Raw genomic sequence first — 72,089 nt, forward strand, 5'->3', positions numbered from 1 at the left:
TTTCAATGTAATGTTCCAGTTATTTGTAAAACTAAGGAATGTGGTTCCCTGAATATTTTTGTCAGATGGCGATGTTGTAAGCGCACTTAAATTAAAATAAAGCATGCAAGACCACTTGTTTGTTAACTGGTGGTGAGTAGGGGAAAGCGGGGCACAGTGAATCAGTAGCTATAGCTGCAAAACTACATATATATATTTGCAGCAGTTGTGCCATATTTTCTATGCATAAAGACATCCCTTATAAATTAATGTTTTGTTTTTGGATACTTTAAGGGTAAAACTAAGTGGCAAGTGAAGTCAGTTTTTTCCTATCAGAAGTAAATTTTATTGATGTCAGTGTCTTTGTATTTATTTAGGAAAGGTGGCCCCAAAAAATTATTAGTTAGAAGACTGCCCCATGCAACTGATGAGTATGTGTTATGTCTTCTCCAGACTATCAACTATTTGATAACATGACTCGTGTGTCACATGCACCCGGGGCACAGTGGATCAGTCCAGAAACTGATTTACTAAGCCCCAGTATCATGTGGATGGCAGATAATACTTGTTGAAGCTTATACATTTATTTTTCCATGAATTATTTCTATAATTTGTGTATAAAAGCAACTGTTTCCACGTTTGAACAGAAATGATGACAGTTACATTTATAATAGTTTCTAAAGGACTTATATCACTTTATAAGACACTCACACATTACATAGCTGGTTTGCTGGATTATAGTTTTGTATATGTATCAGCATATATTCAATAATTTTGAAGAAATCTTTATAATGTGTTTTTTCATTATATTCTAAGTTGATTCACTGTGCCCCGTGAATTAGTGTCCGGGGCACAGTGAATCAAAAATTTTTAAATTGATTTTAAACACCTGTAAAATACACTTGGGGAGACATAAATAACACAGCCTTATAAACAATAACTTGCTGTGTTAAATCCACAATAGAATGACCTAAACCTATGCATAATGTGTTTAAGCTGCCACAAAACATTTCTGATCTACTGTGCCATGGCTTCCCCTACCCCAAAGCAGAGGTGGGATGATGTGACTGACAAATCATTCTCAAGTCATCAATCTGCAAGTCTCAAGTCAGCTTGTAAACAATTGGTGGTCATTATGACTTTGGACTTCCTGATTCATGACTTGATGGTGATTTCATCCCACCTCTTCCCCAAAGTGCCATATGGAGATTTATGAAGTTTTTGTAATGCAGGATAGTACCAGATATATTATTTAATTAATGTATTTAAAAAATATTATTATTTATTTAACTGGGGACGTTGACTATCTAAACTTATTTACACTGCTTGAAGAAGGATTTCACCATGAAAAAGTTCCTCGCAGAAACAATGCAAAGGCAGAGTTTTCAGAGAAGTAGCTGCAGGGTATATTTATTGTGCATGTGGGAGAATGTGCCAAAATATGTAAAACTCTTCAAGCTCTGTGCAACACATCCCCATACATCTGAGAGGATTTGTTACTTAACATCTCTCTCAGCAGCTTGTTGCATAAGTTGTAAATGATCAAGGTCAAGGTCAAGGTCAGGTTTATTTATAAAGCACATTTAGTGCTGTACAATAAAAGGAATAAAAGGAATAAAAGGAATTAAAATTATATCAAGTTAAATACAAGAACAAAATAAAATCAACAAAACAGTAAAAAAAAAAAAAAAAAAAAAAAAATGATGATCCTCAGGAATGTGGGTAGTCAAGGTTCACTTCAAATGTCTAAGATGGTTACAGACTTTGCAACACAGACTTTGCAGGAAATCACAGGGCCACGAGGGAGACAAAGCGAGAAACGGGAATACATGTCATAAAAGTTATGTAGTTAATATATCAATTGTAAAGAATAAATGAAAATATATGCTATTTTACTCATAATTAGCTTTGCATGCTAACAATGCTAAAAGTTACCAAACTGAATAAAAGGTTTGGTGTTCATAATTTTCAAAAAGTAACAAATGTTTAGAAGTATGTACACCATGCAGGTTTAAATGAACTACACTCAACAAAAATATAAACACAACACTTTTGGTTTTGCTCCCATTTTGTATGAGATGAACTCAAAGATCTAAAACTTTTTCCACATACACATTATCACCATTTCCCTCAAATATTGTTCACAAACCAGTCTAAATCTGTGATAGTGAGCACTTCTCCTTTGCTGAGATAATCCATCCCACCTCACAGTGTGCCATATCAAGATGCTGATTAGACACCATGATTAGGCACAGGTGTGCCTTAGACTGCCCCACAATAAAAGGCCACTCTGAAAGGTGCAGTTGTTGTTTTATTGGGGGGGATCCAGTCCAGTATCTGGTGTGACCACCATTTGTCTCATGCAGTGCAACACATCTCCTTCACATAGAGTTGATCAGGTGTGTCAGTTGTGGCCTGTGGAATGTTGGTCCACTCCTCTTCAATGGCTGTGCCGAAGTTGCTGATATTGGCAGGAACTGGTACAACGCTGTCTTATACGCCGGTCCCGAGCATCCCAAACATGCTCAATGGGTGACATGTCCCGTGAGTATGCCGGCCATGCAAGAACTGGGGACATTTTCAGCTTCCAAGAATTGTGTACAGATCCTTGCAACATGGGGCCGTGCATTATCCTGCTGCAACATGAGGTGATGTTCTTGGATGTATGGCACAACAATGGGCCTCAGGATCTCGTCACTGTATCTCTGTGCATTCAAAATGCCATCAATAAAATGCACCTGTGTTCTTCGTCCATACAGACGCCTGCCCATACCATAACCCCACCGCCACCACGGGCCACTCGATCCACAACATTGACATCAGAAAACCGCTCACCCACACAACGCCACACACGCTGTCTGCCATCTGCCCTGGACAGTGTGAACCGGGATTCATCCGTGAAGAGAACACCTCTCCAACGTGCCAACGCCAGCGAATGTGAGCATTTGCCCACTCAAGTCGGTTACGACGACGAAACTGGAGTCATGTCGAGACCCGATGAGGACAACGAGCATGCAGATGAGCTTCCCTGAGACGGTTTCTGACAGTTTGTGCAGAAATTCTTTGGTTATGCAAACCGATTGTTTCAGCAGCTGTCCGAGTGGCTGGTCTCAGACGATCTTGGAGGTGAACATGCTGGATGTGGAGGTCCTGGGCTGGTGTGGTTACACGTGGTCTGCGGTTGTGAGGCTGGTTGGATGTACTGCCAAATTCTCTGAAACGCCTTTGGAGACGACTTATGGTAGAGAAATGAACATTCAATACACGAGCAACAGCTCTGGTTGACATTCCTACTGTCAGCATGCCAACTGCACACTCCCTCAAATTTTGTGACATCTGTGGCATTGTGCTGTGTGATAAAACTGCACCTTTCAGAGTGGCCTTTTATTGTGGACAGTCTAAGGCACACCTGTGCACTAATCATGGTGTCTAATCAGCATCTTGATATGGCACACCTGTGAGGTGGGATGGATTATCTCAACAAAGGAGAAGTGCTCACTATCACAGATTTAGACTGGTTTGTGAACAATATTTGAGGGAAATGGTGATATTGTGTATGTGGAAAAAGTTTTAGATCTTTGAGTTCATCTCATACAAAATGGGAGCAAAACCAAAAGTGTTGCGTTTATATTTTTGTTGAGTGTAGATACTGTATTGAATGAATTAAGTTGAATAGAGTGTATACTTGTGCCATAATGTGTTTTAAGGGTTTTATCATGATGTCAAATGAATGAAAATGTGTATGACTATGCTTTGATAGGTGTTCAACTGATTTATGATGGTTTTGAAATGATACAATATTATACGGTTTGATTAATGATTGAAATATGTGCTTATGATGAATTGTATTGAACATGTTGAACTGCTGACAGATTTGTTGACTCTCAAATCAGTAAAGTGTTTTGGTTTAAGGTTTTCATAAATAACATATGCTTAAGTAGGGTGTAACATGTTGGTTTAAAACATGTCAGGCATTGATCATTTTAATAAAGTCATGACTAATGCCTGACATGATGTTTCATGATATGTTCAAAGGTCATGAGGTCAAGATGTGTACTGCAAATAATATTGTTGTTGCCTCTGTTTATAATCAAATGGTTTGTACATTTATGTTTGAACTATGCTGATCAATAATGAACAGTTGAATGACTGTATTGTTCAAAATTAATTGCTGCTTCTGCATTCTGTAAAATGTGAGTGATTTCATACTTTGACTGTGAAAGAACTTTGTTTCCACAGGAGAGAATAATGACTGGATTATGTGTTATCGGGGAGGCAACCTTGAAAGTGTCTGTAGAGACATTAACGTCACTAAAACTGAACACATGGACCTGTTCTCATACGGAACTGAAAACAAGAAAACAGTGATTCTTTAATTAATTAGTTACACTTTGCCGTAAAGGCAGAAACTGGGGGTGTATGTACTGGTAATCTCTGCACCCAGGGCACTTATCAAATCAGTTCCCATCACAACACTGGACATTAAGGATTAACAACGTCTGCTTTTCTCCATGGACTTACATGTTTTGTGCTGAGACTGAGGACGTGAGGGACTGGGCGCCCCGCCAGGACAGATTTCTGAACTGCAAGCATAAAAAACTCTGTTTTTGAAAGAAGTGTGTTCTTTTTGCTGCACATGCTGTGGGTATCGGTTTTTGTGGCATTAAAGATGTTTATGCATTCTGAACCCATTTTTGCGCAAAGATGAATGATTTTTGAAGACTGATCTGCTCTGCTGTTTTAATAAACCTGGTAGGATTAACTTGAATTTAAATTATTGTTGTTCTGTGTTTTCTTGCACTGCCCACAGACTCACGAGGGGACACCTGAGATTTTCTATGTTTTGAGTAAAGGTTATTTTTGCAGGAAGGTGTTTTTCCCCAACAAAATTGGCGCCCAACGTGGGGCACGAACCCACGACCCTGAGATTAAGAGTCTCATGGAAACCATTCGGAAGATTCAAACGGCTTTCGATGGCTTTTCAGTCGAGTGAGTATCCGAGAAATTGTGTAACAGCTGGGTATGCCACAACATGTCCTGTGAGACTTCCAACACGGAGGTGTTTTTTGTTGTGCGCCATGAGCGGCTCCGTCCCGCCGCGTGAATTCCTCCGCACGTCTTTCATTACAAAATAAGTGGAATGTGCCACAAAAGTGCTGATGTCCACATTTTCTGCGATTTCTCTGGTAGTCACACGACGTCCTGGATCAATACAGCCTTCACTTTGAAAATGATCTGGTCGTTTCAGCCTGTGGATGGCCGCTCGGAGCGCGGCGCGCCCTCCACCGCTGTGGGCCGTCTTTAATCCGGTTGTGGTTGTAATCCTCCTTAATCTGTGTGACACCGATAGAATCTTCACCGAAAGCCATCTGAATTTTCCGAATGGTTTCCACCTGGCTGTCTCACACAGTTTCTGAAAAAATTTTCATGGAGCAAAGCGGCAGTCGCTCAGCCATTTCCCTGACAATGAAAATCCGACAAGGGGGCTGGACCAGTGCTCACTCAAAGCCTGCCCACAGGCGAATGACGCAACCGACAGGTGTGAAAAAAGTCACACATGTGCACGAAGGTTCAAGCTTGGCTGATGCAAGTACACATGATTCAAATCCATATAGTTTTTGAAAAAAATAAAAAGGTCGGAAACTTTTCTAACAGACCTCGTATGAAACCTAATGACATAATGCAATCATCAGATGTTGCTCAGTTATGGACAGGTACGGGAGAGCACATTATTACCCATATTGACACGGAAATCCTCTTGCTGCACCTTTTATTCACGCTCTGAAGGTACGGGAAAATATGCTGTATCTTTAAGTAGCGGACTACGGCTGCAGCTCCCCGGCTGGAGGGAGAGAGAGAGTGGGAGAAGTGCAGCGCGACGTCGGCAGAAGGCAGGCTAACTAGCTGTGAGCTAAGCTAAGAAGCAACTTAAAGTGGCAAACTCAGAGCGAAAACAGTTTTCAACGGGCCAGAATAAAGGGAGTTTACAAAACAAATGTATTAACTACTAATAAGGTCCATTTCTGCGTATTTGAGCTCCAACTTGGCTGTTTCCAGTAGGTTTCGCCCAGGCACTCTCTGTGCATACACTTCTATGCTTCTAGTGTTACGCTTGTATAGTTGCACATGATTTTTCTCCTGATACGCCCCAATCGCAGCTTCCAATTTACTTAATGTGCCAAACTTCGCCTTCACTTGTAAACAAGGCGGTAACATGACTGCGCAAACGCAAATATTCCCTTAGCCTTTCGCGGAAGTGGTATTGATACGGTACTGTATCTATAATTACCGTTCCTATTGGGCCTGTACCGTCCCTATAGACACTCCGCAAAATTAAAAGTAATGCAGGGGGTTAGGGTTAGGGTTAGTAATAGTAAGAAAAAAAAATCCTGTCATGAAAGTTTGACTCATTCGTGAGGGGAGCATGAAAAAACTTGTGAGACTGGGATGGATTGGATTGTGTCTAACTGTAATTAGGAAGGGTTAAATGCAGAGGAAAAAATTTGTTGTATGTATACATGGAAGTAGAGAAATGGAATGCCAACTCAAGATTTCGTTCCACTGAGTTCTGTTTGTGAGCTTTCGACCCCGAAATTTCAGCCACTCGGCCGAGAAAGTTGAGGTAAATCACTTCCGGTCGTCTGCCAGCAGTAACATTAGATGTGCTTTTCAAGCACAGTTTCTGCTTGTTTTCTGCCGTGGCTTCAGCAAGTTTGATTTTTAAATCGTATTCAGGACAAAACATGATAATATTATTGATAAGAGCATACAGACTGTCACCAACTGTGGCGGAAAATCCTGGTCAATAATCATTAATTATTCATAAAACGTGTATAAAAATACAATAAAAGCACACACCATTCATTTAAAAAAGCATCAAAGTAAAATTCAAATATAACCATATAAAACTCATAAATAGCACAGTAAAAGTCATCAAACACCATAATAAAATCGTCAATCAATAAAAATCTAACACCATAAAATAATCATAGTATTCCTTTGAAGTAAAGGCTGTTCCACAAAGTTACCACTAAATATAAATATTTCTTGAGTCGTATCTGCATGTTTGCACCTCAAAAATGTGAGAGTGACCTCTCAAACATATATTATATATATATTTGGGGGGATTTTAGTCAGTCCAACAGCAACATGCAGAGATTTGTGCGATATCAAAAGGTTGCTGGCCTCACTGCAGCAATTTCTATTTTTTCCCCAGGATTTCAAAGAAATATTGGCTGGCATCAATCTTGGAGATCCTGATATTGTTCCAGAAGAACCATGTTCTTTTGCTGAACAACAAAAGTCATTGTGAAGAGCAGTTCACAATTTATTTTCAGTCATAAATTATTTTGATATCATTGAGGTATTACACAGTCAACACGATGAAATATGCATCATTTATTTCAGTCCACACAAATCAAAGAAAATATGAGAGGCATCATGAAGGAACTGACACCTGCTTTCAGTTTCTATCAAGCTGCCAAAACTGTGGAAAAATCACCAGCAAGCCCAGCGGGTTTGTATGATATTACACGATTTAAATTGACATGAAAGTTTTTGAGTTTCAGAACTGTGCATCATCTTGCATCATGAAGACGTCCAGGATGTTTGGGATCAACCGCGAGGCCTCACAGGCAGCGTTCTACCAGACGGCCACTGACAGGAAGACACAGGTGACAGGAGACCACCAGCTGACTCTTGCATGTTGAGTCGAGCAGTTCTCAGTCTGTCGATGTGGCCAGCCTTGTTACCTCAGATAAAAAAGTATTTAGAGTGAAACAAAAATCATCAGTATTTACAGAATTGATTGAATATGTAAAGATTGCAAAGACATTCTAATCTCATCAATTAATGTAAGTAGCAATAAGTGTGTAGTTTATATATGTGTGTGTGTGTGTGTGTGTGTGTGTGTGTGTGTGTGTGTGTGTGTGTGTGTGTGTGTGTGTGTGTGTGTGTGTGTGTGTGTGTGTGTTTATATACTCAACAAAAATATAAACGCAACACTTTTGGTTTTGCTCCCATTTGTATGAGATGAACTCAAAGATCTAAAACTTTTTCCACATACACAATATCACCATTTCCCTCAAATATTGTTCACAAACCAGTCTAAATGTTGTGTGGGCCGCTGAAGAGAAGGTACTGCTGGCCCACCACCACCAGAGGGCGCCGCCGCCCCACAGGAGCAACCTCGGTAACAGCTGTCACCCATCACCTGAGACAGCTGACAGCAATTATCACTGGGGTATATCAGCAGGACGGCATCTCCACCTCATCGCCGAGATATCGTTCTACCTGGAAGGTAATAATCTCAGCTGACTGCTTGACAGTAACCTTTGTGATTTTTGTGAGTGATTGCAGACTTTTTTCTCCAACGAGAGGTGGAGGTAGCTTCCCTGCCGTACAGGTTGCTGGGTGCAAACGCGCCCACGTTAATTGTGTTCTTGTTCCTCGCCAGCAGTACCAGGTCCGACACGCGGAGGCAGTGGCCACCTGGGAGTTCGGAACTTGGCGGCTCCAGTATTCCCGGGGTCCTGTGGCGGAGGAAACCGTGTGGTTCCGGTTCTACTTTGGAGAGGCGTCTCCTATCTTCGAGCCTGCCCACACGACACCTTTGTGAATTGACCTTTGTCCATTGTTGTAATTTGTTGTGTTTGTTGTGCACGTTCGCAACAGTAAAGTGTTGTTATTTGACCTATTCCATTGTCCGTTCATTTGCGCCCCCTGTTGTGGGTCCGTGTTCCTACACTTTCCCAACAGGATATCTCGGCCATCGTCATGGATCCCGAGGGGCGTCAACCGGCTGTTGAACGGCCAATGGAAGAACAAGGCGCACAGGCGTCCGCAGGAGGGGTAATCGGTGAGTTGCAGCGGATCCTCACCGCTTTCACGACTCGGTTAGACTTGATGGCTGAGCAGAACGCCCTCCTGAACCGCAGGGTGGAGGCTCTCGCCGCGCAGGTGGAAGCGCGCCCTCCGGGCGCCGCTGCGGCTCTCCCTCCCGTAGACCCTGTGCGTGACAGCGACGTTCCACTGGTTGTCCAACGACCCCCCCCACCATCCCCTGAAGCATACATAAGCCCCCCAGAGCCGTACGGAGGCTGTGTGGACACGTGCGCGGATTTCCTTATGCAGTGTTCGCTCGTCTTCGCACAGCGTCCCGTCATGTACGCGACCGACGCTAGCAAAGTAGCTTATGTGATAAATCTGCTTCGTGGTGAGGCACGCGCTTGGGCTACAGCGCTCTGGAAGCAAAGTTCACGGCTCCTTCTGACATATGATGGGTTTGTGAGGGAGCTCAGAACAGTGTTCGATCACCCTAATAGAGGAGAGACCGCTTCAGCCATGCTGCTGTCAATGAGACAGGGGTGCCGGAGCGCAGCTGCCTATGCAGTCGACTTCCGCATCGCGGCTGCGAGGTCCGGCTGGAATAGCACTGCCCTCCGCGCCGCCTTCGTAAACGGACTGTCATTGGTCCTCAAGGAGCACCTGGTGGCTAAGGACGAACCGTGGGATTTGGATGGGCTTATCGATCTTGTCATACAATTAGACAATCGGTTAAATGAGCGCCGTCGGGAACGAGACGAAGGGCGTGGCCAGGCACGCGTCGTCCCTCTCCCTTCCGGTTCCGACCGCGTTCCGCCCTCCCCACGATCCACGGCCCCTGCGCTCCGTGCGATCACAGCTCCCCCTGCTGACGAAGCTATGGACACGAGTAGGGCAACATTTAGGGCACCGGTCACACAAAGGAGGCTGGCCCGCGGAGCGTGTTTTGTTTGTGGCTCGATTGAGCATCAGGTACGAGACTGCCCCGAACGGTTAAACACCAACGCCCGCCCCTAGACACTGGGCTGGGGGGGGCCGAGACGTTCACGTGGGACACACCCACATCGCCACACGACTCCCAGTTACAATCCTTTATGAGGATTTAACCCTGAAGGCCCCAGCACTGGTGGACACGAGCTCAGAAGGGAATTTGCTTGATAGCAAATGGGCCAGGGAGATAGGGTTCCCTCTGGTGGCGCTTACCTCGCCTGTGCAGGTACGGGCACTAGATGGCTCCCTACTCCCTCCAATCACCCACAAGACACCACCAGTAACTCTGGTGGTGTCGGGGAATCACCGGGAGGAGATCGAGTTTTTTGTAACTCCGGCCACCTCCCGTGTGATTTTAGGTTTTCCCTGGATGTTGAAGCACAATCCCCGGATCGATTGGCCGTCCGGGGTAGTGGTCCAGTGGAGCGAGACCTGCCATCGGGTATGTTTAGGTTCCTCGGTTCCTCCCGGTTCCCAGGCCAGGGAGGAGGTCAGAGCCCCGCCCAATCTAGGGACGGTGCCGGTGCAGTACCATGACCTTGCGGAGGTGTTCAGCAAGGATCTGGCACTCACCCTTCCCCCGCACCGCCCGTATGATTGTGCCATTGATTTGGTTCCAGGCGTTGAGTTCCCGTCCAGCAGGCTGTACAACCTCTCACGACCTGAACGCGAATCAATGGAGACCTACATCCGGGACTCTTTGGCTGCCGGGTTGATCCGGAATTCCACCTCCCCGATGGGTGCGGGTTTCTTTTTTGTGGGGAAAAAGGATGGCGGATTACGTCCATGCATTGATTACAGGGGGCTGAACGAAATCACGGTTCGTAACCGATACCCCTTACCCTTGTTGGATTCGGTGTTCACGCCCCTGCATGGAGCCAAGATATTCACCAAGCTTGATCTTAGGAATGCATATCACCTGGTTCGGATCCGGAAGGGAGACGAGTGGAAGACGGCATTTAACACCCCGTTAGGTCATTTTGAGTACCTGGTCATGCCGTTCGGTCTTACAAATGCTCCCGCGACGTTCCAAGCATTGGTTAATGATGTCTTGCGGGACTTCCTGCACCGATTCGTCTTCGTATATTTAGACGACATACTCATCTTTTCTCCGGATCCTGAGACCCATGTCCGACATGTACGTCAGGTCCTGCAGCGGTTATTGGAGAACCGGCTGTTTGTTAAGGGCGAGAAGTGTGAGTTTCACCGCACTTCTTTGTCCTTCCTGGGGTTCATCATCTCCCCCAACTCCGTCGCTCCTGATCCGGCCAAGGTTGCAGCGGTGAGAGACTGGCCCCAACCCACAAGCCGTAGGAAGCTGCAACAGTTCCTCGGCTTTGCGAATTTCTACAGGAGGTTCATTAAGGGCTACAGCCAGGTTGCTAGCCCCCTGACAGCCCTGACCTCACCAAAAGTCCCCTTCACCTGGTCGGATCGTTGCGATGCCGCGTTCAAGGAGTTGAAACGGCGCTTCTCGTCTGCACCCGTTCTGGTGCAGCCCGATCCTAGTCGCCAGTTAGTGGTTGAAGTGGATGCCTCGGACTCAGGGATAGGAGCTGTGCTGTCCCAGAGTGGGAAGACCGATAAGGTCCTTCATCCGTGTGCCTATTTTTCCCGCAGGTTGACCCCGGCTGAACGGAACTATGACGTCGGCAACCGAGAACTCCTTGCGGTGAAAGAGGCTCTTGAAGAGTGGAGACACCTGTTGGAGGGAACGTCCGTGCCATTCACGGTTTTCACTGACCACCGGAACCTGGAATATATCAGGACCGCCAAGCGGCTGAATCCCAGGCAAGCCCGCTGGTCACTGTTCTTCGGCCATTTTGACTTCCGCATCACCTACCGGCCCGGGACCAAGAACCAGAAGTCGGATGCCTTGTCCCGGGTACACGAAGACGAGGTCAAAGCGGAGTTGTCGGATCCACCGGAACCCATCATCCCGGAGTCCACTATCGTGGCCACCCTCACCTGGGACGTAGAGAGAACCGTCCGGGAGGCCCTGGCACGAAGCCCGGACCCCGGGACTGGACCAAAGAACAGACTTTACGTCCCACCAGAGGCAAGGGCTGCAGTCCTGGACTTCTGTCACGGCTCTAAGCTCTCCTGTCACCCAGGGGTGCGAAGAACCGTGGCAGTTGTCCGGCAGCGCTTCTGGTGGGCGTCCCTGGAGGCCGACGTCCGGGACTATATCCAGGCCTGTACCACCTGTGCCAGGGGCAAGGCCGACCATCGCAAGGCTCCAGGACTGCTACAGCCGCTGCCCATGCCTCATCGCCCCTGGTCCCACATCGGCCTGGATTTTGTCACGGGCCTCCCGCCGTCCCAGGGAAACACCGTGATCCTCACGATAGTGGACCGATTCTCCAAGGCGGCCCACTTCGTGGCCCTCCCGAAGCTCCCTACGGCCCAGGAGACGGCGGACCTCCTGGTCCACCACGTTGTCCGCCTGCATGGGATACCATCAGACATCGTCTCCGATCGCGGTCCCCAGTTCTCCTCGCATGTCTGGAGGAGCTTTTGCCGGGAACTGGGGGCCACGGTCAGTCTCTCGTCCGGGTATCACCCCCAGACCAACGGCAGCAGAGCGGGCCAATCAAGAAAATGGAGCAAACACTGCGTTGTGTGACAGCCGCGCACCCGGCTGCCTGGAGTACTCATCTGGCCTGGATCGAGTACGCCCACAACAGTCAAGTGTCATCAGCCACCGGCCTCTCCCCCTTTGAGGTGTGTTTGGGGTATCAGCCCCCGTTGTTTCCCGGGGTTGAGGGGGAGGTCGGTTGTGCCCTCGGTCCAGGCCCACCTGCGGAAGTGCCGTCGGTGTGGCGCGCCGCCCGTTCTGCTTTGTTGAAGGCCCGGATGAGGGCGAAGACCCATGCAGACCGGCGGCGGACCCCGGCCCCTACGTATCGCCCCGGGCAGGAAGTGTGGTTGTCCACAAAGGACATCCCCTACAAGTGGCCTCCCCTAAACTACAGACAGGTACATAGGACCGTTTAAAATCCTTAAGGTCATCAATCCCGCCACAGTGAGGCTTCAGCTTCCAGCCTCACTGCGGATCCATCCTGTGTTTCATGTGTCGAAGCTCAAGCCCCATCACACCTCGCCCCTCTGTACACCCGGTCCGGCACCACCTCCTGCCCGGTCATCGATGGCGAGCCGGCTTGGACAGTGCGCCGGTTGTTGGACGGTCCGTCGGATGGGCCGGGGCTTTCAATATCTGGTGGACTGGGAGGGGTATGGTCCCGAAGAACGCTCCTGGGTGAAGAAGAGCTTCATCCTGGACCCGGCCCTCCTGGCCGACTTCTACCGTCGCCACCCGGACAAGCCCGGTCGGGCGCCAGGAGGCGCCCGTTGAGGGGGGGTCCTGTTGTGTGGGCCGCTGAAGAGGAGGTACTGCTGGCCCACCACCACCAGAGGTGCGCCTCCGCCCCACAGGAGCAGCCTCGGTTAACAGCTGTCACCCCTCACCTGAGACAGCTGACGGCAATTATCACTGGGGTATATCAGCAGGACGGCATCTCCACCTCATCGCCGAGATACGTTCTACCTGGAAGGTAATAATCTCAGCTGACTGCTTGACAGTAACCTTTGTGATTTTTGTGAGTGATTGCAGACTTTTTTCTCCAACGAGAGGTGGAGATAGCTTCCCTGCCGTACAGGTTGCTGGGTGCAAACGCGCCCACGTTAATTGTGTTCTTGTTCCTCGCCAGCAGTACCAGGTCCGACACGCGGAGGCAGTGGCCACCTGGGAGTTCGGAACTTGGCGGCTACCAGTAATTCCCGGGTCCTGTGGCGGAGGAACCGTGTGGGTTCCGGTTCTACTTTGGAGAGGCGTCTCCTATCTTCGAGCCTGCCAACACAACACCTTTGTGAATTGACCTTTGTCCATTGTTGTAATTTGTTGTGTTTGTTGTGCACGTTCGCAACAGTAAAGTGTTGTTATTTGACCTATTCCATTGTCCGTTCATTTGCGCCCCCTGTTGTGGGTCCGTGTTCCTACACTTTCCCAACACTAAATCTGTGATAGTGAGCACTTCTCCTTTGCTGAGATAATCCATCCCACCTCACAGGTGTGCCATATCAAGATGCTGATTAGACACCATGATGAGTGCACAGGTGTGCCTTAGACTGTCCACAATAAAAGGCCACTCTGAAAAGGTGCAGTTTGTTTTATTGGGGGATACCAGTCAGTATCTGGTGTGACCACCATTTGCCTCATGCAGTGCATCACATCTCCTTCACATCATCCTTGAGAGAACACCTCTCCAACGTGCCAAACACCAGCAAATGTGAGCATTGCCCACTCAAGTCGGTTACGACGACGAACTGGAGTCAGGTCGAGACCATGATGAGGACGACGAGCATGCAGATGAGCTTCCCTGAGCGGTTCCTGACAGTTTGTGTAGAAATTCTTTGGTTATGCAAACCGATTGTTCAGCAGCGTCCGAGTGGCTGGTCTCAGACGATCTTGGAGGTGAACATGCTGGATGTGGAGGTCCTGGGCTGGTGTGGTTACACGTGGTCTGCGGTTGTGAGGCTGGTTGGATGTACTGCCAAATTCTCTGAAACGCCTTTGGAGACGGCTTATGGGTAGAGAAATGAACATTCAATACACGAGCAACAGCTCTGGTTGACATTCCTGCTGTCAGCATGCCAATTGCACGCTCCCTCAAATCTTGCGACATCTGTGCATTGTGCTGTGTGATAAAACTGCACCTTTCAGAGTGGCCTTTTATTGTGGACAGTCTAAGGCACACCTGTGCACTAATCATGGGGTCTAATCAGCATCTTGATATGGCACACCTGTGAGGTGGGATGGATTATCTCAGCAAAGGAGAAGTGCTCACTATCACAGATTTTGACTGGTTTGTGAACAATATTTGAGGGAAATGGTGATATTGTGTATGTGGAAAAAGTTTTAGATCTTTGAGTTCATCTCATACAAAATGGGAGCAAAACCAAAAGTGTTGCGTTTAGATTTTTGTTGAGTGTATATATATATATATATATATATATATATATATATATATATATATATATATATATACATAAATTGAACAGAGAACAAGAAGATCTCAATAATTAAAATAGCAACTGTATCCCCGTAGAAGTGTAAACAAAAAACAAATTAGCACCACGTTTTGGACAAGAAAATAATGGAGCTAGGAGATAAGCTTGTCTTTTGGACCAGAAATCACATTAAAAAATAAAAATAAATAAAATGGTGGCATTCATCTTCCCTTAGCTGACTGAATAAACTTAACTTTGTCTTTTAAAAGTTGCCTTGTTGCTAATCGACTGCAAGATCTATATTTATATAAGATATATTTGATCTGAATAGTTCCCGATGTGTGGGATACATGGGTTATATCTTGATCTTTCAAGCTAACCGGTTCTTGCAAACCTTCGCAGCAATAACAGCGCAGCACTGACGAAGCATTTTTATTTTAAGAGCAGTGTGACTTTGTGAGTGATAATCGGGGCAGCTACAAAATGTAAGGCTGGGTAAAATATTCAGAATAATTGATCAAATCCTTTAACCTTAGTTTGCGATGTTTGATATCGTTGATTCCCAGCAGAATATTGGAATTTATAATTCCTGTGAATGAAGCGCGGGCTGCACAGCAAAACACCGGAAATGAAAAACCCAAACTCCTCTCGCGCATGCGTGGCACAACCTCAGCCCTGAGATCAGGAGTTGGCATTCTATCTCTCTACTTCTATGATGTATATTAGGGATAGACCGATAATCGGCTTGGCTGATTATTGGCTAACAGTGGTGGGCACAATTCCACTAACCGCTAATTAGCGAAGCTAATGTTTTCATTATCGGATTAGCTTTTCAGATAACTTTGAAAACCGTCACTGGACCAATTATCTTACGATAAGTTTTGGTTTGATAATTTTTAGACCGCTAACATATTTTTGCAGACATCGTGAACAAAGGTTAACAACTACAAACATTTATTAAGTCTAGAATTAGTTGAGTACCTACCTGTTAAATGTTTTGTAGTAGATGTGCAGTTCTGGCCTCTGCAAACAGAGGAGAGTTGTTTCTAAAAGAAACCACTCAAATCCTCAGCAGGCAAAGAACTGGTCACAGAAAAGAATAAAAGCTCATTTCTTTTGATCCCATACTGTTACGCTGGCAATATCACCCAAGTCATCCAGAGGCATATAGTTTTAACTTATGGTTAAAATTTTAACCGAACTAATTTCGGACAAGTTATTTAAATTAACGTCACGTCTGAAGTTTTATAAAATGAAATATCAGATATATGTTTTAGTTTTAAAGTAATGCACTAATTTTGAAGGTTTCAGTGTGGACATGCTGTGTCCAGGTGCATTATGGGTAATCTCAGTACGTTCATGACAGAAGGAATTTATTTGTGACGCTCTGATCAGGCTCCACATGGACAACAGCATTAAACTCTTTGTATATTGTGCCTAAAACTCTCGAGAATAAATTCTATGGGTTTATAGACGTTGTTATTGTGTTTTGTTTTATGTAAAAATGCCAGAACAAGCCCAGGTTGCTTCTCCATTATTTTCATTTGGAATCACTGCAATCGATACCTGTTTACTCTTTAGAGTCCTGCTTATGTCAAACACTGTCTGTCCTCTTTGTTCCAGAGTAATATAACATGTCTGAAATTCAGTTTGTGTTTATTAAATTCTATGCATCTTAAACGTAGCAGACACGGATTATCTGGAATTTTGTTTTGGCACGTTTTCACCGTCTCTACTGGCAGTAGTGTTCATGGCAGTACGAGCATCTGGACACCAGTAGATGGCGGTGTTTTATTTATTTTGACCCCGGTTATATCAGACGGTTGTCAAATTACAACTTGAATTTTGGCTTTTTGTGGCAAAGTTGTTTTTTTGTTTCTTCAAATTAATAAAAGGCATATTTTGTTGTCATTGATGCTACCAGAAGCGATCGTGGTGTTAAACTTAAAATCAGCTTGTTAGAAGTTGTAAGTGTATTAGAAGCAATACTGAAAGTTATTGGTTAGCTGTCGCTTCCGATAAATTTTTGGGTGGTTTATCAGTTTAGCGTTATAAAAGGTAACTTTTCATTTAGCTGATTAGCTGTTATCGAAGCTAACTTTTTGGTTACCTGTGCCCACCACTGTTGGCTGATTATCAGTCGTGACAATTATTGGCCCAGCCAATTATCAGTCTATCCCTACACAGCACCCAGAGGGATTATCGGCCGATGCTGATTATCGACTCCACATTTTTATCTCCAGTTATACAGCTTCATGATGAAGTGGTATAGAGGAGGATTTTCTTTCACCAAAACATCAAATCTAGGCTTGCATCTTAGATGTACAGTAGTGTTCAGAATAATAGTAGTGCTGTGTGACTAAAAAGATTAATCCAGGTTTTGAGTATGTTTCTTATTGTTACATGGGAAACAAGGTACCAGTAGATTCAGTAGATTCTCATAAATCCAACAAGACCAAGCATTCATGATATGCACACTCTTAAGGCTATGAAATTGGGCTATTAGTAAAAACAAAAAAAAAGTAGAAAAGGGGGTGTTCACAATAATAGTAGCATCTGCTGTTGACGCTACAAACTCAAAACTATTATGTTCAAACTGCTTTTTTAGCAATCCTGTGAATCACTAAACTAGTATTTAGTTGTATAACCACAGTTTTTTATGATTTCTTCACATCTGCGAGGCATTAATTTTTTGGTTTGGAACCAAGATTTTGCTTGTTTACTAGTGTGCTTGGGGTCATTGTCTTGTTGAAACACCCATTTCAAGGACATGTCCTCTTCAGCATAAGGCAACATGACCTCTTCAAGTATTTTGACATATCCAAACTGATCCATGATACCTGGTATGCAATATATAGGCCCAACACCATAGTAGGAGAAACATGCCCATATCATGATGCTTGCACCACCATGCTTCACTGTCTTCACTGTGAACTGTGGCTTGAATTCAGAGTTTGGGGGTCGTCTCTCAAACTGTCTGCGGCCCTTAGACCCAAAAAAGAACAATTTTACTCTCATCAGTCCACAAAATATTCCTCCATTTTTCTTTAGGCCAGTTGATGTGTTCTTTGGCAAATTGTAACCTCTTCTGCATGTCTTTTATTTAACAGAGGGACTTTGCGGGGAATTCTTGCAAATAAAGTAGCTTCACACAGGCGTCTTCTAACTGTCACAGCACTTACAGGTAACTCCAGACTGTCTTTGATCATCCTGGAGCTGATCAATGGGTGAGCCTTTGCCATTCTGGTTATTCTTCGATCCATTTTGATGGTTGTTTTCCGTTTTCTTCCACACGTCTCTGTTTTTTTTTTTTTTGTCCATTTTAAAGCATTGGAGATCATTGTAGATGAACAGCCTATAATTTTTTGCACCTGCGTATACGTTTTCCCCTCTCCAATCAACTTTTTAATCAAACTACGCTGTTCTGAACAATGTCTTGAACGTCCCATTTTCCTCAGGCTTTCAAAGAGACAAGCATGTTCAACAGGTGCTGGCTTCATCCTTACATAGGGGACACCTGATTCACACCTGTTTGTTCCACAATATTGACGAACTCGCTGACTGTGAACACCCCCTTTTCTACTTTGTTTTACTAATAGCCCAATTTCATAGCCTTAAGAGTGTGCATATCATGAATGCTTGGTCTTGTTGGATTTGTGAGAATCTACTGCTACCTTGTTTCCCATGTAACAATAAGAAATGTATAGTAGAGAAGCTTGAATCTTCGACTGGACTGGGTTGCTTGACGCGAGGACGCTTCGCTTCTTCTCTACAAGAGTCAAGACAGAAGTGATACTACCAGAGCAAGAATTTTAGCTGGGGAAGCTTCTGCGATTTGAAGCGAAACGTCCTCGCGTCAAGCAACCCAGTCCAGTCGAAGATTCAAGCTTCTCTACTATGGAAACCACCTGGACAACTGAGAGCCTACACAGAAATAAGAAATATACTCAAAAACCTGGATTAATCTTTTTAGTCACATAGCACTACTATTATTCTGAACACTACTGTACCTTCTGGCAAATTGTAGCTGAACTTTCAGCTCTTCTTTTTAAGAAAATGAAGAAAATGTTATTTATGAATAATAGAATCCAGTTTATTACTGAAAAAGAGAGCTTGATGATATGTAATAAGAGATATGTGCACACATCATTTCTAAATGAGTCTCTTGTGTCAGATTGAAATTTTCTTCTCCAGGTCAACAGATCACCTTATTGAGCCTGTAACTCTACATTTACCACTTACACGAACATGACAGCAGCTTGCTTCTTTCTAACACAAGATTCATGTGTGTATCATTGAAGCAGAAAAACTGTCACCCAAAACAAGTCATTTTAGCGCAGAAACGTCATACATTTTGAGCAAAACCAAATCAAAGGGTTCAGTTTTCCACCAGAAGGATGCTTGTCAGCCACCCAGATGTTGGTGAATCACACAGCGACAGTCGCTTTAATATGATCATGTTCATATTAACAGCATATATCATTATCACGTCTCCCCTCACAGTGATTAACATATCCAAAGCTATATTTTAGAATTTCCACACTAAATTCAAAACAAATGTACACACAAAAAGCAAGACATTGATCTCGGAGGATGTGTAGCAGCTGCAAGGACCTGATAAGCAGCAGAAGAACAAAAAACACAGACCTGAGGAGGGGGAAGGTCATTTATATGACAGTCACAAATCACTCTGTATCAACTCCATTTTCCCTCAAAGCATCATATTTTAATCTTCACGTGTGCGCACTGAGCCCTTTTGTGGAATCAACAGGGTTCTATGCATTTCTGTGCAAGAGAAAGTAATCATTTTCTCTAATAAGCTTCCTCTCCTGGGGGAATTTTTTCCCCCCTTTGTGGTGTGGAATGAAAATGTTTGTAACCCTATTAAAGTTAACTGATTAGTGGCAGCATTCAGACAACAAAACCTATTAGATACACTGCAAAGTTTTCCAAGCACAGAAAACTGAATTTCACTGTTTTGTTGTTGTTGTTGTTGTTGTTGTGTGGTTTTGTTTTTTGTTTTTACTTTTACTGGTTCTAGGACATTTCAAAGTGACCTATGCCTGTATGAAAAATTTTGCGTTATCATTGATGGCCACAAGATCATCTACATGTGTAACAAGCTGCTCCAGGCAAAAAGTGGTTGTAATGCACCGATGCCAACCGTAAAGTCAAAAGAGGAAGATATGAATAAGGAAATGCTGGGTTTTCAAGAACAAGTAATTAATAAATCACGCTCTCAGACAAACGACCACTTGAATAAAAAGAGGGAATATAAATTTCTGACAACTTGACGTGTCACTTGTTTGGACTGTGTGAGACAAGAATGGCAATCAGCAGTTCAGCTAGGTATGGCTATAAATGTTTCATAACATTTAGTGTGATCAAGGCATAGACATTTCACCACGATCAGAGCCAGACAATAACATGAGCCCATTAGCTTCTGCTTCAGCTTCTGCAGTGTTTGCATTATAAATAATAAACAAATAATAATTTTGCTTCTTGTTGCATGCAAAATATAAATTGAATAATTTTATGGGGAAATAGCACTATGTTTCAAAAATAAATGTGACTTGTTGTGACATATGCTTTTCTTATTCCTGATGCATTTTTGGACAAATAATACAAATACTCCAGGACAACTTATAGTCTTAAATTTCTTTGAGGCTTGAACCGTTGCACTTTACACACTGAAATCCCTTCAGATTCCTTCAAATATGTAAAGATACTACGCACTGCAGAGGGAGAAATATACAAATCTATTTGAATTTCTCTTTGAGGAATGTTGTTTTTAAAAAATTTCAAGTGAGGAACCTTGGGGTGATTTTTGATCCCATGTTGTCTTTTGACCTACTCATCAGAGAAACCACCTTTCTTTCTTTCTTTCTTTCTTGCTTTCTTCCACCTTGGTAACATGGCAAAGATTGGTCCCATCCTGTCTATGGCTCATGCAAAGACTTTGATCTATGCATTTGTCTGTTCTAGCCTGGACTACTACAGTGTCCTATTCTCTGGCTTACCGCAGTCCAGCAATAGGGGTCTCTAATTAGTTTGAATTACTGCTGCCAGAATTTTGACAAGAAGCAGAAAGTTTGACTACATTACACCCATTTTAGCCTCCCTTCATTGACTTCCTGTGTCTGTGAGGTCTGATTTTAAGGTTCTGTTCCTAATTAATAAAATTATTCATGGATTAGCGCCTCCCTACCCAGATGACCTAATTATACCCTACATACTGGCCTGTGCTTTGCATTTTCAGGGTGTCCCTAAGGTCAAAAACAAAAAAAAAAAGTCAGCAGGCCTCAGAGCCTTCTCTTATCATGCGCCTGGCTTGTGGAATGATCTCCTTGCAGACATAAAACAATCAGATTCCGTAAAGATATTTAAATCCAAACTAGAGACGCATCTATTCTCCCTCTCATATGGTTAGCATACCAGTGTAGTATGGAACTATGCTTCCTGTCCTTTTTAATTCATATTATTAGCAACAGAACAGGTCTCGGCCTCATTACATCTAAATTCTCGGTCTGTTAATGAAGCACAGGTCTAGATGCCATCGAGCACCTTAGCAATCTGCTTCCCAGTTGATTTACTGCCGTTGAACTAATGCCTCAGGTGCAGTTATTTCCGGGAGACTGATTCTACTCTTTCTGTCCAATGGGTTAAGGACATTCTACGGCCCTGTCCAGCTCTCCTAGAGTAACTCTGTGTCCTGGAATCTCCTCCATGCTCTTGAGCCTGTGCTGGGCGATACGGCAAACCTTCTAGAAATGGCACATATTGATGTGCCATCCTGGAGAAGTTGGACTACCTGTGCAACTTCTGTCATGTCTAGGTACCTTACACCATGCTACCAATAGTGACACTGACCCTAGCCAAATACAAAACGAGTAAAAACAATTGGTCAGAAAAGATGAGGAAGGGGAAAATGTCAGCGGCCTCCACTTGTAACACCATTCCTGTTTTGGGTGTTGTCTCATTGTTACCCCTTGTGTGTGTGTGGGTGTGTTTTGAAAGAGCAACTTTTGTTTTGCTGATGTTATTTTCCATAGAAGTACTGTCATCTACTGGAAGGTTAATGGAGGTGTCCACCTTCATGAGCACCAGTTAACACGATGCTCGATGGGGATCACGTCAAACTTTATTGTCCAATCTACATATTCGTGAAACGTACTGGTAACATTGCTTGAGAATCCGTATCAAAAGGAAGACAGAATAAGCTTTGTTAAATGGGGCCTCAATACATCACAAATTGATTCCAAAGAAATGCTTTGAAACGCCCCAGTCGATTTGGTCTTGAAATATTAAAACACAAGCAAATGAAGTAGGACTGTGCTGTTTGGAATTTCATATTTTAAGGCTCGAGGCAGCACAGGGTCTGTACATGCATACTGAACACACACAAACACGTCTGTGCAGAAACTCAATAATCCTGTGTGAAATGATGAAGTAGAAAACTGGGCCAAGTCAAGAAGAATAAAAGCAAGAACGAGGATCTGCAACGTGCCTGACTTCATGCTCCCCATGGAATAACAAAGGGCAAAAAGCAAAAAAAAAAAAAACATATGCAACCAATGAATATAAATGTCCATGTTCAACTTGAGGTCACACTGATATGATATGCAGAAGATTAAAATAGTACGGACAGACAGTCCTGGCTTCCTTGCTTAATAACAGCACAATAAATGCAGAGACTTTATTTGACAGGCTGTGCAATACAAATATTTAATTTACCTCAAGCGATGTAATTAGCCACATTTTCAGAATGCTAACATAGACAAAAATACTCCACGGACACTGAAGCATTTCACCCGGGGGCTAATGTTCTACTGGTCCAAAACAACCCACAGCATAGCACAAGTGTCACTGCTTGTTTTTCACCAATGCAGGTGTCATTTTCATGTACAGTGCCAGGGCTGGACATTTTGGTCCAGACTGGCCCACCACTACAATCCGCGTGCAGATACAATGACAACCCCCCCCCCCCCCCCCCCCCGAAGTGCATATAAACACACAAGCCCTTAATAACACTAACAATATCCCAAATAAATGACTACACAGTATGTTGCACGCTTGGTCTAAAGAAGGATGCTGGAAAAAGGTTTTAAGATTCAAGAGTAATTTAATAAACACATGAACCCAGGTTATATGGTTCAGACTTCATAAAGAGGCTTGTTTGGGCGTCTTTGTCACACATAGAGCCACGCACGCTCCACCCCTTTATGCATTAATGAGTTCAGACTTTCTGATTGGCTGAGAAATGTACAACCCAGTCTCACATTTTTTTTTTCGCACTATTACTAACCCTACTCCTTCCCCCAACCCTAACCCTAACCGCTTCACTTTTAATTTCGTGCAGCCATCATGGAATGTATTTGAATGAATTTGTGCTGCTGTGACGAAAATGAGGCAATTTTGGTGACAATATCATGAACCAATAGATTAATGTATATTTTGTGCTCCTGAATCACGACTTGCCGTGAGACTGGGTTGGAAATGTGCATAACGCCAAACATATCCTACAAAAAAATCTCATGGGAAGGAGAGTTTCCATGGGGAAAAAATGAGCAGCCATTGGCCCATTTATTGATGGGACCACAAGGAAAAATCCCGATACTCTCAATGGTCAATCCACCCCTGTCCAGTGCCCAAATTCTTAAAATAGCACCCACAGGTGTGTCGTTGAGGTGTGGTCAGTTGCAGTGCTGGTGTTGGTATCACAAGGCAGACCGAAAGTAACTGTACCATTAGACCGCCTAAAACCTGGTCTAAAAAGTAAACACTAATGGAAAAATATGCAATTTTAATAACTCTGGTTTGTATCATATTTTTACACTGGTTTTCTTCCTCTATGTTCACAGGTGGGGAGCACCAAGGTGGAGCTGGCCAGTCCATGTGTCTAGGGGGACCTGGTGGGATTTGAAGGAGATCAGATGGTCAGAGGAGGAAATTTTCCAAAAGGCGGTCAAATACTCGGCTCATGAAGTGGGGCCACTGACTGCTTCTGCCACTTGTGCACTTTGACTCCTTGCACACGGGACCCTTTCTTCACCAGAAAACCTGCCACTTCTGAGTTTAGGTCTGACTCGCAATGCACTGTCTCTTAAAGGCAATGACCGATGACTTTCTGAGATATTATATTTTATTTTATTTCATGTTATAACTCTGAGACATGTTCACAGAGTGCTGACCGACTCAGCAAGTGTATCTCAAACAACAAGCAGCAGTTCAGATATGGACATCTGTGACCTATGTCATAGATGTCTACAATAAGCCGTATCAAGTTCAAATTCTGTTTACAGATCAATTACTTCTACGTGCACAGTCATAGAATGGTGGGACTTTGCTGGTGTTTAAAAAGGAGTCTCAACTGTATTTTACTGTTAAATGTAGAAAATAATATTTTGCATGACAAGACCTATTTAGAGTTATCAACATTTTGTTCAGATTAGCGTGAAAGGCATATCCAATAAATATATGTGTTGGAAATAATGAATAGGCTTTGTTTCAAACTAAAGTCCAATAATAAAAACATTGTAAATCCAATGAAGGGTCACAGGAGGCTGGAGTCTCTCCCAGCAGTCATAAGGCATGAGGCTGGGTACACCCTGCACAGGACACCACTCTGTCACAGACTTTCTACCTTCAGCAACAGGCAAGTGTTTTGTTTGTGAGGTTGGAAATATTTCAAGAAGGTGGACACTGGTTCACATTATTTATATTAATGTAGGTGTGCCACAGGGATCTTACCTTGGACCTACCTTGTTCCTAATATTCATAAATGACCTTCTTGATAATAACATTAGATCATTTGTCAGTAACTATGCTGATGAGACAAAACTTTATGGTCGAACTTCCAGAAGCCACAATGATCAGTGGTTGGCTGTTCATCTCTCCTTACTAAGAGTGCAATGGGGAAATAAGTGGATTGTGACCTTCAACACCTCTAAAACCAAGTAACTCTCTTTTTTCAATCATTGATCTAATCCATCCTTCCTTTCTATTCATATGAAGGGTTCTATTCTCCCTGAAGGTTCCTGCTTTGAATGACTACTAGTCCTTCAATTTACACAGAGGAATTCATGGAACTTACAGTGGGGAAAATAAGTATTTGACCCCCTGTCAGTTTTGCAGGCTTTCCCACCTACAAAGAATGGAGAGGTCTGTATTTTTTTTTTTATCATAGGTACACTTCAACTGTGAGAGACAGAATCTAAAAAAAAATCTAGAAAATCACATTGTATCATTTTTAAATAATTCATTTGCATTATATTGCATAAAATAAGTATTTGAACACCTACCAACCAGCAAGAATTCTGGCTCTCAGACCTGTTAATTTTTCTTTAAGAAGTCCTCTTATTCTGCACTCTTTGCCTGTATTAATTGCACCTGTTTGAACTTGTTACCTGTATAAAAGACACCTGTTCACACACTCAATCAATCACACTCCAACCTGTCCACCATAGCCAAGACCAAAGAGCTGTCTAAGGACACCAGGGACAAAACTGTAGACCTGCACAAGGCTGGGATGGACTACAGGACAACAGGCAAGCAGCTTGGTAGAAGACAACAACTGTTATGATTATTTATTAGAAAGTGGAAGAAACACAAGATGACTGTCAATCTCCCTTGGTCTGGGATTCCATGCAAGATCTCACTTGGTGGGGTAAGGATGATTCTGAGAAAGCTCAGAACTACACAGGAGGACCTGGTCAATGACCTGAAGAGAGCTGGGACCACAGTCACAAAGATTACATTAGTAACACATGATGCTGTCATGGTTTAAAATCCTGCAGGGCAGCAAGGTCCCCCTGCTCAAGCCAGCACATTTCCAGGCCCCTTTGAAGTTCACCATTGACCATCTGGATTATGCAGAGGAGGCATGGGAGAAGGTCATGTGGTCAGATGAGACCAGAATAGAGCTTTTTGGAATCAACTCCACCTACCATGTTTAGAGGATGAGAACAACCCCAAGAAAACCATCCCAACCGTGAAGCATGAGGGTGGAAACATCATACTCTGGGGGTGCTCTTCTGCAAAGGGGACAGGACGACTGCACCGTATTGAAGGGAGGATGGATGGGGTCATGTATTGCGAGATTTTGGCAAACAACCTCCTTCCCTCAGTAAGAGCATTGAAGATGGGTCATGGCTGGGTCTTCCAGCATGACAATGACCCCAAACACACAGCCAGGGCAACTTAAAGAGTGGATTTGTAAGAAGCACTTCAAGGTCCTGGATTGGCCTGGTCATCTCCAGACCTGAACTCAATAGAAAATCTTTGGAGGGAGCTGAAACTCCAAACCTGAAAGATTTGGAGAAGATCTGTATGGAGGAGTGGACCAAAATCCCTGCTGCAGTGTGTGCAAACCTGGTGAAAAACTACAGGAAACGTTTGACCTCTGTAATTACAAACAAAGGCTACTGTACCACATATTAACATTGATTTTTCTAGGGGTCAAATACTTATTTTATGCAATAAAATGCAAATTAATTAGTTAAAAATCCTACAATGTGATTTTCTGGATTTTATTTTTTTTTTAGATTCTGTCTCTCACAGTTGAAGTGTACCTACGATAGACGACAGACCTCTCTATTCTTTGTCGGTGGGAAAACCTGCAAAACTGACAGGGGTCAAAAACTTATTTTCCCCACTGTAAGTGAAACTCCCGTATCCTGTGTGTTGCTAAAAATGCTGGTAAAACGGTAGGGCCTTCTATCGTTTCAGAAGGTATCTGACTCCTGCTACCATTTTGTATCTGTATAAGTGCCAAATAAGACCCAAAATGGAATACTGGTGCCACATCTGGGCTGGGGCTCTAAAGAACACACCGTTTTGTTTGGATAGAGTGCAAAATTGCTTTTAAAAACCCTGTTGATGACTTGTTTTCCATACTTCAACCTCTGTCCCTCAGAAGACATGTTGCAAGTTTGTCTTTGCTTTATTGCTATTTTCATGGCAAGCGCTCTGACAAACCTTGGGCACGGGTACCACTTATTCAATCATTAATGGCTAGAACTAGATTCTCCATCTCTGTGGAGGAAAATCATCCTTACTACCTCCAAAGGACTGTTAACCTATTCTGTACAGCCTTGGTGTTTTCAAGTCCAATGTCAACCGTAGTCCAGCATTAGAGGTCTCAAACTGGTTCAAAATGCTGCTGCCAGACATTTGACAGGCATTAGTACGTTTGACCACATTACATCCATTTTGGCATCTCTTCACTGGCTTCCTGTCTCTGTGAGATCAGATTTTAAGGTTCTGGTATTAACCTATAAAATTATTCACAGACTAACACCTCCCTACTTAGCTGACCTAATGAAACCCTACGTACCGGCCCGGGCTCTGCATTCTCAGGGTGCAGGACTACTTTGTGTCCCAAGAGTGAATAAAAAGTCTATGGGTCACAGAGCTTTCTCTTATCGTGCCCCTGTTGTGGGGAATGATCTCCCTTCATCTATAAAACAGTCAGATTCTGTGAAGACTTTCAAGTCCAGACTTAAGACGCACTTATTTTCCCTTTCGCATGGCTAGCATACTGGCATAGTATGTTACTATGCTTTTTACTCTTTTAAATTCATTTTATTAGTAAACAGAGCAGGTCACGGCCTCAACTTTATCGACACTCTGGGTATTTTAGTGAAGCTTAGTATTTCTTCTGTTTTTCTTGTTGCTTAATGCTGACAAATTATACAGTATCTGTAGCCTCTCTCTATCTCTCTGTTTGAGGTGTGGCTCCATCCAGAAGTGTGAGTGGGTGTCTTCTTCTGCAAGCCTCCCGTCCTGGACACCAGCATGGACTCCCAAAATTTTCAGTATATTCGTATTGTCAAGTGTTTCGGTTGCATGGCTCAAGCAGAGGGTCACCCCTTTGAGTCTGGTCTGCTTGAGGTTTCTTCCTCAGATCATCAGAGGGAGTTTTTCCTTACCACTGTTGCCTGTGTGCTTGCTCTAGGGGGTTGGTAAGGTTAGACCTTATTTGTGTAAAGCGCCTTGAGGTGACTTTGTTGCTATTTGGCGCTATATAAATGAAATGAATTGAATAAACATCTTTCCTTGACATAACATCAGTCCAGTTGCCCGTCTCTGTCACAACTGATGCACATTTCATAATCACATTCTTCATCATTAGCATTTTCATCATTCTTGTCATCACCGCCTTCTCAATTTCAGGATCACCGTCATTATCATAACAGCTGCGGCAGTCAGGTCTTTTGCAACCTGTAACCTTGAGTGGCTTGTAAACTTGCTCTGTGGTGAACTTTATATATATATATATATATATATATATATATATATATATATATAAATTTGTCACACTGCAGATAATAAAAGCAGTCAAATACAGCTTTATTAGTGGGTTGCATGTCACGATTTAATTTTGTCTTTAGATTATAAAGCAATGCAGAATGTAATTGCATGACCCTGTTTATTAATTTTCAGGATTACATGTCAGCGGGGTGAAGTACTGTCTGCACACTCAAAATCAGAGCCTTCTGTTGGACGGTGCACATTCTAATGTCAAGAGGCATAATGCGAGGTGTCACGACCGGAGCTGCTGTTGCTCCTCATTAATCAGAACACAATGTTCTCCACCGCCAAAGGCCAGTGTAAGAGGACCTGTGGGCGAACTTAGTGAGAGCAAGCTGCATATGTCCTCCACTTCTGGCTGTTCAATAAATCACTAAACACCTGGATTAAAGGACGGATTAAGAGAAAGGATAAGAAATCAGTGAGCCGGTGTGAGTGAGTTCACTGTTCTGTGCTTCTTGATGGTGTATAGGTGCAATAGGATTATTATTTACAGGCAGAGATGTGCTCAAAAATACTGAACAAGACATGAGAATGAGAAGATCGAGATAAATCAACAAATGCAGCACTTATGGCTGGAGTGAGAATCTGCAGATGTATTGATGTTAGATGATTAGCTTTCATTTTAATCACTTAAAAGGGTCATATTATGTTTCATGTTTTCATTATGCAAATACAGGTCACCTCTGGGGTCTTATGCATAAAACTGTAGATTCATGAATAAAACTATGCACCAAGGCAGAAATGTGCATAGACATTCCCTCCATCTGTTATGAAGTCAGGTGTGCACACTGGTTCTCCTTCATAAATCTAAATCTTCAGGATATTGTGTGTATGTGCACAAACATGATTTCTCACCACCATCTTTAGCCATGAATGGATGTAGACACACATAACCACCTATGTATGGGTAAAGAGAACGAGCCTGGACAACACTTTGCATGACCTAGGCAGAACAAATGAAATCTGAGCAAGCACCCATCTTCAGAATTACAGAGAAGCTCAGCTAGCAGGCTAACCTTGTTTCAGGAGCTTATTAAATCATGGTTTCAGGGTGAGCGGTGGCTCACATAATGGTTGTGACTTGATTTGGGCATTAAAAATTCTGAACTGCTTATTTCCTCAATAAACAATCAACTAGTCCTAACGTTATCAAGCTAATGATAGCTGCTAAAAATGCTAACATCATTAGCATCCAGAATTACAGTCATTCATTCATTTGATGGAGGGTGGAGATGATGGTCTAGTAGTTAAGTGTTGGGCTTGAGACCAGATGATCCTCAGTTCAATTCCCAGCCTGACCGGAAAATCATTAAGGGCCCTTGGGCAAGGTCCTTAATCCCCTAGTTGTTCCCGGTGTGTAGTGAGTACCTTGCATGGCAGCACGGTGATATCGGGGTGAATGTGAGGCCTTGGTGTGTAAAGCACTTTGAGCCGGAAATGGAAAGCACTATATAAATGCAGTCCATTTACCATTTTTATAAACGGTTACTCCAATCAAGGGTCACAGGGGCTGGAGCAACAGGTGGGGTACACCCTGGACAGGATGCCAGTCTGTTGCAGGGCCACATACTCATTCACACACGTCTTTGGAAGTAGGAGGGTGCCGAAGCACCCGCAGGGAACCTGCGCTAACACGGGGAGAACATGCCCATCCCATTATCCCACGACCTTCTTGCTGTGAGGCAACATGAAAATTCAGTAAGGTATATGTTATATAATACATTCCAATTCTAAGGTGGAACTATGATAGTATACTAAGGTATATCTAAAAAGGAAGAGTAAAATAGAAGAGTAGAAAAGAGTAGAGTAGAGCCACTTAGGTGCCTGGTCTTGAGAACCAGGGATGGTAGGTTGAAAAGCTTTTTTATTTCATATATATATATATATATATATATATATATATATATATATATATATATATATATATATATATATATATATATATATATATATATGAGGTCTGTTAGAAAAGTATCCAACCTTATTATTTTTTTCAAAAACCATATGGATTTGGTTGTAAATAATGAAAATAAGCTAGTTATAGTTAGAAGAGCTAAATTAGCCATTAATAAGCCAACCTAGCAAGCTAACAAGATAAACAAAAACGGTAATTAGTGTATAAAGTATAACAGCGTAGTTAAACTTACAATAACGGTATTAACAAATACATATAAAAATAAATGTGGACAAAAGTATGAATTGGAGAACTAACTACACAACAAGCCATATCATTAGATATTTGTAATGAAATGTTTTTAAAAAGATGGTCCTGCGCTGGCGCCATCAGCCACTGACTGACCGCAGCGACGACACACGAAATGTCACGAAAATAGGCCACGCCCCGAATGCATTAGAATAACTAACCTTTGCTGCACAGTGAACATGGTGATAATTACTGAAAGGCAATAAATACATGCATATTTAAAGTATACCAGTTGCTTTGATCTTACTGTATATGTATTTTGATCTAAGTTGTTTTACTTTAACTTGCTTGAGCAGAATATTGTGCAACAGTACATACAAAGATGGTGACAATGACCGTTGTTTTCCCACAGAAAAATGACAGCACTCATGGCCAGTATATTTACAGTGTTTTTTCAAACAGTTTATTCACTGACTAATATAATATTATCACTGCATTTATGTTTTTCACCTTTTGCATTATGCATTGTAAACAATAGGTATTTCTGCTAGTTGTGTATAATACAGTTTGTGACTGGCAAAATGTACATATTAAATTCTAGTTCTGTGATTCCGGCTGCTTGTTTAATGTTAAGATACAGTCGGATCCAGAAGCAGTTGGACGGTTACACATTTTTTTTTTGTCTGTACACCACCACAGTATAGTTGAAATGAAACAGTGAAGATGTGCTTATAATGTAGTGTTTCATGTTCATTTCAAGGGGTTTAACAAAAGTGTCACATTAACTACTTAGGAAGTACAGCTATTACAGTAGGACTCAAGTAACAGAACCAGAACATCAGGGTTATTGTGAACGCACATCATGACTCTCTTGATTGTGTCTATCTGTATTTAGGATGCCCTAAATGCAGAGGACAGATTTTATATGTACAATGGCATTAAAGAGTTTCTTTTTCTCTCCATAGTTTGCTAACAAAATACATATGAATAAATGGGCAAAATAAATGTGTCTGGCTAGCTAGTAATGTTTGGCTAGTGACACTCAAATCTTGATTGTTGACTGGAATGTTATCTTCCAGTCCTATATTAAAATGTTCAAATAGAGTTGTAAGCTAATTAGGCTAATTATTTATGGGGAAAATAAATTTGTCTAGCTAGCTAGTAATGTTTGGCTAGTGACACTTAAATGGACCTAAGTTTTTGCTGTTGGCTGTAATGTTATCTTACAGTCCCTTATTAAAATATTCAAATATAATTTGTAAGCTAAAGAAGTACATATGAATAAAAGACAAAATACTGTGTCTAGCTAACTAACAATGTTTGGCTAATGACAATATTTAATGTTAAATGGAACATTATCTTACAATCCTATTTTAAAATGATCAAATGTAGTTTGTAAGATAAGTAATTACTCATGAATAAATGGGGGAAATGAGTATGCCTAGGTAGATAGTAATGTAAGCTAGTGACACTGAAATATTTAATGTTGACTGGAATGATATCTTACAGTCTTAAGTTAGAACGTTTATATACGAGGGCTGTCAATAAAGTAACGGTCCTTTTTATTTTTTTCAAAAACTATATGGATTTCATTCATATGTTTTTACGTCAGACATGCTTGAACCCTCGTGCGCATGCGTGAGTTTTTCCACGCCTGTCGGTGACGTCATTCGCCTGTGAGCACTCCTTGTGGGAGGAGTCGTCCAGCCCCTCGTCGGAATTCCTTTGTCTGAGAAGTTGCTGAGAGACTGGCGCTTTGTTTGATCAAAATTTTTTCTAAACCTGTGAGACACATCGAAGTGGACACGGTTCGAAAAATTAAGCTGGTTTTCAGTGAAAATTTTAACGGCTGATGAGAGATTTTGAGGTGATTCTGTCGCTTTAAGGACTTTTCACGGTGCGAGACGTCGCGCAGCGCTCTCAGGCGGCGTCATCAGCCTGTTCAAGCTGAAAACCTCCACATTTCAGGCTCTATTGATCCAGGACGTCGTGAGAGAACAGAGAAGTTTCAGAAGAAGTCGGTTTCAGCATTTTATCCGGATATTCCACTGTTAAAGGAGATTTTTTTAATGAAAGACGTGCGGAAGGGTCCATGCGTCGAGACGCAGCCGCCGCGACGCTCCGCCACAGGAAAAACACCTCTGTTGAAAGCCTTAAGGACAAGTTGGAACATGTCCTGCCTGTTAAACAATTTCTCATATACTCACTCCACTGAAAGCCATCAAAAGCCGCCTGGATTTTACAAATGGTTATCAACACGGAGGTGTTTTTCCTGTGCCGCCGCACCGCGTCGGCTGCGTCCCGACGCGCGGATCCGTCCGCACGTCTTTCATTAAAAAAATCTCCTTTAACAGTGGAATATCCGGATAAAATGCTGAAACCGACTTCTTCTGAAACTTCTCTGTTCTCTCACGACGTCCTGGATCAATAGAGCCTGAAATGTGGAGGTTTTCAGCTTGAACAGGCTGATGACGCCGCCTGAGAGCGCTGCGAGACGTCTCGCACCGTGAAAAGTCCTTAAAGCGACAGAGTCACCTCAAAATCTCTCATCAGCCGTTAAAATTTTCACTGAAAACCAGCTTAATTTTTCGAACTGTGTCCACTTCGATGTGTCTCACAGGTTTAGAAAAAATTTTGATCAAACAAAGCGCCAGTCTCTCAGCAACTTCTCAGACAAAGGAATTCCGACGAGGGGCTGGACGACTCCTCCCACAAGGAGTGCTCACAGGCGAATGACGTCACCGACAGGCGTGGAAAAACTCACGCATGCGCACGAGGGTTCAAGCATGTCTGACGTAAAAACATATGAATGAAATCCATATAGTTTTTGAAAAAAATAAAAAGGACCGTAACTTTATTGACAGCCCTCGTATAGTTTGTTAGCTAATGAATTACTTATGAATAAACTGTGAAAAAATACATCTAGCTATCAATCAATCAATCAATCAATTTTTTTATATAGCGCCAAATCACAACAAACAGTTGCCCCAAGGCGCTTTATATTGTAAGGCAAGGCCATACAATAATTATGTAAAACCCCAACGGTCAAAACAACCCCCTGTGAGCAAGCACTTGGCTACAGTGGGAAGGAAAAACTCCCTTTTAACAGGAAGAAACCTCCAGCAGAACCAGGCTCAGGGAGGGGCAGTCTTCTGCTGGGACTGGTTGGGGCTGAGGGAGAGAATCAGGAAAAAGACATGCTGTGGAGGGGAGCAGAGATCGATCACTAATGATTAAATGCAGAGTGGTGCATACAGAGCAAAAAGAGAAAGAAACAGTGCATCATGGGAACCCCCCAGCAGTCTACGTCTATAGCAGCATAACTAAGGGATGGTTCAGGGTCACCTGATCCAGCCCTAACTATAAGCTTTAGCAAAAAGGAAAGTTTTAAGCCTAATCTTAAAAGTAGAGAGGGTGTCTGTCTCCCTGATCTGAATTGGGAGCTAGCGAGCAATATTTGGCTAGTGACACTTAAATGGACTTAACATTCTAGTCATTAACAAAAATTTATCTTACGGTCCAATATTAAAATGAATCACTTATGAATATGAAAATAAATTTGTGTGCTATATAGTATAACGTCACTCAAATCTGTTACACTGTGATTTTGTCAATGGTCTAAAGTGGGTCCTGTTGCCACAGAACACTGAACCTAAAAGTGTTTCTCATTCCAGCCATGCATGGGCTGTGTAAGCAGGGCAGAAAGGTTACCATAACAATGTTAACTAATGCCTACGCTAATCACACCATGGGGACGACACTACTAGTTACTGTTCATGCACAGGTCTATGTACGAGGTCTAGTAGAAAAGTATCTGACCTTTTTATTTTTTTCAAAAACCTGATGGATTTGAATCACGTGTGCTTGCATGAGCCAACCTTGAACCTTCATGCGCATGCGTGATTTTTTTTCACGCCTGTCGGTTGTCGGTGATGTGGGACCGTCATGTGACTATCCGAGAAATTGCAGAAGAGGTGGACATCAGCACTTTTTCGGCACATTCCACTGTGACAGAAGATTTTGCCATGAAAAGAGTTGCAGCGAAATTCATGCAGATGGCTTTGGCACGAAGCTGAGGGCAGAGCAAAAGCGCCACCGTGTTGAAGCCTCACAGGACATGTTGTGACATGCCCACCTCTTTCACAATTTCTCGGATAGTTACACGACTGAAAAGCCACCGAAAGCCGTCTGAATCTTCAGAATGGTGGAAGAGCTGGGCATGTTACAACATTTCCTGTGAGACTTCAACACGGAGGTGGTTTTGCTGCGCCATCAGCTTCGTGTCGATGAATTTCGCCGCCACTCTTTTCATGGCAAAATCTTCTGTCACAGTGGAATGTGCCGAAAAAGTGCTGATATCCACCTCTTCTGCAATTTCTCGGATAGTCACATGACGGTCCCACATCACCACAGTGTTCACTTTGGAATGATCTGGTCATTTCAGCATGTTGATGGCCGCCCGGAGCGTGGCGTGCTCTCCACCGTTGTGCAGTCATCTTTAAACCGGTTGTGCCGCTCCTTAATCTGTGATGCCCATAGGATCGTCACCAAAAGCCGTCTGAATAATCCAAATGGTTTCCACCTGGCTGTCGCCCAGTTTCTGGCAAAATTTGATGCAGTCGCGCTGCTCCAGTCGTTCCGCCATTTCCTTGCAAAGAAATAACGACGAGAGACTCCACCCATCCTCACACAAAGGCTGCTTACAAGCAAATGACACAACCGACAGGTGTGAAAAAAATCATGCATGCGCACGAAGGTTCAAGGTTTGCTCATGCAAGCACACGTGATTCAAATCCATCAGGTTTTTGAAAAAAAAATATATATATATATATTTATTTAATATATTTATATTTAATATATATTTATTTAATATATATATTTATTTTATTTATTTTATATATATTCATATATATATATATATATATATATATATTCATATATATATATATATATATATATATATATATATATATATTCATATATATATACATATATATATATATATATATATATATATATATATATATATATATATATATCTACTACTACTGAATTTCAAACAATGGTTTGATTCAAACAAATTATCGATCAGCTTGGTAAAACAAAGTGTATGATATTCGGAAATAAGCCCAGGAATTTAAGTAGAAATTTGTTATTAAATGATGCTGAAATTGAAATTGTAACAAAAACTAAATTTCTTGGCGTTTTTATTGATGATAAGTTAGGCTGGAAAACTCATGTTAATTTTGTTGAATCTAAAATCTCAAAACTCATTGCAATTCTGTATAAAGCACAGGACTTCCTCTCCCAACATTTGTTTATTATGTTATATGATTCATTACTTGTCCCATATATGACCTATCGCATTGAGGTTTGGGGAAGCACTTATAAAACTAACTCTATATATATATATATATATATATATATATATATCATATACCTATAAGTGATACGCCAATGTGATTGGATAAAACACTAAAGAATAAATAGCAATACACCCTTTTCGTGGAGTGGTAATATTTTTCATACCACCCGAGTAAGTGAATGTCGCTTTGGTAATCAGTCAATCCATACATATGTTGTGACGTCACAGCATGTGCGATCCTAGATACTGTCAGCGTGTAATTTAATACAGTGGTCCCTCGCTATATTGCGATTCACCTTTCGCAGCCTCGCAGTTTCACTGATTTTTTTTTAGTGCAATTTTGCATGCTTTTCTTTTTTTTATTTTTTTTAACAGCTCATTGTGTTCTGCATCCTTATCAGGCAGGCCGGTTGCAGCACCAGTCGGCATCACTACGATTGCTCTCACTGCCTCCGATGTGCTTACTGAGTCTACGGGCTCGGTAAGTGCCGCAGCGGGCCACTCACACTGCCCCCCTCTCTGCTGTGCCGAGCTGCATCCAACTCCAGCAACAGGTCCAGAGACTATGCTCGCTGCAGCGCCCACTGCATGGTCTCGGTAACCGCAGACCTCCGTGGCCATGACTTGGATTCTTAGCGGGTCCAGCATCCGTACCCCCGGAGACAGTGAGCGAAGGGAGAGCACTCGCATTGTGTTCTGTGTGCATTTATCTATCAGGGTGTATGGTTTTCTGAAGGGTGTATAAAGCCATATTCATTTGGTGAACAACTTGTGCACACTCTTAAGGCTATGAAATTGGGCTATTAGTAAAAAAGTAGAAAAGGGGGTGTTCACAATAATAGTAGCATCTGATGTTGACGCTACAAACTCAAAACTATTATGTTCAAACTGCTTTTTTACCAATCCTGTGAATCACTAAACTAGTATTTAGTTGTATAACCACAGTGTTTTATGATTTCTTCACGTCTGCGAGGCATTAATTTTGTTGGTTTGGAACCAAGATTTTGCTCATTTACCAATGTACTTGGGGTCATTGTCTTGTTGAAACACCCATTTCAAGGGCATGTCCTCTTCAAGTATTTTGACATATCCAAACTGATCCATGATACCTGGTATGTGATATATAGGCCCAACACCATAGTAGGAGAAACATGCCCATATCATGATGCTTGCACCACCATGCTTCACTGTCTTCACTGAGAACTGTGGCTTGAATTCAGAGTTTGGGGGTCGTCTCACAAACTGTCTGTGGCCCTTGGACTCAAAGAGAACAATTTTACTCTCATCAGTCCACAAAATATTCCTCCATTTCTCTTTAGGCCTGTTGATATGTTCTTTGGCAAATTGTAACCTCTTCTGCACGTCTTTTATTTAACAGATGGAGTTTGCGGGGGATTCTTGCAAATAAATTAGCTTCACACAGGCATCTTCTAACTGTCACAGCACTTACAGGTAACTCCAGACTGTCTTTGATCATCCTGGAGCTGATCAATGGGTGAGCCTTTGCCATTCTGGTTATTCTTTGATCCATTTTGATGGTTGTTTTCCATTTTCTTCCACACGTCTCTGGTTTTTTGTCCATTTTAAAGCATTGGAGATCATTGTAGATGAACAGCCTATAATTTTTTGCACCTGCGTATAGGTTTTCCCCTCTCCAATCAACTTTTTAATCAAACTACGCTGTTCTTCTGAACAATGTCTTGAACGTCCCATTTTGCTGCACTACTATTATTGTGAACACCCCCTTTTCTACTTTTTTTTTACTAATAGCCCAATTTCATAGCCTTAAGAGTGTGCATATCATGAATGCTTGGTCTTGTTGGATTTGTGAGAATCTACTGAATCTACTGGTACCTTGTTTCCCATGTAACAATAAGAAATATACTCAAAACCTGGATTAATCTTTTTAGTCACATAGCACTACTATTATTCTGAACACTACTGTATATATATATCTCAAAAAACATCCAACATGGATGATTCCTGGAGGAGTGGATCATTGTGATTATAATTCTTTTAGCTGCACTCTTCTTTGGGGAACAATACAATGCAGAAAGTGCTGTTAGATTGACATATTTTTAATTCCAGAAGCTGCACTTATTTGGGTCAGAGAGGTGATTGAGCTTGTCATATCTATGCAATGCAATTTTAATGAGCAATACAGTCAAACAAAACCTAATTTGGCTGGAAAATACATTTTAGTCACTTATTAAGACTGAGCGGTGTGTTTGGGATCTTTGTCATGCTGGAAGACCCAGCCACGTTGCATCTTCAATGCTCTCACTGATGGAAGGAAGTTTTGGCTTAAAATCTCACGATACATGGCCACGTTCATTCTTCCCTTAACATGGATCAGTCGTCTTGTCCCCTTTGCAGAAAAACAGCCCCAAAGCATGATGTTTTCACCCCCATGCCTCACAGTAGGTATGGTGTTCTTGAGATGCAACTCAGCATTTTTCTTCCTCCAAACATGACGAGTTGAGTTTTTACCAAAATGTTCGATTTTGGTTTCATCAGATATATTTTTAACCCCACGGGATGAGATCTTGCGTGGAGCCCCAGATCGAGGGAGATTATCAATGGTCTTGTATGTCTTCCATTTTCTTACAATTCCTTCAACAGTTGATTTATTCACACCAACCTGCTTGACTATTGTAGGTTCACTCTTCCCACCCTGGTGCACATCTACAATGTTCTTCCTGGTGTCCTTTGACAGCTCTTTGGTCTTGGCCATGATTGAGTTGGGAGTCTGACTGTTTGTGGATAGCTGTCTTTTATACAGATAATGACTTCCAACAGGTGCCATTAATACAGGTAACAGGAGGACAGAAAAGCTTCTTAAAGAAGAAGTTACAGGTCTGTGAGAGCCGGAAATCTTGCTTGTTTGTGGGTGACCAAATACTTATTTTCCACCATGGTTTACAAATAAATTCTTTAAAAATCCTACAATGTGATTTCCTGGATTTTTTTTTTTTCATTTTGTCTCATAGTTGAAGTGTACCTATATTGAAAATTACAGACCTCTCTCATCTTTCTAAGTAGGAGAACTTGTACAATCAGGGGCTGACTAAATACTTTTTTACCCCACTGTATATACTGTACAAAAAGAAGTATGTATCCATTGTGCCCCCAGATCCTGTGAGTGCTTCACTCTTGTGCAGCCAAATGAGAACAGGTTGTTCCCACCAGACACCAGAACCAGCTGTCATCACATCACAAACTAACACCTGTGAGCCATTGAGAGCGACAGCTCAGCACGTCGCAGCCTCTAAAACCTGCTGATGTGCCAGACTCCCGCTCATCTGTCTCACAGCTAGGAGACACAATGTGGATCTACAGAAGAAAGAAGAAAGAGAAAGAAGGAGACACAGCTTGACATTCTTTTATACAGTATTTTGTTTGTATGAATTGTGGTTATTTGGGGGGATGGTAATAAAGTTTCTTACAGTGGTTAATAGTGTTGTAGTACTCAAGATCTGCCTTGACACAACTTTTTAAATGTCTCTGACTCAACTAGATTTTTACTCAAACTTGTCTTGATCACATATAGGATTTGAGATTTTATTAATATTATTTATCTTATATACTAAGACAACTGCGTGCGTGCGTGCATGTGTGCATGCATCTCCCATTACTGTCCAAACAGCACCTCGAAACTGAGCCACTTTGGCAGGTGTATATTTTGGCCTACAGGAGGGAGGCAGGGTATTGAGTACCTTAGTAGTAATCTCTGTGATGATCTTATTCCTAATCCTGTCGATCTTCGTCACTCCCAAAGTAAATCACAGCATCTGTCCTAGGCCACCTCTAGCAATGGGTTTGCGCTTTTGTTTTGTTGTTTTTTGTTTGTTTGTTTTTTGTTTGGTTTTTTTTGGGGGGGGGGGTTGTGCCACTGCCTGTAAGCCAAACATCACCTCTGATCTCACGATGCTCTTGTAAACTTTCCCTTTCACTCTTACAGATGTCCCTTTAGCACCAGTCACTCCTGCCGCCTTTGTCCGCCCACTCCACTCAGGTTGAAGCACTTAGAGTCAAACTTGTCCACACGGAACTTCAGGACAGACAGAAAAAAGGTCCAAGGACCTTGGTCTCAATACACAATAAATCCAAAAAGACCTGAAGGTAGAGGAAAGAGACAAAGTGCCACTCTCCTTGACAATGTCCTTTGCCATGTGATTACAAATAAGTGAAGGTGTGGAAAGAATGCAGTGGAATCAGTCTCAACTTACAGTAGTTCTATAATTCAGACCTTCAGGAGTAACAGAGGTAGTTTTTTTTATTCATTTTTAATTATTTATTCAATTTTATGTTGACTTGTTTTATGTAAGGCGCCTTGAGACGGCTTTTGCTGTGATTTGGCGCATTATAAGCTAATTAAATTAAATTAAATTAGTTTACATTCCTCTCGCTATGGTCACTCTGGAATGCTGAAGTCGCTCCTATTACAGCACGTGCACGCCGGTACTGTATGCATGTACTGTTTTTCCCGCATGTAGTGGAAGGTCTACTATTGACATCACTGCTGCATCCTTATGAGGGGGTGATGGTCCAGTGGTTAAGCAGTGGACTTGAGTTAAACAGACTGTTGTTACATTGTTTGGTGCATGCGCACTGAGTACTCTGCAAGTCGCCCATGTAGAACACCGTGGGGTGCAGATCATTTTAATGCAGACATGCAGGCTCCATGTAAATACACAGACATGACTGAATCTATGGATAACACTGCAATAAATGCCCAAAGAAGGGTGGACAAAGTCTGTTAAGTGTTCCAGATCATGTGAAAATCTGAACAGTAAGATAATATTTAATAATTTATGATCATTATAATAATAATCTGATTATTAAGTATGCAGATGACACAACTAGAATCGGTCTCATTCATGCTGATGATGACTCGCATTATAGATCAGATGTGGAAAAAATAGTTCTGTGGAGCGAACAAAACAACTTGAAATTGAATACATCAAAAACCTGTGAGCTTGTCGTTGATTTTGGACACAGCTTTCGTAAGCCTATCCGTATCAATAATGTTGAGGTGCAAAGGGTAGAAAGCTGCAAATTTTTGGGTGTGACTCTTTCAAATAATTTAAGTTGGAAATCAAACACTATCGCTATTGCTAAAAAATCCCGTCAGCGTTTGTTCTTTTTACACAAGTTGAAGGCTTTCACCCCAAACAAACAAATTCTGACAAACTTTTATCGCTGTGCTATTGAGTGTCCTCACAGGAGCCGTCACAGTGTGGTATGGTAACACCACAAACAAAGAAAAACGAGCACTGCACAAAGTTGTCCACTCAGCCAGCAGGACTGCAGGTGTGGAGCTGCCCGATCTGGAGGACATTTATAAAAAGACTTCTTTCTCGGGCATTATCAATCATTAATGACCCATCTCATCATCTGGCCAGTGACTTTTTTGACCTGCTTCCCTCTGGCAGAAGGTATTGTGCCATTAAAAGCACAACATCCCGCCATAGCAGGAGTTTTTTCCCACAGGCTGTGAAAATTTTAGACAATGCACTATAGTAAAGCACTTTGGATCTGCACGGGCACTTAAGTTTTTGATATTTTTAAACTACTATTTATTGACTTTGAATACCTTCTTTTGAGATTTTTATGTGGCTTGGGGGTTTTAATCATGCTGTACATGTTGAATGAATGGTTTGTGTTAGTGTGTTTGATGTGTACTGAGATCTGCGCGCAATATTTTTAATTCCAATGTGGTTTTTCTACTGCAAAAGGCAATAAACTGAAACTGAACTGAACTGAAACTGAATTAATAGATAACATTGGCACCGTCAGCAGTAATCCTGTACACACTGTATGTCACAGCTTTCTTTGGGAGAAAAACCAGAAAAACAGAGGTCAGGGTCTATGCAGTGGATGACCCTGAATCCCTGGAGGCAGTAAAGACGCCACGAGAGGAGCTCCTGGAGGTCAAAGAGGATAAGTGTCCAGCTATTGTGGTTGGGGCCAACAAGACTGTTCTTCGCCATGAGCTTCAAGTGTCCAGTAGCGACATAATGTCCACAGTGGAGCGGGACTGGAACCATAGCTACCTGGAGGCTTCAGCTAAAGAGAAAACCAATGTGCTGGTGGTCTTTCGAGAACTCCTCGAGCAGGCAAACCTGCCCAGTCAGCTAAGTCCAACACTGTGGCAGAGATGGGAAACCTTCCCCAAGAGTAGCACCAACCGACCACCGATGAACAAGACTAACAGCTGCCTAATCTGCTAATGCTGTGAATCAGCAGGGCTCCAACGCCAGTCGGCAAAGAGTTTCCATCATGAAGTGTTGTCAGTCAGACTGCAGAACACTATAAAAATGCAGCATTCCATTCATTCCTTGAAAATATTGAACATGAAAGTGTACTGCTCCAGTCGCCGGGAAAAGAAAACACAAACTCAATATTTTTCAAGCATTTAGAAACAGTAAAACGTGCACTGCAAACAGATGAACATCTGACCGAGGGCGCAGTTCTTTACATGCATTTTCAGGCGGTTGCACTTTCTAAACCAGCCTGTTATGAGGCAAGCCGGACTGAGCCATTTCATCCTGTTTTAGCACTTTTTTGGACCATGGACGATCGTAGTATAACATTGCCCTGTGGGATAAGCTGCAAGAACATCTCCTTGTACGTGTTTTGGATGAATAGGCAATTAACACTCCCCAAGCCAACAGTGGGGGTGTGACTTCACAGTTTGTCACATGAGATTTGCACACCACTGAGCATGTGCATTGAGAATGAGCAAATTGCTACTGGTGTGCAATAGACTGTGTGCGTGTGTGTGTGTGTGTGTGTGTGTGTGTGTGTGTGTGTGTGTGTGTGTGTGTGTGTGTGTGTGTGTGTGTGTGTGTGTGTGTGTGTGTGTGTGTGTGTGTGTGTGTGTGTGTGTGTGTGAACAACAGAGGATGTACTTTCTGTGGCAGCTAAGGAAGTTCATCCTGTCAATAACAATGATGGTGAACTTCTACACTGACATCACTGAGTCCATCATCTCCTTCTCCATCACTGTCTGGTACGCTGCTGCCACTGCTAAGGACAGGAGCAGACTGCAGTGTATCATCCACGCAGCAGAGAAGGTGATCGACTGCCATCTGCCATCCCTACAGGACCTGTACACCAGAGGGTGATCTTTTTTCGAGAATCCCACAGGTCAAGGGATTCCAGTAGGATTCCCATGGGATGGGAGTCAACTTTACTATTTATCACGTGATTGGGATGGTACAGGATAAAAAAAATTAATGGGAGCAGACAAGACAAGGAACCAGCTAATCAGAAAAAAAAGAAAACAAAGGACAGGTGCCGCCATTCTGTAGTTTTCTTTCAGTAAGCCTACACTGTAACACAAGTCAAAATAACTACACGGCCCAGAAGCCAACAGTGTTTCTGGCCACTGCTTTCCGCCACAATTCAAAGAAGAAGAGCAGTGGACGGAGCAAACACCAGTGAAGAAACCAGCAAAGAAAAAGTGATTTGCAATGCAAAGTCAGAAATAATGACTTATCTATTAAACTCACAGAATTGTCAGGGAAGTCGCAAATATTACTGAGTCGAGTGTGATGTGTTAGCATGCTGTATGCTGTTTGTAAAACATGAGAAGAGCCGCGCAACCCTCAGTCCAGAAAATGTAGATGCACTTTTGTTCCTACGTAGCAACATTTAAAGGTAAGAACATGTTAGATGTTAGTTGAACGTGATGATCCTGATAGTTAGTAGCCCTTAGTTTGTGGGCAGTGTTTTCTTGTAAACAGACAAATATTCAAGTGTGCTGAAGAGTGAGAAAGTAGACTGATATGGCCTCTTGTATTTTTTATTTAATATTTGCATCATATGCACTTTTTTCTTTTTCCAAAACTCAGATACAGTATGTGAATTGTGAAGGTAATGATGCCTTTATGCACTTTTGTTCACTGAGGACAGTTCTCTTGTTTGGCACAGTTTGTTGTTGTTGTTTTAGCAATTTAAAACATAAAAGTAATGCCATTGTTTTAAGGGAAACAATTGCTCAGTAAATTAGTAAAATGCAACATTATATGTTATGTTTGGGTTTATTCAACTAAGGTAGGCATGGTGTGACCCGTGTTTTCTTTATTATTATTATTATTATTATTACTATTACTATTTGCTGTAACTGACCTCCAAAAGAGCTAGAAACAGGGACTTAGCAGCTAGTCCTCTGTTGGAAAAACTATAAGACCACAGGCCATGCATTATTTACGTTTTGTGCCTTTTAGTGAAGTTTTTTTTATTTGGATTAAGGCAATTGTGTCAGGGTCTGACAGCCGGGTTGGTTTTCTGCTTTGTTTTTGGTCAGTTTTGTTAGCTTCATGTATTGCTTTTCTTTATGTTCCTTTTCTCACTCTCTCTGGCCACGCCTGTTTCTGGTCCTTTCCATGCACACCTGTTCTGGATTTGCTAATTGTCACCTGGGGGTATATATGCTCACTGCTTGTGTTTGTTCCTCGCCAGATTGATGTGCCCTGTGCCTTCTTTCCAGCTCTTGGTTCATGTTTTCTAGTCCTGCCTTCTTCAGTGTGTTTTCAATCTCCTGCCCGTCTGTTCCGACCTCACCTAAGCCTGATGATCATTGTACTGCTGCTGTGTATTTTGGAGTGCCTTCCCGTGTACCGACCACTGCTTTTCTCACTAAAGCCTTTTTTGCAGCCAGAGCTGTGTGTGTGAGCCACGCATTTGTTTCCTACAGAACCTGTCAGAAATAAGTGCTTCCCTATATTACCACAGATGAACTGTTCCTGTTGCCATATCTTTTGAAATAAAACAGCAGAACACAAAGTAATCTAAAAAAGAATGGGGAGAAGATCAAATCAAATTCAGTGTATTGCCTAAAAACTAAAAGAAGGAAAAAATGGAAGTGGTACAGGAGTGGTAGTCATTCTGAATGGGAGCGGGATGTGAGTGGGAGTCATTTTACCAGGAGTGGGATGGAACATGAATTTTTCTGTGGGAGTGGGATGTGACAGGAGTGAAAATCTACTCCCTTGTCACCCTCTAATATACAACTCCAGGGCCCTGAGGCGAGCGAGGAAGATAGTGGCCGATCCCTCTCACCCAGGACACAAACTTTTTGTCACCCTCCCCTCTGGCAGACGGCTGATGTCCATCAGGACTAAAACCTCAAGACACAAAAACAGCTTCTTTCCGTCCGCAGCTAGACTTATAATTAATGCCAGAAATCCCCCACCTAACGGCCCCCCTCCCACAAAGTACAGACTGATCATCCCTGCACTGAAAGGTACTGTACATCTGCATGCCTTTGCACAGTCACATTCCACTATGTTATAGTAGAGAAGCTTGAATCTTCGACTGGACTGGGTTGCTTGATGCGAGGACGTTTCGCTTCAAATCGCAGAAGCTTCCTCAGCTAAAATTCTTGCTCTGGTAGTCTGACTTCTGTCTTGACTCTTGTAGAGAAGAATAAACAGAAGCCACAAAAGCTGGAGTCCACTATGTTATATTTATTTGACAGTAAACATAGTTTTGCCTATTTGCTTATTTGTCTATTTGACACCTTTACTTCTTGCAGAAGTATTTTTTCCATTTCTTTTTGTTGTTATTTATGCACCAATGACACCACATCAAATTCCTTGTATATGAAAACTTACTTGGCAATAAATCGATTCTGATTCTGAATGTGAGGCATCATTGTAAAGCACTTTGAGCTTCTGGAAAGGCGCTGCATAAATGCAGTCCATTTAGTATGAGTATCTGTCTGTCTGTGTTTGGACAGACATAATGCCCTTTCCTAACGACTATTTGACTTTGATGGAAAACTTAATCAGGTTAATGAAAGATGTGGAGATTTAATGAGAGAAAAAACAGTGGTGCATAAAGAACCCAACTACACTTAGTGGACACTGCGTCACTGTGACGGCACATAGATGTCAAAATGGCCAACTTCACTTGACGTTGGTAGCACATTTAAAAATATCACTTCATCGCCAAGACAAAAATTGAGATAAAAATTGAATGGCAATCACAAAACTGAAATGTTCTCCAATCAACAAAAACTTAAAACTTCCAGAGTTGTGATGTGAGTCTTGTGGCTTCCCTCACTTATCTCCTCCTATCACAGGCACTCTGTTTTGAGAAACTGCCTAATCCAGCCATACAATATCATACTGTCTGTATATTTCAATGATGATATAAATGACGTCCAAGACATATTCAGTGACTTGTAAATGCTCATGTATCCACCCTCTGACGTTTCTAAAGAAAACTGATTGTAAAAGTTTTAGATTTTTATTTTAAAAAAATTCTTACATTTTGTTTGTCAGAATACAATACTTATGGCCTCTGAAAACAGCTGAACTTCATGAATGGTTGATGTGTTACTTTTGTTAAACACCTTGAAAATTAAACGTGAAACTACGTGAGAAGCACATTTTTATTGTTTCTTTTCAATTCCATGTTACAAAAATGTTCAATTATTTTATTTATTTGGATTTTGACCATTGCCCAAAACATGTGGCTCTTTGTTAAAAAAATGACAAAATTAGCTGTTATAACCCATGACAATTCTCAAGCAGGAACATTTTGACTCTGTCGTGAACGCTGGCGCTTAATGAGCTCCAGGTTTGCCCTCACCAGTCTCTTTCAGCTCAGGTTAATGGATTCATTGGTATCATAGCAACAAGTCAGAGTCTAGGAAGAAGAAACTTGAAAGCTCTCAATATGATTATAATAAGAGTAACATTAGATTACATGTAAGTGTGTTGTTTTTGTCTGAATTGTAAAGAACAGATACGTGTCACACAGTTGCCTTTGATATCTGAGCAGCAATGGTCTAGTGCAGTCTTCAAGAAGTTGCATAATTTTAACAAAAGGTGTAATGTACAAATGTGTTGTAGTTGATGGAACACTCCATCATGTTCAAGTGCAAAACAGCTCCATCCCCAAACCCGGCTTTTAAGCTCCATACCTTAACTTGAAGATGGGGGGGGTGGCCAAGTGCTTAATGCATTTGGTTTCAGTGCAGAAGGTTCCCAGTTCGAATCCCACCCGTACCACATTTCTCCATGTAATGTGGAGTGGCGTCAGGAAGGGCATCCGGCATAAAACTTGTGCCAACTCAACATGCAGATCCACCTTGGATTTGCTGTGGCGACCCCGAGTACAAAACAAGGGAGCAGCCGAAGGGACTTATAGTCCAGTCATTTTATGGTTTGACCCAGAACAAATTGCATTTGAACCATGAAACTGTTTTATAAAACATACTAAAAGTCTAGAAAGATTTTAAAAAAAAATCGGGAACACTCCCAAAATCCAAGATGGCCACCCGAAAACATGCAAAAATTTGTTTTTTCCCAAATAACTCAAAAAATATCAATATTTAAGCACATGAATGTATTGATGTTAAATATAAACTTGGGTACTGTGGACATTTTGACACCAAAATTAAGTCTTTATCTGTAACGGTTCATGAGATACAGTCTATTTGTAGTTTTACATATACTCAAGGACGGCAATTTGGTTTGTGTCCTATTACGTTAAAAATATTGCAGTTAAGGCCCAGAAATCTATTGAAGTTGAATATAAACTTGTGTATTGTAGACATTTTAGCACCAAAAGAATGGCTGTAGCTCTTACAGTTTTTGAGATACAGCACATAAGCCATCTACACTTGGCTAAAAATGGTGAAATTGTTATGTTGAAACCAAGTAACTGTTCTGAAATGTTCATTTAAAGAATGTAATAATAATATTCTTAGTGCTTGTCAGCTGCACTAACTTTTTTAATGACACACATGTAATCACACTAATTTTACAGTAAAACCAATGAAACATGATAATAATAAAAGTTCAGGTGAAATCAGTATTGTGTACATCATGACACTTGAAATTTTACTTGTTCAAATTTCAGTCTCATCATCCTGGTTATCACTGAGTTGGCCTGCATTTGTACACCCTGTACCTCTGCAGTTGCCACACGCTGCTGAGCAATCTAAGTTAAGTTTGCGACACGAACATCGCAATGTACTACACTCAGTACTGCAGTTACATCTCACAGCATGCAGAAGAGAATCTGGTGCTGCTTGCAAGTCAGTCATGATTGGGACAACCTGACTATCAGAAACTTTCCATCCCCATTCTTGCAATGGCATGTTGTCACCTTCATCTTCACCTTTCCATTCCTGAACTTGCAAGTAAACTCTCAGACTATGAAACTTGGCAGCTGCCGAAGTGGGTGGCAAACACTGTGGCTGCACATGAGTTGTCTTTGTTGCAACCTTATCACAAAAGCACCTGTATCTGAGAGAATTGAGGCTTTCTCCAGGTTGCCCACACAGCAGTGGTGTCACCAGTGTGCCCTGGTTGTGCATTGACATCCACTCTATTATACATAATATATGAGTAACTTCTCTATTCATATTCCAGTGAAATATTGACTCAAAAAGATTATTATTACCTTCTTTACATGAACATTTCAGAAATGGTACTTAGTTTTCAACATAACAATGCTCAATTTCATAAATTTTTGTCAAGTGTAGATGTATTTTTATACCATATCATATTATTTCGTTTATGGGATGGAATTCTTTCTTCAGACTCATGGGACAGCGATGGGTGCAACGTTTGCACCTGATTATGCAAACTTATTTATGGGTTGGTTTGAACATCAATACGTATATAACAATAATCCCTTTTCATCTTCCATTGTATTCTGGAAAAGATTTATTGATGTTTTTCTAATTTGGAAAGGCCCTCTTTTGGACCTCCAAAATTTTGTAAAATACCTGAACAGCTGTGAATTGAATTCAATATTGAGTACGATCATCATCAAGTGAACTTTCTAGATACTAAAGTAATGTTTAATGGAGTGGACATTTACACCAGCCTTTTCACAAAACCCACTGACAGAAATAGTCTGCTACATTATTCAAGTCATCATTCTACAACCCCTGGCAACAATTATGGAATCACCGGCCTCGGATGATGTTCATTCAGTTGTTTAATTTTGTAGAAAAAAGCAGATCACAGACATGACACAAAACTAAAGTCATTTCAAATGGCAACTTTCTGGCTTTAAGAAACACTATAAGAAATCAAGAAAAAAAGATTGTGGCAGTCAGTAACGGTTACTTTTTTAGACCAAGCAGAGGAAAAAAATATGGAATCACTCAATTCTGAGGAAAAAATTATGGAATCACCCTGTAAATTTTCATCCCCCAAATTAACACCTGCATCAAATCAGATCTGCTCATTGACATTGACCCTATGCCATGACATTGACCCTATGTGTCTTTTTGCAAGGAATGTTTTTGCAGTTTTTGCTCTATGGCAAGATGCATTATCATCTTGAAAAATGATTTCATCATCCCCAAACATCCTTTCAATTGTCCAAAATATCAACAAAAACTTGTGCATTTATTGATGATGTAATGACAGCCATCTCCCCAGTGCCTTTACCTGACATGCAGCCCCATATCATCAATGACTGTGGAAATGTACATGTTCTCTTCAGGCAGTCATCTTTATAAATCTCATTGGAAAGGCACCAAACAAAAGTTCCAGCATCATCACCTTGCCCAATGCAGATTCAAGATTCATCACTGAATATGACTTTCATCCAGTCATCCACAGTCCACAATTGCTTTTCCTTAGCCCATTGTAATCTTGTTTTTTTCTGTTTACGTGTTAATGATGCCTTTCTTTTAGCTTTTCTGTATGTAAATCCCATTTCCTTTAGGCGGTTTCTTACAGTTCGGTCACAGACGTTGACTCCAGTTTCCTCCCATTCGTTCCTCATTTGTTTTGTTGTACATTTTTCGATTTTTGAGACATATTGCTTTAAGTTTTCTGTCTTGACGCTTTGATGTCTTCTTTGGTCTACCAGTATGTTTGCCTTTAACAACCTTCCCATGTTGTTTGTATTTGGTCCAGAGTTTAGACACAGCTGACTGTGAACAACCAACATCTTTTGCAACATTGCGTCATGATTTACCCTCTTTTAAGAGTTTGATAATCCTCTCCTTTGTTTCAATTGACATCTCTCGTGTTGGAGCTATGATTCATGTCAGTCCACTTGGTGCAACAGCTGTCCAAGGTGTGTTCACTCCTTTTTAGATGCAGACTAACGAGCAGATCTGATATGATGCAGGTGTTAGTTTTGGGGATGAAAATTTACAGGGTGATTCCATAATTTTTTCCTCAGAATTGAGTGAGTCCATATTTTTTTCCTCTGCTTGGTCTAAAAAAGTAACCGTTACTGACTGCCACAATCTTTTTTTCTTGATTTCTTATAGTGTTTCTTAAAGCCAGAAAGTTGCCATTTGAAATGACTTTAGTTTTGTGTCATGTCTGTGATCTGCTTTTTTTTACAAAATTAAACAACTGAATGAACATCCTCCGAGGCCGGTGATTCCATAATTTTTGCCAGGGGTTGTACCCCCCTCAAACAAGGACTGCCTTATAGCCAGTTCCTTAGAGTATGGCGTATCTGTAAAAGGGACGAGGACTTTCAGGTGGAGGCCCACAAGCTCTTCCAAAAATTCATTGAAAGAGGATACCCTAGAAAGATTTTAGATGAGGAGTTTGCACGAGTCAATGAGCTAAATAGAAATGACCTTCTGTACAATACCAACACAAAAAAACAGAAAACCTTTTCTTGTGTGTTTAACACCACCTATTCACCACTTGGCCGCGCTATTTGTGATGTGGTTAAAAAAACATTGGCATATTTTGTCTGCTGATGACATTGGGAAAGACATTTTCAATACACTGCCACTTTTTTCTTTTTCCAGAGCAAAAAACATCCGGGATTGTCTTGTTCATGCAGACACTTATAGAGGGGTCAGCCGTACGGAATGTTTGGATAATGCCACTGGTTTTTTTCCATGTCGCAATTGTGCTGCCTGCTCCAACGCTAAAAAAGTTAATGTGTTTTTTAGCTTTGTTACAAAAAAGGAATATAGGATCAGAAAATTTATTACATGTAGATCAACTAATGTTGTTTACCTTTTGGTGTGCACTAAATGTGGTATTCAATATGTTGGTAAAACCACCAGACAGTTACGATGCAGGATTAATGAACACAAGAGCGCCATCCACAGAGAAGATCCCAAATCTGCAGTGGCTAGGCATTTTGCTGATGGCAATCATTCAATTGCAGACTTGGACTTTTGTGGCATTGACTTGATTACTCCAAGCAGACGAGGTGGCAGTACTGACAAATGTTTACTTCAATATGAATGTAGATATATTTACTACTTGAAAACTCTGTATCCAAATGGAATGAATGAAGAGTTGGATATGTCCTGTTTTTTGTAATCTATTGTGCTTTGTAATGTCTGTAAATAGCAGTTTTTTTGTAAGTGGTTTTAGTCTGATTGGTATGTGGTTGATTGGCCACTAATTGATGACACCTGATGAACGGCTCCAATGTCACACCCGGTTTGCACTGAGGAAAGTCCAGGGGGACTGAAACGTTTGCACTTTTCTTTTCTTTTTTTTCTTTTTCTTTCCTGGACCCTTTTGGGTAAGGCTCCTTTAAGAAAAAAAACATCCATCCATGCATCCATTTTCTTCCGCTTTATCCGGAGTTGGGTCGCGGGGGCAGCAGCTCAAGCAAAGCCGCCCAGACCTCCCGATCCACACACACCTCCCCAAGCTCCTCCGGGGGAACCCCAAGGCGTTCCCAAGCCAGCCGAGAGATGTAATCCTTCCAGCGTGTCCTGGGTCTTCCCCGGGGCCTCCTCCCAATGGGACGTGCCCGGAACACCTCTCCAGCGAGGCGTCCAGGGGGCATCCGGAAAAGATGCCCGAGCCACCTCAACTGACTCCAAAAAACATGATCTGAAAAAAACTCTGTTTGAGTTTGTGCTTCTGTGTGCGAGTCCTTCCTGCAAACAGTTTATGCTCTGCTTGACTACCGCACCAGAACCAAACAGGACTTGTGTAAAGAGCGCAACTCATTTTTTGCTAAGCTATACCATATCTCAAAAATTGTAATAGCTACAGCTATTTTTTTGGTGCCAAAATGTCCACAATGCACAAGTTTATATTCAACTTCAATATATTTATGGGAACTGCAATATTTTTAACGTAATAAGACACAAACCAAATTGCCATCCTTGAGTGTATGTAAACTACATATAGGCTGTATCTCAAGAACTGTTACAGATAGAGACCTAATTTTGGTGTCAAAATGTCCACAATATCCAAGTTTATATTTAACATCAATACATTTATGTGCTTAAATATTGATATTTTTTGAGTTATTTTGGAAAAACTACATTTTTGCATGTTTTCGGACGGCCATCTTGCATTTTGGGAGTGTTCCCGATTTTTTTTTATCTTTCTAGACTTTTAGTATGTTTTATAAAACAGTTTCAGGGTTCAAATGCCACCAAAATCATTTCTGTTGCAATTTGTTCCGGGTTGACCCCTTTTTTTTTCATAAAATGACTGGACTATTACTTTTACCTTGTTAACGAAGTGATAAAAAAGGACGTGCACTGTGTAAAACAAAATCTGAAAGATTATGAAAGAATGCCTCATGAAAGGATAAGTTCCCTTGTTAAAAAACTATAGTCATATTACAACATCATCAGCATACAGATGTGTGCTGACTTTTGATAATTGCATCATTTGTCAAAAAAATACTTGAAGTTGATCAACAACAACAAACAGGGAAGTTGAACAATCAAAATACACAAAATAATGCAAACAATCTACTTTTTTAAATCACCGACACAGTGGCAGTGAATGTCCGAAGAAACCTGGCCAGCACTGCATTTCGCTTTTCTCCTGAGGTAAAAGTTCCAAACCAACCCTGTTTCATTCTTGGACATTCCACTTTGTTTGTTTGTTTGCAGTTAGATGTAGCGCAAAAGTTCCTATATTAATTTAACACAACCAGCAATATATGATGTAAGAAATCAGAAAATGTACAGATTAATAACAACACTATACAAATGCAATTTTCAGAAAATGTTCATATATCCATCCTGATTCCATGTGAAAGTTACTATTTCCTATAAATTCTTCACTGTGTTCCAATAAGAGTCGCATGTAGATTTAAATTATTTTCCTCCACAACATGAAAGCATTTTTTTTTCTTGTTTGACAGTAACCTTTCCAAGATATTGGTTCAATTGCATTAATTTCCAAACATGTTTAAATTCTGCACTTCAAATTCTGATCAGGACTGTACAGCATAAGTTGAAAGATGGATATTATTCAAGTGTGATTCTTTACATTGTTTTAAGATCATCTCTTCACTACAATTACTCAGACTATTATTATGTAAGTACACTGAGGGACCTTTTCATTGTGGTTAAAGGTCAAAACAGGAATTTCTCATTTTCGGGGGGTGTTCAGTGGAACATTTGAGTAATTTAAATCACAGTCTGTTCTCCAGCCTCAGTGGGTGCAGACATCAAAATAGTGAGGGAATTTTTACATTTTGGCCCATTACCATGGCAACACTTCCTTTTCTGACATTCAAGTCTACAGAAAGTTGACATCTGCAACAACACTAGAGCACTGCGCTCACAGAGCGTAAACCTCCACCAACACTAATTTCCAATTCCACAAATTTTTACCTTGGAAAAATTTTCGAGGTCAAAGTCCTGTTAGAAGTGACTTTTCATAAGCTAAATTAGATGTCATCAAATGTCAGGAGTATGTATTTAGTTTGTGCACTTGAATCAAAGTTTTGTGCAGTGTTGCCAGATTTTTCTTTAATTCAACTTTTTTTGGTTTCTGAATTCTTTTAATTTTATGATCATTTTCAATAATATGATCATTTTCATAGAACATTGGTTATCTCTGCTATGCACAGTTGGTCATTGTTTTTTGGCGCTTGGCTTCTGACTGATAACTGGAAGATCAACAAACGGGTGTAAAATTGGAACCACCATTCCAATTTTGGTGGTGCAGATAAATCCATAACAAAATAAATAAATAAAATGAGTGATTGAAGCACTTTTGATTGAGATATAATGTAAAATATACACCGAATGGGCTTTCCAATGTTAAATTCAAACATTCACAAAATCCACAATCCGGATCAGATCCGGATCCAACTTTGTCAGGTGATAGTGAGTGGCTGGCAGTCTGCACCTCACTTTTAAATATTAGAGTGATTGGGACACGTTTGATTAAGATATAATGTCAAATATATATTAAATGGGGTTTTCAATGTTAAATTTAAATGGCCACAAAATCTGTAATCTGCATCAGATCCTGATCAAACTTTGTCAGTCGATAAAGGATACCATCCTACATAACAGTCTCAAATATGAAAGAAATTTGATCTTTTTTTGCCAGAGTTAAGAATTTTTAAAATTTGTTCAGTGTTACAAGATACAGATTTTTCCGATATTCCAAACATTTTTCTGACTTTGACCTTTGACGTTGAAAATTGAATCAGTTCTTGCCTATCAGGACATCAATCCTCTGTAAAAATTTCATAATGATATATGAAAAATTGTGGGTTACAGGCTGTTCACAGACACACAAACAAACAAACGGGCGAAAACATATCCTCCGACTAACTTCATTGGCAACGGTAATTACAGTAATAAGAATATGGTGCAATGTCCACGTGAGTGTGCAGGGACAGTTGGGTGAAAAAAAGCAGTTTGCGATTAGAAAATTCTTGTCCCCCGCCATGAAATAAGGGGACCATTGAAATGGACTCTGTGCGTCTGTGTCGCATTTTGAGAGCCCTAGATTTCCCCATTGACCCTTTCTGAGACTTTGATACCTGTGTCATATTGTAAATGGACACAAATGAAATGTGACATCTACGCATATGACCTTGACCCAGATTTACAAGGACATCTAAGATAACGGCCGACAAAGACACCCACCGTCTCACCCCAAATACCACTTTTTCTCTCCAAATATAAATTCTGGAGCTGACGTTTCTATTGAACACCTATAGCAAATCATGCACCTGACCCCCTTTCACATACTACATTTGACCTTGAACGTCAGGGTTGCAAAAGGATAAAAAAAAAAGAAAAAAAAGAACTTTGAGGTATATTTTACCTTCTCAGTACCAAATTTCTCTTCTAAAGCCTAAATTTGCATTGAACACCTATAGCAAATCATTCATCCCAGCTCCCTTGGGCCAACTGCATTTGACCTTGGACCTTAGGGTTAAGGTCGTGGATGAAAATTAATGGAAAACTACTCTTTCCTGTATTATTTGGCCTTAATTTTCACTGTCCCCCACCATGAAATAGGAGGACCATTGAAATGGACTCCATGCATCTATACATGCTTATTTGTTTAACTTGTCACCATGGTGTATCAGCATAAGTATTGGCTTGTTCAACTTCTGAATTTGTCCTTCAGTTGGTCGGGTTATTGAGGGGATGAGCTTGACCCCGAGGTTTGAGGTTTTCTAAGAAATATCTTTTACCTCATGACTATATTGCCAAAACCAAAAATTAGATTTTTGTTAGAATTAAATCCCACAGAAACATGCATACTCAAACACAGATGGTGAGAAGTGAATGATAAGAGTCACTAGAATCGCCTTTTTTCATTTGAGAAACATTACATTAGAGCTGGCCTTGTCTTTTTAAGGATGCTGAGATTTTAATCCACTTGTAACTTCATGATTGTATTATGGTAACGCCGTTTTATCTGGTCTGCCAAAGAAGACTACTCAAGGTCTCCAAATTGTTCAAAATGCAGCAGCTTGATATCCTGACTGGAGCCTGCAAGTTTGAACCCATCACTCCAGTGCTGACCTCTCTTCACTGGCTCCCAGTTTGGGTTAGAGCACATTTTAAAGTGCTCCTTATTTAATGGTTTAGCACCACAGAACTTATCTGACCTGATGCATTCATACGTGTCTGTTTGTATACTGCATTCCCAGGATTCTGGTCTTAAAGGTCTGGAAAGTCTGTTGGTGAGTGAGCTTTTTACTTTCATGTACCAGCTTTGTGGAACAGCCTGCATCTCAACATCAGGCAGCAATGTTCTGAAGTATTTAAAGCCAAGTGGAAGACCCACTTATTTACTGCTTTACATGAGTCATGAGTTGTGGTGCTATAGCCATGATTATAATTATATTAACTAATCAAACTGTAATTATTTGAATTGTTTGTTGTGCAGCACTTTGATGGAAAGCACTTAAAGCACATATTTTATTATTATTCTGTGATCATACTCACAAAATGATTCCACCCGCTCTGCCTGTATACAGTAGTGTTCAGAATAATAGTAGTGCTATGTGACTAAAAAGATTAATCCAGGTTTTGAATAGGCTGTTCATCTACAGTGATCTCCAATGCTTTAAAATGGACAAAAAAACCAGAGACGTGTGGAAGAAAACGGAAAACAACCATCAAAATGGATAGAAGAATAACCAGAATGGCAAAGGCTCACCCACTGATCAGCTCCAGGATGATCAAAGACAGTCTGGAGTTACCTGTAAGTGCTGTGACAGTTAGAAGACGCCTGTGTGAAGCTAATTTATTTGCAAGAATCCCCCGCAAAGTCCCTCTGTTAAATAAAAGACATGTGCAGAAGAGGTTACAATTTGCCAAAGAACACATCAACTGGCCTAAAGAGAAATGGAGGAATATTTTGTGGACTGATGAGAGTAAAATTGTTTTTTGGGTCCAAGGGCTGCAGACAGTTTGTGAGACAACCCCCAAACTCTGAATTCAAGCCACAGTTCACAGTGAAGCATGGTGGTGCAAGCATCATGATACAGTGAGGAAAATAAGTATTTGAACACCCTGCAGTTTTGCAAGTTGTCCCACTAAGAAATCATGGAGGGGTCTGAAATTTTCATCTTAGGTGCATGTCCACTGTGAGAGACATAATGTAAAAAAAAAAAAATCCGGAAATCACAATGTATGATTTTTAAATTTATTTGTATGTTACTGCTGCAAATAAGTATTTGAACACCTACCAACCAGCAAGAATTCTGGCTCTCACAGACCTGTTAATTTTTCTTTAAGAAGCCCTCTTATTCTGCACTCTTTATCTGTATTAATCGCACCTGTTTGAACTTGTTACCTGTATAAAAGACACCTGTTCACACACTCAATCAATCACACGCCAACCTGTCCACCATAACCAAGACCAAAGAGCTGTCTAAGGACACCAGGGACAAAACTGTAGAGCTGCACAAGGCTGGGATGGACTACAGGACAACAGGCAAGCAGCTTGGTAGAAGACAACAACTGTTATGATTATTTATTAGAAAGTGGAAGAAACACAAGATGACTGTCAATGTCCCTCGGTCTGGGATTCCATGCAAGATCTCATTTTGTGGGGTAAGAATGATTCTGAGAAAGCTCAGAACTACAGTCACAAAGATTACATTAGTAACACATGATGCTGTCATGGTTTAAAATCCTGCAGGGCAGCAAGGTCCCCCTGCTCAAGCCAGCACATGTCCAGGCCGTTTCAAGTTCACCAGTGACCATCTGGATGATCCAGAGGAGGCATGGGAGAAAGTCATGTGGTCAGATGAGAGCAGAATAGAGCTTTTTGGAATCAACTCCACTTACCATGTTTAGAGGATGAGAACAACCCCAAGAAAACCATCCCAACCGTGAAGCATGGGGGTGGAAACATCATACTCTGGGGGTGCTCTTCTGCAAAGGGGACAGGACGACTGCACCGTATTGAAGGGAGGATGGATGGGGTCATGTATTGTGAGATTTTGGCAAACAACCTCCTTCCCTCAGTAAGAACATTGAAGATGGGTCATGGCTGGGTCTTCCAGCATGACAATGACCCCAAACACACAGCCAGGGCAACTAAGGAGGGGCTCCGTAAGAAGCATTTCAAGGTCCTGGAGTGGCCTGGCCAGTCTCCAAACATGAACTCAATAGGAAATCTTTGCAGGGAGCTGAAACTCCAAACCTGAAAGATCTAGAGAAGATCTGTATGGAGGAGTGGACCAAAATCCCTGCTGCAGTGTGTGAAAACCTGGTGAAAAACTACAGGAAACGTTTGACCTCTGTAATTGCAAACAAAGGCTACTGTACCAAATAATGACATTGATTTTCACATGTGTTCAAATACTTATTTGCAGTAGCAACATACAAATAAATTATTAAAAAAAAAAATCATACATTGTGATTTCCAGCTTTTTTTTTTTAGATTATGTCTCTCACAGTGGACATGCACCTAAGATGGAAATTTCAGACCCTTCCATGATTTCTAAGTGGGAGAACTTGCAAAATCGCAGGGTGTTCAAATACTTATTTTCCTCACTGTATGGGCATGTTTCTCCTACTATGGTGTTGGGCCTATATATCGCATACCAGGTATCATGGATCAGTTTGGATATGTCAAAATACTTGAAGAGGTCATGTTGCCTTATGCTGAAGAGGACATGCCCTTGAAATGAGTGTTTCAACAAGACAATGACCCCAAGCACACTAGTAAACGAGCAAAAGCTTGGTTCCAAACCAACAAAATTAATGCCTCACAGATGTGAAGAAATCATGAGTTATACAACTAAATACTAGTTTAGTGATTCACAGGATTGCTAAAAAGCAGTTTGAACATAATAGTTTTGAGTTTGTAGCATCAACGCGCAGATGCTACTTACTATTGTTGTGAACACCCCCTTTTCTACTTTTTTTTTTTACTAATAGCCCAATTTCATAGCCTTAAGAGTGTGCATATCATGAATGTTTGGTCTTGTTGCATTTCTGAGAATCTACTGGTACCTTGTTTCCCATGTAACAATAAGAAATATACTCAAAACCTGGATTAATATTTTTAGTCACATAGCACTATTATTATTCTGAACACTACTACTACTACTGTATATCACAGTCATAATTCTTTTGTAATGAAAATCTCAATTAACAAGTTGATCAAAATTCTGTAGTTGTAATTGACATACATGATGAATTTTAAAAACAAGTAAATTGCCCATAACGACAAGCAAGACAAGTGTAAGTTGATATTTGGTGGTCAGCCCATCTGATTTTCTCCAAAAGTTAGGTTCTCAAATATAAACAGTCGAGACATTTGAGCAACATTTGCGAGCATTTCAGGGCTTCTTTTACATTTCCGACTTGAAACCCAACATTCAGTAAAACAAAAAAAAGTATTTATATACTCAACAAAAATATAAACGCAACACTTTTGGTTTTGCTCCCATTTTGTATGAGATGAACTCAAAGATCTAAAACTTTTTCCACATACACAATATCACCATTTCCCTTAAATATTGTTCACAAACCAGTCTAAATCTGTGATAGTGAGCACTTCTCCTTTGCTGAGATAATCAATCAATCAACTTTTTTTTTATATAGCGCCAAATCACAACAAACAGTTGCCCCAAGGCGCTTTATATTGTAAGGCAAGGCCATACAATAATTATGAAAAACCCCAACGGTCAAAACGACCCCCTGTGAGCAAGCACTTGGCTATAGTGGGAAGGAAAAACTCCCTTTTAACAGGAAGAATCCTCCAGCAGAACCAGGCTCAGGGAGGGGCAGTCTTCTGCTGAGACTGGTTGGGGCTGAGGGAAAGAACCAGGAAAAAGACATGCTGTGGAGGGGGGCAGAGATCGATCACTAATGATTAAATGCGGAGTGATGCATAAAGAGCAAAAAGAGAAAGAAACAGTGCACCATGGGAACCCCCCACAGTCTACGTCTAAAGCAGCATAACCAAGGGATAGTCCAGGGTCACCTGATCCAGCCCTAACTATAAGCCTTAGCGAAAAGGAAAGTTTTAAGCCTAATCTTAAAAGTAGAGAGGGTATCTGTCTCCCTGATCTGAATTGGGAGCTGGTTCCACAGGAGAGGAGCCTGAAAGCTGAAGGCTCTGCCTCCCATTCTACTCTTACAAACCCTAGGAACTACAAGTAAGCCTGCAGTCTGAGAGCGAAGCGCTCTAATGGGGTAATATGGTACTACGAGGTCCCTAAGATAAGATGGGACCTGATTATTCAAAACCTTATAAGTAAGAAGAAGAATTTTAAATTCTATTCTAGAATTAACAGGAAGCCAATGAAGAGAGGCCAACACGGGTGAGATATGCTCCATCCATCCCACCTCACAGGTGTGCCATATCAAGATGCTGATTAGACACCATGATTAGTGCACAGGTGTGCCTTAGACTGCCCACAATAAAAGGCCACTCTGAAAGGTGCAGTTTTATCACACAGCACAATGCCACAGATGTCGCAAGATTTGAGGGAGCGTGCAATTGGCATGCTGACAGTAGGAATGTCAACCAGAGCTGTTGCTCGTGTACTGAATGTTCATTTCTCTACCATAAGCCGTCTCCAAAGGCGTTTCAGAGAATTTGGCAGTACATCCAACCAGCCTCACAAATTAGACCACGTGTAACCACACCAGCCCAGGACCTCCACATCCAGCATGTTCACCTCCAAGATCGTCTGAGACCAGCCACTCGGACAGCTGCTGAAACAATCGGTTTGCATAACCAAAGAATTTCTGCACAAACTGTCAGAAACCGTCTCAGGGAAGCTCATCTGCATGCTTGTCGTCCTCATCGGGGTCTCGACCTGACTCCAGTTTGTCGTCGTAACCGACTTGGGTGGGCAAATGCTCACATTCGCTAGCGTTTGAGAGGTGTTCTGTTCAACTCTATGCGAAGGAGATGTGTTGCACTGCAAGAGGCAAATGGTGGTCACACCAGATACTGACTGGTATCCCCCCCCAATAAAACAAAACTGCACCTTTCAGAGTGGCCTTTTATTGTGGGCAGTCTAAGGCACACCTGTGCACTAATCATGGTGTCTAATCAGCATCTTGGTATGGCACACCTGTGAGGTGGGATGGATTATCTCAGCAAAGGAGAAGTGCTCACTATCACAGATTTAGACTGGTTTGTGAACAATATTTGAGGGAAATGGTGATATTGTGTATGTGGAAAAAGTTTTAGATCTTTGAGTTCATCTCATACAAAATGGGAGCAAAACCAAAAGTGTTGCGTTTATATTTTTGTTGAGTAATGGCAGAAATGCATGCTTTATTCACATGCAGAACTTTGACCTCCTATTGATGTATAAAAATTTAAACTTTAAGAGCTTTATGGTTCTTGAAATTTAATATACCAAAGTTTGCCGGAAGGACGGTCTTTCTCCTGACAAACACAACTTACAGTTGTGGAAAAAGTCCAGTTATCTCTTCTTGAAGATGCCTGACCAGAGTTACTTTCTTTTGTGCACATTTTCATATGGTGTGCTACCATTATGTGAATTCATTTATTCATTCATGATCTGCTGCTTCTCCGGATCCAGGTCACAGTCGCAGCAGAACCAGCAGCTCATCCCACACTTCCCTATCCTCTGCCAAGTTCTCAAACTCTTTCTGGGGGATCCTCGGTGTTTGCAAATCAGCTAGTAAATATAATCCCTCCAGCATGTCCTGGGTGTCCTTCTTCCCAGTTGGATGTGCTTAGAAGACCTCCCTTGGGAGACGACCAGAGGGCATCCTCACTACATGCTCAAACCACCTCAGCCAGCTCCCTTTGACACAAAGGAACAGCCACTCTACTCAAAGTGCCTTGAGCTTTTCACCCTGTCCCTGAGTGTAAGCCCTGATACCTAATGGAGGAAATCTCATTTCTGCCGCTTGTATCCATGACCTTATTCTTTCAGTTATTACCCAAAGCTCGTGACCACAGGTGAGGACAGGAGCGTAAATCACGTGGGAAATTAAGAGCCTCGCCTTCTGGCTCAGCTCACTTTTCACTACAACAGTCCAGAAAGGCGTTCACAGAACCTCGAACTCCATCTTAGCCCCACTCATCAACAAGAGTGTGCAGTTTCATTGAAATCTATACAAAAGACGCCATTTGGAATCTACATTTAAGTAGTCAAAGAAATGCCATGGCTGAGAAACGGACAATTAAAAGCAGCAGAGTTTTTTTTTTTTTAAAGGAATGTTTCAACCACAACTTACAGAAAGCAGGAGCTGTTAGATTTGGCAGAGAGATTGGCCTGCCGGAAAGAGACGACGACAATCATGAACGGGAATACCAGTGATGTAGAACTGCTGTCCACAACGGCGAGCCGTTCGTACATAAGTTGGTTTAGTTTTGCCGCCACTACAACACAGCTTCACCCATTGATATCTTAATTTTGCTTGACGGGTTTTGTGTGGAAATGGGTGAAATGCAATGCAAGCCATTTGTGCTTCAGGAGGCCTGTTCCTTGTGCCCGATTTGCAGTCAGATGCCCAACAGTTATAACCAGTGATGAAAATTCAGTAAGGTATATCTTCTATTATACATTCCAAATCTAAGGTGGAACTATGTATACAATGTCTACAATTATGTCTACAATCTATTTCTTTTGAAAGATTTAGCAAATTTAAGCGTAATCCCATTTCAGTGGCAGAAATGTCCCATAGCAACGATACAGACTTCCAAGCACTGGATAGCCAAAACCTGCCTGGGTCTCAACTTTTACATTAGATTAGTTTAGATTAGATAGAATTTACTGATCCCTTGGGAAGACTCCCTCGGGGAAATTGAGGTTCCAGCAGCATTGTATAGCAGCACACAGGGCAAGAAGCACACAGTATCAAAAGTGAAAGTAAAAAAAAATAAATAAATAAATAACAGTTTGCAAATATAAATATAAATACACAACCATAAATACCATCCGGACATTGCTAAAGCTGGGCGTGCGTACAAGCGACCTACCACAGCGTCCCATGGATCTTTGAATGTGGCTATTAAAAACACAAATGTGCAGTTATCTCCCTTTTAAGATATCACACCAGAATTATTTGTCTTAATGCACATCTTCATGTCGTGTGCTTCCACTGTTTCACTAAAATCCAAACAAAGGTTGAGGATGAGTTGTGCTTAGAAGACTCATCGACAGACATACACAAAGGTTGATTCCTATTTACCCCCACAATTTCTATTTGCTGGGGTGTATACGAGTATTTAAGCAAGTCCTGAGATGCACAACACATTTAACTATCAATGCTAACATATGCTGCCTTACAGAAGGACCGAAAATGATTATGTACTTTTGCACATCTGGAAAACAAATACTGATTGCTTGAAAGAACTGAAGCTTTCAAATAAATCACTAATCTCATTGTCCTCTGTTACTCCAGAGAGGGAGAGATACCGGCCTCTGGTGATTGGCTGAGAGAAAACGGGGGCAGGGAGTGTGAGACTACAAATACAGTGTCGCCTCAGTGCATGTTATCATCCCTGTGCTTTATTTCGACTACTTCCAGCTCAGTTCTGAAGCTGTGAGAGCAGCTTTTTGCAAATCTGCCGCAGAGATTCACGTTCACCAGTACACAAGGATCCGACAACACAAGCTGTCAGATGACAGGAGACTGAAGAAACTGCTTCCAATATCTTAAAGAGAAAAGGATCTGCAGAAAGACACCATGTCTCTTGCAGTGAAGGAGAAGACAGAAGTGCGTCTGGCCTTCCTGGGAGGAGCCGCAGTTGGGAAAACAGCCCTCATCAAACGTTTCCTTCAAGACACTTTTGACACCAAGCATCGTCGCACAGTGGAGGAGCTCCACAGTAAGGAGTACGAAGTGGGAGGGGTCAAAGTCACCATCCACATAATGGACACCAGCGGCAGCTACTCCTTTCCCGCCATGCGTAAGCTCTCCATCCAGCAGAGCGACGCCTTCGCCCTGGTCTACGCAGTGGACGACCCAGAATCCCTGGAGGCGGTAAAGACGTTACGAGAGGAGATCCTGGAGGTCAAAGAGGATAAGTGTCCGCCTATTGTGGTTGTGGCCAACAAGAGTGACCTTTGCCATGAGCGCCAAGTGTCCAGCAGTGACATGGTGTCCACAGTGGAGCGGGACTGGAACCACAGCTACCTGGAGGCTTCGGCTAAAGAGAACACCAATGTGCTGGAGGTCTTTCGAGAACTCCTCGAGCAGGCAAACCTGCCCAGTCGGCTGAGTCCGGCACTGTGCCGGAGACGGGAAACCTTCCCCAAGAGTAGCACCAACCGACCACCGATGAACAAAGCCAACAGCTGCCTCATCTGCTAATGCCGTGGATCAGCAGGGGGCTCCAACGGCAGTCGACAAAGAGAAAACTTCACAGAAGAGACTGAGGACTCCGCTGAGATGGACAGACAGTGATTTTAAAAGTTCTTAAATTAGAACAGCTTCAGTTCCTCAGCAGCAGCCTGCAGCACTGCTACTCCTCAAAAAATGTAAAAAAAAAAAAAAATGCAAATCATGGAAGAAACAATATGACTGAGCAAACATTACCTTCTGTGAATTAAATTTGTTGTTTTGCCGTATTTGTGACACATATGCAGCTTTCTGTGTGCGATCACGTGAGCTTTGTGCTGTTGGTCTTTAAAATGCAACAAGTGTGACATCAGGTTATTTAATATGCATAATCCAGTGAAGAAATGTGCATAGTTTTTGTAAACTGTACAATTTAACATATACGGCATAAAAAAACCTTCGCTATGCCTTGTGGAAATCATTTGTTTTATTGACAGGTTTGTTTTTTGTTTTGTTGTCAATAAGGTGACAGCTTTCTGTTCAAATATTTTTCATAATAAAGATTCTCACTGCTTGATAAAACATCTTGTGCAATAAATAATTCTGAAAATGAAAACTGAATGCTCTGCGTGTACTTTTTTATTAAACTGTGCAGAAACTTGTTTCCAGTGATGTGATTCTAAAGTGAGACAACTGCAACAGAGTGTAGACATTCAATGCAAAACATGGGCATGCATGCAAGACAAAAATATGAAGTGACACAGATTCATCATTCTATGCAGAGTTTTTAAAGCTACAAATGCAGCATCCTGCAAGATGAATTATAGTGTTAAACCTGCTACACATTCATAACTGAAAACATTTTCTGCTGGGTGGATTGAAGAAAAACTTAATTTTCCTATTCGATATCAAATTAAACAGCAGAGACAGTCACATGTTATACTTTGTTTAGCCCTCTGGAGAATTTTTGTGATTTTTTTTTTAACTGTATAAATAAATTTGATTAAATCACAACTGTATTGACATTTAAAGATTATTGCTTGTTTATTGCTTCATCTAAAGAAAAACCACAGTATTTTTTTAAAAGAAAGAAATATGACAAACATTTTATCATTTGAGTAACATGACTAAAAAGTTTGTCAAAAATCATTTTCATGATCTTCCACTCTTACATTGCCCCCTGGTGGTTACTTTACATACATCTAAAGGCTCCAGTAAAAGATACATTTTTCTGTCTGCTAACTTAAACTGATGACACTTTGCCTCAATAAGACTAACCATGTGGCTCAAAGTTAAAGTTGCTCCAATTTTGGTAAAAAGTGATGCAAATTATTGGTTGAGCTAATAGGATTAATAAATGAAATAGTGTTGACAGTGTTGAATGCTTGGTCTCCAAAGTAAAGGTCAAACAAGGTCTACGTCTATTGGATTCTGGGCAATTCTATGGTAACGAAATTATAACAGCAGCAAAATCTGTACATATTGCATCTAACCACTACAGATAAGCTCAGATTGTAATTCCATTACCGTAGAATTGCCCTTCTACAGTATGACATGACATGTTACCCCGTAACGTGATAAGTAAGGAAGATACATGGTCCAAACTATTCCTTTTTAAAACTGTGTTAACTCAACTAGTAATTTGCATCAGTTTTTACCAAAATTGGAGCAACTTTAACTTTTGACCCCTGTACAAAATGAAACTGACCTTTATCACCATTCTTGCTGTTTTTATCCTGTAACTCCATAGAGTCACAGATAGTCCAAACTATACCTTTTTGGAATCTTTATGATCAGGCAAATAATGTGGAATATTTTTCAATATGATTGGAGCATATTGTAATTTTGACCTCTGTAATTTTTCTATTGACCCCTACCTGACCACCGATTGAAAATTCAAGTGGCCAATCAGTTTTTTCAAAAGAGGATTGTCTGAGGAGAATTTCTGCCAAATTTGACGCTTTGATCACCATTTGCAAGATTCCCCTCTAAATATTCTTTTATCTGCTGCACTACAACCCTTCCCACCATGCCAAATCCATGTGGACCCCAAGGTCACCCAAGTTAAATCCCATGTGACAAAGACGAAGGTGATGTGATTTTATTCATTCTTTTTTCTATACCTGCTTATTCCAACTAAGGGTCAAGGGGATGCTGGAGACTGTCCCAGGACCCTGGACAGAACGCCAGTCTGTCAATAGATATGAACAGATAAACACTTTCACACCTACAGTCAATTTAATATTCCCGATTTACCTAAACTGCTTGTCTTTGGAAGTGGGAGGAAGTCTGAGCACCCGGTGGGAACCCACACAAACACACGGAGAACATAAAAATTCCAAACAGAAAGGACAAGGTGGGAAGCGATCCCAAGATCTTCTTGCGGTAAGCCAACATGCTGCCAGTATGACTTCATATTAGCTATAGAGGTATCTTAAATCAATTGTTCAAAATAACTTCTATATATCCTCTACAAAGTAGTGTTCAGAATAATAGTAGTGCTATGTGACTAAAAAGATTAATCCAGGTTTTCACTATATTTCTTATTGTTACATGGGAAACAAGGTACCAGTAGATTCAGTAGATTCTCACAAATCCAACAAGACCAAGCATTCATGATATGCACACTCTTAAGGCTATGAAATTGGGCTATTAGTAAAAAAAGTAGAAAAGGGGGTGTTCACAATAATAGTAGTGTGGCATTCAGTCAGTGAGTTCGTCAATTTTGTGGAACAAACAGGTGTGAATCAGGTGTCCCCTATGTAAGGATGAAGCCAGCACCTGTTGAACATGCTTTTCTCTTTGAAAGCCTGAGGAAAATGGGACGTTCAAGACATTGTTCAGAAGAACAGCGTAGTTTGATTAAAAAGTTGATTGGAGAGGGGAAAACTTATACGCAGGTGCAAAAAATTATAGGCTGTTCATCTACAATGATCTCCAATGCTTTAAAATGGACAAAAAAAAAAAAAAAAACAGAGACGCATGGAAGAAAACGGAAAACAACCATCAAAATGGACAGAAGAATAACCAGAATGGCAAAGGCTCACCCATTGATCAGTTCCAGGATGATCAAAGACAGTCTGGAGTTACCTGTAAGTGCTGTGACAGTTAGAAGACGCCTGTGTGAAGCTAATTTATTTGCAAGAATCCCCCGCAAAGTCCCTCTGTTAAAAGACGTGCAGAAGAGGTTACAATTTGCCAAAGAACACATCAACTGGCGTAAAGAGAAATGGAGGAATATTTTGTGGACTGATGAGAGTAAAATTGTTCTTTTTGGGTCCAAGGGTTGCAGACAGTTTGTGAGATGACCCCCAAACTCTGAATTCAAGCCACAGTTCACAGTGAAGACAGTGAAGCATGGTGGTGTAAGCATCATAATATGGGCATGTTTCTCCTACTATGGTGTTGGGCCTATATATCGCATACCAGGTATCATGGATCAGTTTGGATATGTCAAAATACTTGAAGAGGTCATGTTGCCTTATGCTGAAGAGGTCATGCCCTTGAAATGGGCGTTTCAACAAGACAATGACCCCAAGCACACTAGTAAACAACAAACAACAAAAATTAAGGCCTCGCAGATGTGAAGAAATCATGAAAAACTGTGGTTATACAACTAAATACTAGTTTAGTGATTCACAGGATTGCTAAAAAAGCAGTTTGAACATAATAGTTTTGAGTTTGTAGCGTCAACAGCAGATGCTATTATTGTGAACACCCCCTTTTGTGCTTTTTTTTTTACCTGGTCTTGTTAGGAGAGACGGCATCCATCCCACTTTGGATGGAGCAGCTCTCATTTCTAGAAATCTGGCCAGTTTTCTTAAATCCTCCAAACTGTGACTATCCAGGGTTGGGACCAGGAAGCAGAGTTGTAGTCTTACACACCTCTCTGCAGCTTCTCTCCCCCTGCCATCCCCTCATTACCCCATCCTCGTAGAGACGGTGCCTGCTCCCAGACCACCAATAACCAGCAAAAATCTATTTAAGCATAAAAATTCAAAAAGAAAAAATAATATAGCACCTTCAACTGCACCACAGACTAAAACAGTTAAATGTGGTCTATTAAACATTAGGTCTCTCTCTTCTAAGTCCCTGTTAGAAAATGATATAAAAATTGATCAACATATTGATTTATTCTGCCTTACAGAAACCTGGTTACAGCAGGATGAATATGTTAGTTTAAATGAGTCACCCCCCGAGTCACACTAACTGCCAGAATGCTCGTAGCACGGGCCGAGGTGGAGGATTAGCAGCAATCTTCCATTCCAGCTTATTAATTAATCAAAAACCCAGACAGAGCTTTAATTTATTTGAAAGCTTGACTCTTAGTCTTGTCCATCCAAATTGGAAATCCCAAAAAACAGTTTTGTTATTATCTATCGTCCACCTGGTCGTTACTGTGAGTTTCTCTGTGAATTTTCAGACCTTTTGTCTGACTTAGTGCTTAGCTCAGATAAGATAATTATAGTGGGCGATTTTAACATCCACACAGATGCTGAGAATGACAGCCTCAACACTGCATTTAATCTATTATTAGACTCAATTGGCTTTGCTCAAAATGTAAATGAGTCCACCCACCATTTTAATCATATCTTAGATCTTGTTCTGACTTATGGTATGGAAATTGAAGACTTAACAGTATTCCCTGAAAACTCCCTTTTGTCTGATCATTTCTTAATAACATTTACATTTACTCTGATGGACTACCCAGCAGTGGGGAATAAGTTTCATTACACTAGAAGTCTTTCAGAAAGCGCTGTAACTAGGTTTAAGGATATGATTCCTTCTTTATGTTCTCTAATGCCATATACCAACACAGTGCAGAGTAGCTACCTAAACTCTGTAAGTGAGATAGAGTATCTCGTCAATAGTTTTACATCCTCATTGAAGACAACTTTGGATGCTGTAGCTCCTCTGAAAAAGAGAGCTTTAAATCAGAAGTGCCTGACTCCGTGGTATAACTCACAAACTCGCAGCTTAAAGCAGATAACCCGTAAGTTGGAGAGGAAATGGCGTCTCACTAATTTAGAAGATCTTCACTTAGCCTGGAAAAAGAGTCTGTTGCTCTATAAAAAAAGCCCTCCGTAAAGCTAGGACATCTTACTACTCATCACTAATTGAAGAAAATAAGAACCCCAGGTTTCTTTTCAGCACTGTAGCCAGGCTGACAAAGAGTCAGAGCTCTATTGAACCGAGTATTCCTTTAACTTTAACTAGTAATGACTTCATGACTTTCTTTGCTAATAAAATTTTAACTATTAGAGAAAAAATTACTCATAACCATCCCAAAGACGTATCGTTATCTTTGGCTGCTTTCAGTGATGCCGGTATTTGGTTAGACTCTATCGCTCAGATTGTTCTGAGTTATTTTCATTAGTTACTTCATCCAAACCATCAACATGTCTATTAGACCCCATTCCTACCAGGCTGCTCAAGGAAGCCCTACCATTATTTAATGCTTCGATCTTAAATATGATCAATCTATCTTTATTAGTTGGCTATGTACCACAGGCTTTTAGGGTGGCAGTAATTAAACCATTACTTAAAAAGCCATCACTTGACCCGGCTATCTTAGCTAATTATAGGTCAATCTCCAACCTTCATTTTCTCTCAAAAATTCTTGAAAGGGTAGTTGTAAAACAGCTAACTGATCATCTGCAGAGGAATGGTCTATTTGAAGAGTTTCAGTCAGGTTTTAGAATTCATCATAGTACAGAAACAGCATTAGTGAAGGTTACAAATGATCTTCTTATGGCCTCAGACAGTGGACTCATCTCTGTGCTTGTTCTGTTAGACCTCAGTGCTGCTTTTGATACTGTTGACCATAAAACTTTATTACAGAGATTAGAGCATGCCATAGGTATTAAAGGCACTGCGCTGGTTTGAATCATATTTATCTAATAGATTACAATTTGTTCATGTAAATGGCTAATCGTCTTCACAGATTAAGGTTAATTATGGAGTTCCACAAGGTTCTGTGCTAGGACCAATTTTATTCAGTTTATACATGCTTCCCTTAGGCAGTATTATTAGACGGCATTGCTTAAATTTTCATTGTTACGCAGATGATACCCAGCTTTATCTATCCATGAAGCCAGAGGACACACACCAATTAGCTAAACTGCAGGATTGTCTTACAGACATAAAGACATGGATGACCTCTAATTTCCTGCTTTTAAACTCAGATAAAACTGAAGTTACTGTACTTGGCCCCACAAATCTTAGAAACATGGTGTCTAACCAGATCCTTACTCTGGATGGCATTACCCTGACCTCTAGTAATACTGTGAGAAATCTTGGAGTCATTTTTGATCAGGATATGTCATTCAAAGCGCATATTAAACAAATATGTAGGACTGCTTTTTTGCATTTACGCAATATCTCTAAAATTAGAAAGGTCTTGTCTCAGGGTGATGCTGAAAAACTAATTCATGCATTTATTTCCTCTAGGCTGGACTATTGTAATTCATTATTATCAGGTTGTCCTAAAAGTTCCCTGAAAAGCCTTCAGTTAATTCAAAATGCTGCAGCTAGAGTACTAACGGGGACTAGAAGGAGAGAGCATATCTCACCCATATTGGCCTCTCTTCATTGGCTTCCTGTTAATTCTAGAATAGAATTTAAAATTCTTCTTCTTACTTATAAGGTTTTGAATAATCAGGTCCCATCTTATCTTAGGGACCTCATAGTACCATATCACCCCAATAGAGCGCTTCACTCTCAGACTGCAGGCTTACTTGTAGTTCCTAGGGTTTGTAAGAGTAGAATGGGAGGCAGAGCCTTCAGCTTTCAGGCTCCTCTCCTGTGGAACCAGCTCCCAATTCAGATCAGGGAGACAGACACCCTCTCTACTTTTAAGATTAGGCTTAAAACTTTCCTTTTTGCTAAAGCTTATAGTTAGGGCTGGATCAGGTGACCCTGAACCATCCCTTAGTTATGCTGCTATAGACTTAGACTGCTGGGGGGTTCCCATGATGCATTGAGTGTTTCTTTCTCTTTTTGCTCTGTATGCACCACTCTGCATTTAATCATTAGTGATTGATCTCTGCTCCCCTCCACAGCATGTCTTTTTCCTGGTTCTCTCCCTCAGCCCCAACCAGTCCCAGCAGAAGGCCCCTCCCTGAGCCTGGTTCTGCTGGAGGTTTCTTCCTGTTAAAAGGGAGTTTTTCCTTCCCACTGTCACCAAGTGCTTGCTCACAGGGGGTCGTTTTGACCGTTGGGGTTTTTACGTAATTATTGTATGGCCTTGCCTTACAATATAAAGCGCCTTGGGGCATCTGTTTGTTGTAATTTGGTGCTATATAAATAAAAATGATTGATTGATTGTTAATGACAAAAGTGTTGTGTTCAATAATTCATTGATCTGAATTGTGCACATAATGTACAAAGGCCATTTTGACATTTCTAGACTTCTGTGAGCAGATATGCTCCTATGAGCTGCTAACAGATCTTCCCATTTTATTAACCATCCACACAGAAACAGCCAGTCAGTCAAAGATTTGCTTCCTCTTTCCTACAGCACTGAGAGACAAGGTGCATTGTTTCAGCAGAATCTGATGAGGAAGTGACCTGCAATTATCAGACCTCTGGTTCCTCTTTGCATCCCGTTTAAACGGCCAGCTGGCATTCATCACATGAACACAGAACCTCTTCTGTAGCAAAGTACGTATGATTTTAATTCAGGTAGCTGTGGGCATGAGATTATTGAAATCTTTTTATCCTGCCATTGCTGCCACACTTACTATTTCTCAGCACATTAATAACGTCAACAGAAGCCTGATTTTTTTTTCCCCAGCCAGCTGTAAGTAACAAGTGTTTTATTTTGTTGTCTCTGCTCCTGGACTTGGTCAAAGCTCCTCAGTGTTAATAGATACCTGAGAAGTTTCGAACAAGTGTAGGATCTCTGACCGTTACTTCATTCTCATTTTTTATTTTTTTATACTGCATGAAATAAAGCTAAACTATTTGCAGTATTTGGCATATTCATTTTAAAATTTCCTAGAGTATAACATTTTAAGAACTGAGGTAGGTTTTACACAAAAATCGGATTTCAATAGCTATTTTTTAATGCTATAACCTTATCAGTAAGCCCATGTTTTTCTAATAGGTTATCAGTCTACATTTGTTAGAATGTCGGTCAACTTTAACAATACACTATTATCACAAAGACCCTTCACAGCTGACATTTTTTCAAATGCACACTCTTTAAATATTTGAAATCATGTCCAGATATTGTAAGTACTCTTCAGTATCCTGTCAGCACATAGAAACATTACAGCATTTACGTAAAAAAAAAAAAAATCTTCTGTCCTTTATCACCTTCATGTATCATTGCTAATACAAATTGTGTCACCCTTTTTTAAACCATAGAAGCGTTACAATCTGTCTTGCCTGTAATAAAGAGATACTGTGTAATCCTAAAGGTGGATTTCTCTTTGTAAGTTCTTACATTCATAAGCTTATTTTAGTAACACCAAAAAACATCACTCGTTTGCTGCAGACAAGACAAGAACCAAATGTTT

General features: G+C 41.2%; 2 protein-coding genes and 1 long non-coding RNA gene across 3 annotated transcripts; all 3 read left to right on the forward strand.

Moving 5' to 3' along the window:
- Positions 1-7,568: 7,568 nt before the first annotated feature.
- LOC117528696 (ras-like protein RAS2) lies at positions 7,569-41,857 on the forward strand. The gene is made up of 3 exons (XM_034191336.1): positions 7,569-7,652; positions 39,598-39,697; positions 41,454-41,857. The coding sequence occupies exons 1-3, from the start codon at positions 7,569-7,571 to the stop codon at positions 41,855-41,857; spliced, it is 588 nt and encodes a 195-aa protein (XP_034047227.1).
- An 8,896-nt stretch (positions 41,858-50,753) lies between these two features.
- LOC117528304 lies at positions 50,754-54,888 on the forward strand. The gene is made up of 3 exons (XR_004565728.1): positions 50,754-50,765; positions 53,010-53,012; positions 54,630-54,888. It is a non-coding gene; the product is annotated as an uncharacterized LOC117528304 (long non-coding RNA).
- A 7,934-nt stretch (positions 54,889-62,822) lies between these two features.
- On the forward strand, positions 62,823-63,647 carry LOC117528423 (GTP-binding protein Rhes-like). Its single transcript, XM_034191050.1, has one exon. The coding sequence runs from the start codon at positions 62,974-62,976 to the stop codon at positions 63,598-63,600; it is 627 nt and encodes a 208-aa protein (XP_034046941.1). The 5' UTR covers positions 62,823-62,973; the 3' UTR covers positions 63,601-63,647.
- The last annotated feature ends 8,442 nt before the right edge of the window (positions 63,648-72,089 follow it).

This window comes from Thalassophryne amazonica, chromosome 16 (genome assembly GCF_902500255.1).
Source record: "Thalassophryne amazonica chromosome 16, fThaAma1.1, whole genome shotgun sequence".
In the NCBI taxonomy this organism is placed as follows: domain Eukaryota; kingdom Metazoa; phylum Chordata; class Actinopteri; order Batrachoidiformes; family Batrachoididae; genus Thalassophryne; species Thalassophryne amazonica.

What these genes read in the sequence shown, in the direction of transcription:
- LOC117528423 (XM_034191050.1), top strand. Translation starts at nt 62,974, where the DNA reads ATGTCTCTTGCAGTGAAGGAGAAGACAGAAGTGCGTCTGGCCTTCCTG.
- LOC117528696 (XM_034191336.1), top strand. Translation starts at nt 7,569, where the DNA reads ATGAAGACGTCCAGGATGTTTGGGATCAACCGCGAGGCCTCACAGGCA. An exon ending in CCACTGACAGGAAGACACAG is followed by an intron (nt 7,653 to 39,597) that starts GTGACAGGAGAC and finishes ATGTCCCTTTAG; the next exon opens with CACCAGTCACTCCTGCCGCC. An exon ending in TCAGGACAGACAGAAAAAAG is followed by an intron (nt 39,698 to 41,453) that starts GTCCAAGGACCT and finishes TGTATGTCACAG; the next exon opens with CTTTCTTTGGGAGAAAAACC.